Source organism: Acinonyx jubatus, chromosome C1 (assembly GCF_027475565.1).
Source record: "Acinonyx jubatus isolate Ajub_Pintada_27869175 chromosome C1, VMU_Ajub_asm_v1.0, whole genome shotgun sequence".
NCBI lineage: Eukaryota > Metazoa > Chordata > Mammalia > Carnivora > Felidae > Acinonyx > Acinonyx jubatus.
In genome coordinates this window covers 215,334,607-215,402,479 of record NC_069381.1, presented here as the reverse complement: position 1 = coordinate 215,402,479, position 67,873 = coordinate 215,334,607, and the positions used below count along the sequence as shown (strand labels likewise).

The following is a 67,873-nucleotide window of genomic DNA, read 5'->3' as shown; positions in this document are numbered from 1 at the left end:
CTCCCACCTGGAGAATGGGAATGGTCCTTAAGAAAACCACACCCAGTCTTACCTCCTGAACTTCGGTCCTTCAAAAGCCCGACCCTGCAGATTAGCAGAGTGTGGGAGGCGCATGACTCCCAGGGGTCCGCTCGGAGCCCCACCGCCAGGCCCCTCTCCTCTGCTCCCACCCCCTTACCTGGGGTGGGACCGGCTGCCGCCCACCGCCCCGCAATCCTCCCCCGTTGCCTTCAAGGTTGGGAGGGTTTTCCTGGTCACCCTGGTTAGAGGCAGTTTTCAAGTTTCTTTTGATGCTGTATTTCAGACAACGTTTACTTATTCTTTCACAGTATTCGTTGGATACCTGCTCTTCGTCAGGCATTATTCTTGTTGCTGGAGATAAAGCTTCTTCTCAAGCTCATACTGTTATGAGGGAAACAGACCCAAAACACACGATATGGCAGGCAGTGTTCCCGGCCAAGAAGAACATAAAGTGGGCTGAGAGGCCAGGGAGTCATGGTGTGGAAACAGCGTGCAGGTTTAGGAAGGCTGGTTAGGAACCACCTGTCTGGTAGGTTTCATCTGAGCAGAGAACGGATGATGTGAAGGAAGGAGCAGGCAGCTCTCCTGAGAAGGAACGTTCCAGGGAGAGGAAGTAGCAAGTGCAAAGGCCGAAAGTGGGATGTGTGGGGCCAGTTCCAGGGCCGGTGCAGCTGGGTCCCTACAGTCTTGTAACAGATGCTCCTTGGGGCTCGTGGGGGGCTCCATCGGTTAAGCGGTTGAACGTCTGACTTGGTTTCGGCTCAGGTCATGATCTCGTGGTTCATGAGCGCGAGCCCCGAGTCAGGCTCTGCGCTGACAGCTCAGAGCCTGCTTGGATTCCCAGTCTGTCTCTCTCTCTCTCTCTCTCTCTCTCTCCCTGCCTTTCCCCCCTCTTCCTTTCCCTCCCCTGCTTGCTCTCGTGCTCTCTCTCTCTCTCAAAATAAATACACTTAAGAAAAAAACGTTCCTTGTTTTTTTCTGTATTTCTTTCAATAATAACAGCAATACCATATGTTCCTTAACAGCAGGTGCCAGGAGACTGTGCGTGATCTTGTCCGTTCCTCAAATGTCATGGTGACCCTCTGGGGGAGGTATTTATTACTACTCTCCGTTTTACAGATGAGGAAACTGAGGCTCAGATAGGTTAAGTAACTGTTCCTAAACTAGATTTTTATTTTAAAAGCAATACACACCCCCAGGAAAAGGCAAGCATTACAGAAGGCCTGCCGTGGACAGTCTGGGTCCTCCTTCTCTCTTCTTGCCCCATACCTTCCTCCCTCTCTCCAGGAGTCCCCACGGTTAACAATTTCTTGGGTGACCTCTTTGATCCTTCCCATGCATCTGCAAGCATATATATCTGGGAAAAATGTCTTTTTCTTTTTCTGCCAATGGGACCATTCTGTACATACGATTCTGCAACTTTTTTAACCCAACAGTAGGATTGTCTATTCAGCGCTGTGGACCATGCCCGCGCTGCGTGCCAAGCAAGCACTGTCCTCGGCACCAGGGACACAGTAGTGAAGAGGAAAAGCCCCTCCCTCACGGGGGCCCCCCTGGCCCACCACGTGGCCTGGGGCAGAGCCTTCTTGCCCACATTAACCTCACCAAGGGTGTAGAGAGGGTTTCCGAGGTTTCTCCAAGACCGGTACTCAGCGAACATCCTGTGTACTTTGCACATGCTTCTAGAATTAAAGTGGCCGGGCAAATGGTATGTCGTTGAAATTGTCAGATCATTGCCCTGAAAAACTGTCTGCGTTACACTTCCGCCTTCAGCAGAGGAGGGGAGTTTTCTACACTGTCTTTATTATTATTTTTTTTTTATGTTTATTCTTGAGAGAGAGACAGAGCACGAGCAGGGGGAGGGGCAGAGAGAGAGGGAGACACAGAACCTGAAGCAGCTCCAGGCTCTGAGCTGTCAGCACAGAGCCCCATGTGGGGCTGGAACCCATAAACCCCAAGATCATGACCTGAGCCGAAGTCGGACGCTTAATTGAGCCACCCAGGCGCCTGTCCCATCTACACTGCCTTTAGTGGCAGACATCCCTATTTCACTGATTTACTACCATGAAAAAAAGTTTGTTTAGGGGCGCATGGGTGGCTCAGTCGGTTAAGCGTCCGACTTCGGCTCAGGTCATGATCTCACGGTCCATGAGTTCGAGGCGCACCTCAGGCTCTGTGCTGACAGCTCGGAGCCTGGACCTGCTTCGGGTTCTGTGTCTCCCTCTCTCTCTGCCCCTCCCCCGCTCATGCTCTGTCTCTCTCTGTCTCAAATAAAAACATTAAAAAATTTTTAATTGTTTTTTTTTTTTAACATTTATTTATTTTTGAGACAGAGGGAGGCAGAGCATGAACGGGGGAGGGTCAGAGAGAGAGGGAGACACAGAATCGGAAGCAGGCTCCAGGCTCTGGGCCATCATCAGCCCAGAGCCCGATGCGGGGCTCGAACTCACGGACTGTGAGATCGTGACCTGAGCTGAAGTCGGACGCTTAACCGACTGAGCCACCCAGGCGCCCCAAAAAAATTTTATAAAAAAAAAGTTTAAGGGAAGAATATTGAATTTAGTGGGTACCATTGGCATCTGTGGAGATAATCACATGTTTTCTGATTTTCGCCCTTTTGCCTGTCAATGTGGAGTATTTTGTGATTGGATTCATCCATAATGAGCCACGCTTCTGGTTTTAACCCAACTGTAGAATCGTCTTAATGGGGTCAAGGTCTTGCTGAATTTGGTTTGTATATAATTTTATGTAGGATTCTTTTAATAGAATTGATTTTTTTTAGAGCAGTTTGAAGTTCATAACAAAACCGAGCAGAAGGTAGAGATTTCCCACGTACCCCTGTTCCCACACACACACGACTTACCCCCTGATCAGTATCCCCCACCCGAGTGGTCCGTTTGTTGCAGTCGATGAGCCCACCCATCATTATCCCCCAAAGTCCCTAGGTGACACTGGGGTTCACTCTAGGTGCTGTACATTCTCTGGGTTGGGACAAATGTCGGGCATGCATCCACCACAGAGTACGACACAGAGCAGTGTCACTGCCCTAAAAATCCTGTGCTCTGCCTGTTCATCTCTCCCTCCCCGCAGTGTCTCACAGTCACGATCTTTTTTACTATCTGCAGAGTTTTACCTTTTCCACAGTGTTTTGTAGGATTTTTTTTGCATCAGAATTCCTACGAGGTATTGCTCTGTGGTTTTTTGTATGTGCGGTCTTCCTGATTTGGGTGTATGTTAAGCTGCCCCTCTGAAAAGATTGGGAGTCTTGCTGTTTGTTTGTTTGTTTGTTTGTTTGTTTTAAGATTTTATTTTTGAGTAATCTCTACACCCAACATGGGGCTCTAGCCCACAACCCTGAGATCAAGAGTTGCAGGCTCCACCGACTGAGCCAGCCAGGCGCCCTGGGAGTCTTGCTTTTATTCCTGTGTGTTCTGGAACAGCTTAAATAGCATTGGGATAACACAGTCCTTAAGTTCTGAAAGTGTACGCCTTGAGGTCACCAGGGTCTAGAGAGTGCAGTGGCAAGAGGTACACTAATTTTAAAAAGTTTGTTTTTAGATAGTTTTTTTTTAAAGTTTATTTGTTTTTGAGAGAGACACAGCATGAGCGGGGGGGGAGGGGCAGAGAGAGAATCCCAAGCAGGATTGGCCGCTGCCAGCACAGAGCCCGACTCGGGGCTTGAACTCACAAAACCGTGAGATCATGACCTGAGCCGAAACCAGGAGTCAGACCCTTAACCAATGGAGCCGCCCAGGTGCCCCAGAGGTGCACTAATTTAAAAAGTTTTCTGTCCGGGCACCTGGGTGGCTCTGTCGGTTAGACATGAGACTCTTCAGCTCAGCTCAGGTCATGATCTCTCCGTTCGGCAGATCGAGCCCCACATGGGCTCTGTGCTGGCAGCTCTGAGCCTGCTTGGGATTCTCTCTCTCTCTCTCTCTCTCTCTCTCTCTCTCTCTCCCCCCCTCCCATGCTTGTGCTCACGCATGCACGCTCTGTCTCAAAAGAAATAGACATCAAAAATAAAAAAAGCTCAAAGCGATTGTCTGCATCGCTCCCTGTAAGCCTTTCCAAGGCATCTGATTGTTTCTCACTCCCATTTCCTGAGTGACGTGGGGCATCTTTTCTCAAGCTTACCAGGTATTTGTGTTTTCCTCAGAGCCAGGTTGGGTGCCCCGTCTACACCTCCAGAGGTCCCTGAAGGTACGGTGTTGGGAGTGCGGGAGCACGAAGGAAACCCGAGAAGGAAGTGGAGGGCCCTGGCAGCCCGCATGGACCCGCATAGGCCACTCAGGCAAGGCTCGAACCACAGATGGATCCAAGGCTTGACAACACCCCTCCTGCTGTCCGTGGGATGCGACGGGCAGGGCAGGAGCTTGGCCAGGGAGGGAAGCGGCCCCCAGCAGTGGGCCGCCCGGGCTTCCATATTTTCACCTGGCCTCTTTTCCGTGTCACCCTGCACAACAGCCCCAGGAAGCTGGCCACCTTCGGCCATTCTTCCTTCCATAGTCTGTGCGAGCAATAAACGGAATCTAGAAAGGGCTCACGACTTCCTTAGTAGCACCTCTGTCAGCCTGTGCTGGACAGAATGGAAGGAAAATGAGGCAATAGGGGGGTGGGGGGGGAGGGCAGGGCCCACCCGATTTGGGGTGCGTACCACAGATCTCCCCTTGCCCGGGGCCAAATTCTCTTTTCTGCCCCTTGTCTCCTCCAAGGCTTGATCGAGCCCCTGGAGGTTTGCCCACTTCTCCCTCAGGATGTTGTATCCAGATCTGCCCCAGTCATTCGACCCGGAGAAACTCCGGTTGGAAGGAGCTCTCAGATGGACCAGCAAATTCTAGAGGACTGGAGCTTCTCCAACACTGTATTATGGAAGTTTGCAGCGGTACCGTTGACATCTTTCTCGACTTTTATCACATCTGGGCAACCATCCGTTAATCCATTTTTATTCTTGATGCCTTCAGAGTAAATTCCCCTCCAACATTAACTAGCATCCGTTATTCACAGTCTTTTCCTTTGGATCCAAAACTTACAATGAACTGCCCTACTTGGAACATCTGCTGAGTTTTGACAAATCTGTACAGTTTTGTAACTCAGACCCTACTGAGATACCGGTAAGAAAGTTCTCTCATGCTCCTCAGACAGTCCCCACTCCCACCCAGAGGCAACCAGTCAGTACCCTGCCTAGCAATACTGGAGCACAAAGCAAAAGGAAAAATCAAATTTGTGCTTAATTTTTTTTGCAGAACAATAAAGTAGGTGAAAAGCCGTTGAAAAATTTTAAAGTAGGCATATTAAAATTAAAAATATTTTGAAGTTTAAATATTTTATTTATATAAAACCAACTGATGATTTTACTTAACCAGGTTTAATGGAAACAAACCATAATATTTCCAAAGTTTACTACTTATTTTCAGTTGGAGAGAATTGCCAGATTAATTTCCCTTTTTTTTTTTTTTAACGTTTGTTTATTTTGAGACACAGAGAGCGTAAGCGGGGGGAGGAGAGAGAGAGAGAGGGAGACACAGAATCCGAAGCAGGCTCCAAGCTCCGAGCGGTCAGCACAGAGCCTGACTCGGGGCTAGAACCCACGAACTATGGGAACATGACCTGAGCTGAAGTCAGAAACTTAACCCACTTAGACACCCAGGTGCCCCCTTTGGATGTGTTTTTAATGTGGGTTTTAGAACAGAGGCAAAAGGCAGCACCTGGGTGGCTCAGCGGGTTAAACCTCTGACTTCAGCTCAGGTCATGATCTCGTGGTTTGTGGGTTCAAGCCCAACATCGGGCTCTGTGCTGACAGCTCAGAGTCTGGAACCTGCTTTGGATTCTGTGTCTCTCTGTCCGTCCTATGCTCATGCTCTTTCTGTGCCTCTCAATAATAAATAAAAACAAAAAAGCTTTTAAAAAAAATGGCTAAAATGATACATTTGCTGTTAGGTATATTTTACCACAATAAAAAAATCAACTAAGGAAAGTATGAACTGAACTGAATGTAAACACCCCCAGGCCCAGGATTCCAATCCCTGGGCACGTGCCAGTGGAGATGGGTGCCAGTGTTCGCCAAAAGACACACTTTGGGATGTTCCTACCAGTAGTATTTGTTAGAGCCTCAGACTGGATACGACTCAGCTGTTCACAGATGCCAGAACATGTTCGTAAGGAACCTGCATCCACACCAGGGATTATCACACAGTGAGAAGACAAGGTCAGGTCCGCCTGCTAACAGTTCACACGAGTCTCACCTACATGGTGCTGAGCAAAGAAGTCCGGGTTGGAAGAGCGCGCACTGCGTGATTCCATTTATATGAGGTTCAAACCCCCACCAAATGAATCCGTGGCCCTAGTGCCAACCGTGGGGCGTCGTGACTGGAAGTGGTTTCTGGGCGCAGGAAATATTCCGTGTTGCAATCTGAGTCCTCGTCAGCGGGTGTATTTACTTTGTGAAACTTCATCAAGGAATATACTTGGATTCAGTGTGGATTTCAGTAAAAAAAGTTTCCTAAAAAAACAGAATCAAAGAAATCGATCATTACAAATAGCAGAAAATTAGGTACTGGGTGGAAATAAAGTAATAAAAATATTTTTTATCTAAAAAGTGAATTATGGTGACATATTTATCAGCGTCTTAAGTAGATAAGGTGTAAAAGTTTCCTAGTACATTTATTTTCCTGGTTAAATGGTCTCAGAAAATGCTCAATCAAGTCTCACTTGTGAAAAGTCAAATATATCCATAAGTAAGACGTGTATGGCTCATCTCCGTGCCTGAGATGAGGTCCAGAAAATCCTTTTGGGGAAGTGAGCTCTGAGCTGAGTTTGGGGCCTGGGAGGGGGGGCAGCCATTTGAGGAGCAGGAAAAAGTTGTTCTAATCAAAGGCAGCGAGGGCCCAGTCTTGAGGTCCACAGAGCCCGCTGCATCCTGGAGAAAGGGAGGAGCCCAGGGGTCGGGGCCACAGTCAAGGTTTGAAACTCCCAAGGTCAGAGGTACTCATGCCAATGCCCAGTGAGACAATGGAGGGCCTCATAAGCATAGCAGGGAATTTGGATTTTATGCTACGCAAATGGGAAGCAATTGAGAGACTTAAAGCAGGGGAGGGCAGTGGGCGAAGTTATGTTTTAAAATGATCTCTCTCCCTTTCTGGAAAATCAACTGTAGGAGGACAAGAGTCTAACAGAGAGGAGGCAGCGTGATTTGCCTCAGGAAAACGCAGTCATGCCTCAGAGATCTTGGGGGTTCGCTTCCAGACCACCACAGTAAAGCAGATACCGCAGCGAAGTGAGTCCAGTGAGCTCACTGGTCTCCTGGTGCACATGAAAGTTGTGTTTACACGACACTGTCGTGTGTCAGGTGTGTTAACAGCTTCATGTCTACAGGAATGTACAGACTTGAGTTAAAACGTATTTTATTGCTAAACAATGCTAACCATCATCTGAGCTCTCAGTGAGTCAGAATCCTCTCGCTGGAGGAAGAGCTTGCCTCGATGTTCACGGCTGCTTGGTGGTTGTGACAGTTTCCTAAATTAGTCAACAATGAGGTTGGTCTGGTACATCAAGTGACTCCTCCTTTCGTGGATGATTTCTCTGTGGCACGTGAGGCCGTTTGACGCCATTTTACGCACAGTAGGAATCGTTCGACACCGGAGTCCGTCCTCTCAAACACAGCCACGGCTCCATCAGCTAAGTGTATGCATCTTCCAGATCCTTTGTGGTCACGTCAACAGTCTTCACGGCATCGTCACCGGCGGCAGATTCCGCCTCAGGAAACCACTTCCCCAAGAAGCAACTCCTCCTCCGTTCAAGATTTCCCCCAAGACCGCGGCCACACATTCAGTCCCGTCATCAGGCTCCGCTTGCAATTCTGGTTGTCTTGCTGTTTCCACCCCATCGGCAGCGACTTCCTCCACGGGAGGCTTGGACCCTCCATGTTGTCCGTGTGGGCTAGAATCAACTTCTTCCAAACTCTTGTGAATGTTGGTATTTTGACCTCTTCCCGTGAATCGTGAATGTTCTCAATACAACACATAGAGAGTGGTGAATCCTTTCCAGAAGGGTGTCGGTTTACCTTGCCCAGATCCCTCAGAGGAGTCACGATGACACTTGTAGCCTCATGAAATGTAGACACTTGAAAGTCAAAACGACCCCCTGGCGCACGGGCTGCAGAATGCGTTCTGTGATAGCTGGCAGGAAAACAGCATTCGTCTCGTTGTCCTTCTCCATCGGAGCTCTTGGGGGACCCAGTACGTTGTCAGTGAGCACTAATATTTTGAAAGGAGTCTCTTCTTTTGTTCTGAGCCGTGGGTCTCAACAGTGAGATTAAAATATTTGGAAAACCACGTCGTGAACAGACGTGCGCTCATCCAGGCTGTGCTATTCTGCCTACGGGGCACTGGTGGAGTATATTTCCCATAATTCTGAAGGGCCCCGGGATTTTCAGGACGGTGAACGGGCACTGGCATCAATGTCAAGGCCCCGGTCGCACCGGCCCCTGGTAAGAGAGCCTGTCCCCTGGGGCTCTGGAGCCAGGCGTTGACGTCTGCTCTCCAGCGTGAAAACCCTCGATCACGTCTCCTTCCAGCAGAAGGCCGCTCCGTCCACGCCGCCCGTCTGTGGTTTAGCGCAGCCGCCCCCACCTTCGTCCTGCCGGCTCTCCCGGAGAACTTGCCGCAGCTCCGGCACGAGCACTCGCAGCCTCACCTCACACTTGCACTTCTGTGTTACGGACACGCTTCTCTCCTGAACCAACCCCTGCTCGCTCCAGACTTTCCTCCGGCAGCCTCTTCACCTCCCGGCCTTCACAAGGAGCGCCAGGGCCTTGGTCTGGACTGGCCTTTGGCTTACGGGAACGTTGCGGCTGGCTGGGTCTTCTATCCCGACCACCAAAACCTTCTCCGAACCAGCAATAAGGCTGTTTCGCTTTCTTACCATCCGTGTGTTCACTGGAGTGGCCCTTTTAATTTCCCCGAGAACTCATCTCTCGCGTTCACAACCTGGACGACCGTTCGGTGCGAGAGGCCCCGCTTCCGGCCTGTTTCGGCTTTCCACCGGCCTTCCTCACTGAGCTTCCTCATGTCTGGCTTTTGATTGAAAGTGGGAGACGTGCGACCCTTCCTTTCACTTGGACACGTAGAGGCCATCGTAGGGCTATTAACTGGCCTAATTGCAGTATCGTTGTGTCTCGGGGAACAGGGAGGCCCGAGGAGAGGTGGAGACGAGGCAGTGGCTGGTGGGGGGAGCAGACAGAACACACACAGGACATTTATGGATTCAGTTTTCTGACTTATATGGGCGCGGTTCGCGGTGTCTGCAGACAATGACAGTAGTGACATCCGAGGTCACGGGTCACAGATCACCACGACAAATATTATAATGAACAAGTTTGAAATATTGCGAGAATTACCCAAATGCGACAGAGACACAAAGTGAGCAGACGCTGTCGGAAAATGGTGCCAATAGGCTTCCTCGGCACAGGGTTGCCCAAAACCTTCAACTTGTAAAAACTGCAGTATCTGTGAAACACAATAAAGCAAAGCGCAATAAAATTAGGCATGCCTTTAATGGGCTTGGTCTGGGATCACAGTCACAGAAATGGGATGTGGAAGAATCGCGGAAGTGGAACAGGTAAGATCCACCTACTGAACTGGTCGTATGGCGTAAGGAAAAGGTAGGAACTGAGGCCGGTGCCTAGGTTGGGCAGGAGCCACTGGGCGGATGATTTGAGAAAGACTGGCGTGAACAGGTTTTGGGGAGAAGGCAGGAGTTGTGTTTGGCATATATTGTAAATGGCATCATTTGAGATGCCCATTAGACATCCAGGTGGGGCTGCTGAGTGGACAGGTGGGGATACAGGTATGTCGAGTTCCAAGAGGAAGCCAAGGCCAGAGACATGCACAGGTGTGCCATCAAAATACAGACGTATTTAAAGCCAAAGAACTAATAAAGATGGTTTTGGAAGTGAATAAATTGCAGACCGAAGAAGGTCCCGCACCATGCCCTCGGGCAGGTCAACGTTTAGATGAAGAAAAGCCAACAGAGTGAATCTGAAAAGGGGCGTTCCGAGTGGGCCACATTTCCCTTCTAGTATGAAGTGGGTGGGGTTACAAGGCTTCTGGGCTTCCTTCTGCCCTGAAAGAAGGGTCTATCCTCCCGTGACATGGCTCCAGTCTGCAGACAGAGGGCGCAAGCAGGAGAGCATGTGCCTTCCATTGCCTTCTAAGGACACTGACATTTTTCTAAGGGTGTAAAGGTCTGCGGCTCCCCCACTGAGTTAAAGTCATCCTTTTGGCGTTTAGGACCCCTTGTGAAATGACCCCAAGTTAACTTGAAACCTCGAGTCCTACCCACCCACCCACCCAACTCCTCTCCATTCCTTACAGAGCTGTGAACATGGGGCTTATTCATGCCATTGTGCCCTGCCCTCTACCCCAAAATGAATCTAAAAATCACACCTGACTTTTTTTTCTTTTCTTTTAGAGAGAGAGTGTGTGTGTGGGTGGGGGAGAGAAGAGAGGGAGAGGGAATCTTAAGTGGACTACATGCTCAGTGCACAGCCCGATGCAAGGCTTGATCCCAAGACCCTGGGATCGTGACCTGAGCTAAGATCAAGAGTCGGACGCTCAACTGGCTGAGCCACCCAGGTGCCCCCACACCTGACTTCAAAGGCCCCAGATAGAAGGTATCCAGTTCAGGCCCCCTGACAGCCAGCCCTTTCACCATTACTGTGCACTCCACACAGGCACTCAGGCACACACACACACACACACACACACACACACACACACGTCCCTTGTGTTTTGAGCATGTTCCTCTCCCGCTAGCAGATGCAGGAACTATTTCTGGCCCGGTGTGAACTTCGAGAATTACTAACCCTGTTCCTTCCTGACCTTCCCCCAGCCTTAGGTGCTTATCTTACTCACGTGCTCGTGCTCATGGGTTCTCACCTGAAGATTCAAGGGGAGCCCTCTGCAGACCTACCCAACAGGCAACATTACTTTCCTCAAAAGGCTTTTAAGAGATTAGATCAAATTATCATATGCAAAGCGCCTAACTAGTGACAGGCCCCCAACAGGCACGCGGTGTTCTAAGTTCTCTTCCCCTTCTTCACAATAGGAATAGTAAAGTCGATCACTTTTTCACAGTGTGAGAGACTTTTTCTGACATTTATTCAAACTTCCCCAAACCAGAGTTGTTATAAAATCCTTCCCACCGCCCTGGAAGACAATGGTTATTTGTGGTTTCCAAGCCGTCTTTCATTTTCCAAGCCGTCTGTCACAGTGCACAAAACAGGTGTGGTTATCAGGCTGTTCAATTCTTACTGCTGCCCTTGTAAGGGCCCCCACATTTCGCAGCTCAAAACAATCACTCTGTTTTGTTCATATTTTGTGGGTCAGGAATCCCACAAGGGCGGGGGCTTGACACTCGAGATCCTTGCTGTCTGTGCACTTGGCACTTCCAGTGTTTTCCCTGGGAATCTCCTTAGCCAGATTCATCAGTTCATTGGGTACATTTTCTGTTTCCCACAATATCATGGGTAACGGCTGTGCTGAATGTACGTAACAATGGTATTCTTTCCTCCACCTTCCTCACTTTTTGTTAAGCCCTCATTTACAGCCTCCAGGCCCATCGGGGTGCGGGGCCTCCCACAGTCTTCTCCAGGCCCCTCTGGTTACCTGCTGACCTGGTCCCAAAGATAGTCCCTTATGTTTTGGGTTTTGGCACCTGACCTTAGCCAAAAGGCCGAGAAGTGACGTTTTGGCCTTTTGATGTGTCAGCACTCCCCGTCAAATTCCTCTTCCTGGTATTATTGTTGTGTAATCGATTACCCCTAAATTTAGCAGCTTAAAAACACTGCTTACTTTGCTTGCGATTCTGTGGGTTGGGAATTCTCAAAGGGCTCAGCTGGGCAGTCCTGGCTTGGGGTCTCTCACGAGGTCATAGTCAGATATTGGCCGGGGCTGGGGTCATCTGAGGCTTCCTCAGGGATGGATGTCCTCGATGACTCACCCTACAAGGCTGGCAGCCAAGGCTGGCTATTGGCTGGGAGCTCGGCTGGCATCGCTGAATACAGCGCCCATCTGGGGCTTCTCCAGCACGGTAGCCCCGGAGCAGCAGAACTCCTTAGTCGCTGACCGACTCCCCAGCAAGTGTCTCCAGAGCATCAGGCAGAAGCTACATGGCCTTTTAGGACCTAGCCTTGGAAGTCATACAGTGGCCCATCTTCCATTCTCTACCAGTCAAAGCTGTCACAGTTCACCCAGGGCCATGGGAGACGACTCACGGCCTACCTCTCGATGGAAGGTGGCAGGGATACATTTCAGAAGAGCAGGAGGGATGGGAGGTATTGTGGCCACAAACTGGAAAATATCATTGGCCACACAGGCAGCTGATAACATCCTGGAACATCAGGTACTCCCTTTCCTTGTCTCTAGACAGCTCAAGTTCTTAAAATCCGAAGTTATGATTTTTTTCTAAGAGCAAAATAGTCAAGTAGGCTTGGGCAGTCTTGAGCAAGTACCCAGGGGGCGTCACTCTTGGCTCCAACCTTCCTCATATTCCTGAGGTAGGACGGCTGTGTTATGCACTTTGAACTTCAAAAATGGACATAGTCTTTCACTCGTTCATTCATCCAACCAATGTATACAAGCACCTATTACATGCCAGGTGCTCAGGGTACAGTTATGTGTAGGACCAAACATGGCTCCTGACCTCCACCTGCTCACATTCTGATGGGAGATACGGTTCATCCACGAAATGATGACATAAACGACTGTAAACTGTAACTATGACAACAGCTGTAAAGGGTGCTTGGGGCACTCAAGAAAGGTTTTCCTGAGGAATTGATGACTCAGCTGAAATCTGAGGAATGAATGGAATTTACCCAGGAGAAGGGGGTCGAGGAGAACATTTCAAGCCAGGGGACCTGAAAAAATGCCCTGGGACAAGACAGAGAAAGACAAGTACAAGGGATGGAGAGAAGCCCCAAGAGAGAAGCCTGACAGGAGGCTGTGATTTGGTGACACAGACTTGACGGGGGTGGGGTCAGGGAGTGGATCCAGAAGACATTCAGAAGATGAAACTGAGAGGACTTGGTGATGGACGGTGTGTCAGGCGTCTACTGCTGCCTAACAAATGACCACAAACTCAGCAGCTTAAAACCACACCTGTCCAGTATCCCGCAGTTTCCACAGGTCAGGAGTCTGGGCGCAGCTGGGTCCTCTACGAGGCTGCAGTCACATGTTGGCCCGGGGTTGGGGTCTCATGTGAGGCTCAACTAGAAAGGATCTGCTTCCGAGCTCAGATAACCATGGGTAGCGTTCATCGCCTTATGGGTTCTTGGATTGAAAGCCTCGGTTTCTAGGGGCGCCTGGGTGGCTCAGTCGGTTAAACCTCCGACTTCGGCTCAGGTCATGATCTCACGGTTCATGAGTTCAAGCCCCGCGTTGGGCTCTGTGCTGACTGCTCAGAGCCTGGAGCCTGTTTCAGATTCTGTGTGTCTCTCTCTCTCTGACCCTCCCCCGCTCATGCTCTGTCTCTCCCTGTCTCAAAAATAAATAAAACGTTTAAAAAAAATTTTAGAAAGCCCCGGTTTCTTGCCATCACCCGGAAGCCACCCTCAGTTCCTTATTGCTGTCCTCCTCTACAGTGGCTCACAACATGGCAACTTGCTTCTTCAAAGTCAGCAAGGGAGGGTGAGTCCCCAGGAAGGATGGGTGTCACAAACCCGTGTGAAAGAATCATATCCACGTAATCACATACATCCTGACACCTTTGCTGGACTCTATTGGCCAGAGCAAGTCACGGGCCCCGGCCACACTCAAAGGAAGGAGACCACACAAGGGCTGTATACCAGGAGGTGGAGACCACAGGGGCCACCTCAGAGGCTGTCTTCCATTAGGGGGGTTCTGGTGTAGGAGCACAGGGCATCAACCCTGGAAGGAGAACAGATTGAAGGGGGTAGGGGTGGAGAGTGAAAAAAATGGTTTCAGTCGGGACTTGTTGAGTTTGAGGTACCTTTGAGACATCCATGAGGTATCACGTGGGTACTTATTTGAATATGTGGATCTGGAGCTGGTAGGATATATAAATTAACAAACCATGTTCAGATGAACAGTAATTCAAGCCAAGTGTGGACGAGATTGCCAAGGGAGGGAGTATGGGATGAGGAGAGGACCCAGGATCAAGTCTTAAAGAACTCCATCCACGAACAGCCAGGCAGAAGACCTTGGGCCTGTGGAGGAGGCAGAGACAGAGCAGTCAGAGAACAGAAATAAAACCAGGAGAGCGACGACGACGTGTCTTGCAAGTCAAGAAGTGGCCAACGTGTCAATGCTGCTGGGGTTCGTGTAAGATGACTAGACAGGTCAGTCGCATCTAGCAATGGAGTGGGAAATTACCGGAGAGCTTAGCAAGAGCTGTTTTGGAGAAGTCAGGAGATCAAGCTGGCTTGGGGTCGGCTGCCCTGTGCATGAGAGGCAAGGACATGGGAGGCTGTGAGTATTGTTACTGCAGAGTATTCCTGCTGTGAGGAAGGGGCATTTCTCTGGGGAGGGCGAGGAGTGAGCAGTCCTGCAAGAGAGAGGCGTGAAGGCTCGCTGGGCCCTTCAAAGTCCTAAAGCCAGACATCACCAGGAATACCCCTGCAATGGAAACAAGTTGGGTTTCCTACTCATCGCAGGGAGGGAGGGAGGGAGGGAGACCACCACCCTGGAAACGTCAGTGGTCAGATGTTGGAAAGGACTTAGCAGACTGGGATGCGTGGCCGGTAATTTGGGGAAACATTTTAAGGATGGGGGCTTTGCTCTGGATTGAAAAAAATGTCAACAAGAGGAAGAGATGCCCTGACAGGATGCCTTAATCGATCTTATCTGACAGGCAGGAAGATTAGACACAGCTAAATCTATGATCGGTCCAGAAGCAGCAGTCACTCGTATTAGGCAGGGCTCGTGGCTTGGACTACGTTCACATGTTGTCTGAGTTCAGACATGATCAGAGGGGCCTCATTTTCCTCCCCCGCCAGAGCCTGATGTCCACGTTAGCTCAAATTGTGTGTACTGGGTAGGGGAACGCCGAGGCCTCGCTGCGTGCGGGCTGGCGGTCGCGGGACAGAGCCCCGGCGTCACGGAAACGCCGTCTTTCCCGCCCCCCAGGAGCGCGGACAGGGGCAGACAGGTCGAGGGAACACGCCCTCCACACCCCGCCCTTCCCCGGGCTTCGGGGTCAGCGCCGACCGCGGCGGTGTGAGGGCTACGGCACGGAACGCCTTCCCGGCCAAGAGTGCCCACTACGCTGGTCCCCTGAGCTTCGGCAATTCTCCCCAGGCCGGCTTCCCGGCACCGGACGCCCTACCGGGGGACAGCAGGAAGAGCCAGACCCGCCGCCTGCCGGGAACGTGGCTGCCGCGACGTCGGCTCCGCCCGCCAGGGCGAAATCAGCCTCGGCGCATGCGCGCCGCCCCGCCCACCCGCGCGCGGGACTCTGGGGTGGCCGCGCCACGCCGCGCGCCGATTGGTGGTGTTCCGGGCCCGCCTTCGGGTGATTGACGGCGCCCGGGCCGCCACCGCCCCGCCGCCGCCGCTGCCGCCGCCGCCGCCCTCGGGCTGCGCGACCGCCGCTGCCGCCGCCACCGCCGCCGCTGCCGCCCAGTCTCGGCCATGGACCTCTTCGGGGACCTGCCGGAGCCCGAGCGTTCGTCGCGCCCGGCTGCCGGTAAGCGGGTGGCCGCCCGGCCGGCCAGGGGAGGGCGCGCGGCGGCGGCCTGGAGGCCCGCGGCGCCTGAGGCGGGCGGCGGGGCGGAGCGGGGGCGAGCGCGGCCTGCCGGGCCGGGGCGGCGGGCCCCGCGGCGCTCCGGCGCGTCTCCGCCATGTCGGCTGCGCAGGCACAAGGGCGGGCCCGGGAGCCGGCCGCGGGCCGCCGCGTCCTTTGTGTGCGGCCCGCACGTGCGGCGGCGGAGGGTCGGCCCGAGCCCGGGGCCCCGCGCGCACCACCCGGCCTCGCGGCCTGGCGGCCGACTCCCCGCCGCTGTCCTTGCGGCCGGGCCGCAAATTCGGAGCTGCGGTCCGCTCTGGTTCCACCCCCGACGCCGAAGCAACCAGCGCCGCGGTCCTTCGCGTTTCTGACGCCCAGAGGGAGGGCTCGTTCCCAGCGCTCTTAGGATTTTACTTTTCTCAGTAGTTTCTTCCCTCCTTCCCTGGGCCCCACGACGTCCCCCGTCTCCCCAAAGGCCAGAGCACCGGCGCAGGTGCGCGCATCGGCTGCGCCTGGGCCTCGGCGGCTGTGCGTGTTCTCATCGCGGTGGTGTGAGCTCCGCCGCGCTCGAGCGGCCTGGGACCAGGCCTTTGTTAGCCCAGCGCATCCTAGGCGTTGTGGCCGCCCCGGGTTTCGCTCGGCGAGGCTGATCAGTGCTTTCACACGCGGGGACGATCAGGGAGACGCTCCACTCTATAGGGCCTCCTTTCTAAGCCTAACTCGGTGGCAGAAGACCTGGAAAACTTTGAAAACAAGTTCAGATTTCCAGGCTTGCCTCCGTCCACTAAATCGGAAAGCCTCCAAGGTAGGGTCCTGCATCTGTGTGGTTAAATCCCCAGGGGCTTTTGGCCAGTGCGGCAGAAGTCTGGAGACTGTGGTTTGGAAACTACTGTCGTGGGGAATAGGGGGGTGTACAGCGAGCTCCAGTCTTTGCCTGCAGAGAGCTTAAACGGGAATGCAAGTGATTATAATTAAAACTGGCAAAAGTTAGCGACCGTGGGAAATGCCGCAGGGCCTGGAGGAGTGATTGTAGTCCATCCAGAAACGCTGGGGAAGGAGGCGGTGCTGGGATGGGGCCTCTGAGCTTGGGTGGACTTGTGATTTGTCTAGGCAAGGGAGCGATCGGGCGGCGGCATTCAGTTCTCCGGTCTGCGTGAACATACTAGTGTGGAGGAGTGGTGAACTTGGGGCTCTTAAGGAGGGGTGGTCCTGCCCTGCGCCAGGCCTGGATTCTGGCTTGTGGCACGTGAACCGTCTGGCCAGCCTTTATGGGGCCATCATTCCCAGTAATGGCACCGTTAACTCTTCCCCACTTACCACTCTGATGGTACAGAAGCATCTGAATAACTGTCTTTGAGCCTGTGTGCTCAACTCGACCATTCACTTCCTAAATTGTTCTAGTTGGGGTTAAAAGCTCTGGCCTGGTGTGTGCAGTCTTTTTTTTTTTTTTTTTTTTAAACCCCGTTGATGGAATATACCTTCTCTCTGAGTATGTTTGGGGCAGAGTGTGGATTTGCGGATGTGCCTGTAAGCCTATCATTTAAAAAAAAAAACAAAAAAAAACCCAACTGTGACTTTTTACCAGAAATTAATTTGCTCAGGGGAGGGCACCCTTTAGGTGATACAAAATCTGAGCACTCAGAAGGCTTACAAGTTGGTACTTGGCAGCTTGCCACCAAATCCAGGGTGGGGGGGAGGGTGTCTCCAACCCCTGGCTGAGATGCCAGGGTGGCAGAGGGGCTGCAAAGTGTTTAAACCCCTGTTCCCTGGATGAGTAAACTGCCCCCTGCTTGTGGGAAGGGCACTGACACTGCCCAGGCCCTGCTTGGCTGAGTATATTTTTTAAAATAGCTTTAAAAACAAAGAAGGCATGCTTTCTGAATTTGTAGATGGCCAGAAGCTGAGCGGGATAAGCAGTAAAGTGAGTGGTAAGAATTGGGATCCAAAGTTCTCTGGACGCGCAGTTGGTTAAAACTGACAACATGAGAGTTAACAGGTTGAAATCGCTTGAACAAGAACAGATTCTGATTTCACTATCTTGTGGACATACTGTGATTTTTGAAAAATTAATTTGAACACCATATTTTGTTTTAGAAAATCTGTGGTATTGACTGATAAAATTAATGGAGTACATGAAAGGAAAATAAGGTTGGTTTCATAAAGTGGATGGAGGGGTGCCTGGGTGGCTCAGTCAGTTAAGCATCTGACTTTGGCTCAGGTCATGATCTCGCCATCTGTGAGTTCGAGCCCCATGTCGGGCTCTGTGCTGACCGCTCGGAGCCTGGAGCCTGGAGCCTGCTTCGGATTCTGTGTCTCGCTGTCTCTGCCCCACCCCTGCACATGTGTGGGTGCTCTCTCTCGCTCTCAAATAAAGAAACATTACAAAAAATAATACAGTGTATGGAAAGATGAGGCAAAACTGCATCATTGTGACCCTCACATATGATGTCCAGGTGCCACAGATTTCTGAGCTAATGCAGGGACCAGTAAAAGACTAGTCATTTTCACAGTCCTGGAGAAGAGTGGTTTTGGACATGTAGTCAAATTGGTTTCAAATCCACTAACTGCCTTCTGTGGCCGTTCCCCATATCTGTAAAATAGGATTGCTGGCTCCTTCTGTGAGCTCATGGATTAGAGAGAGAACTACATGTAAGGTGCTTAGCACAGGTGTAGCACATGGTCAGTGCCTAGTGGATGTTAGTTAGTAAATGAACTGTGAACTTCAGCGGCTACCTAAAAGAGAATAAAAATGCACTCTTAACTGGATTTTGTGAAAAGGTAGGAAATTTCACACTGCTCAGCTCACATCAAGTGTATTTTGTTTAAGTAGCTCTTTGATTTTTGTTGTTGTTGTTTTAGACATTCCATCTAATGCTCCTGCCTCCAAGCCTTTTAATTTTTATGATCTGAAGAAACATGTAGAAGGAACGCATTAAATGTTTTCAGATTTTGTGCTAAATTATTAGTTTTCACTCCCCTTACAGATTAGATTGCTGAGTGAATCCAGTCTTTTGTGTGTAGGGGGTTTGTCGAAAAGAGGAAGTATGTCCATGTCAGACCGGAGTGAAACTTCTCTGCTGTATCATACTCCTGAAAGAGCTCACTTGATGTCTTTAAGGTCAACAGCTTATAATTGATAATCCAAACAAGTTAAAGGTGTCCTGGTTTAAAGTTGCTTTGGCAGTAAGCTGGTTTCAGTTTTATAGGGTGGTTCTTTCACTTACTAGGTTGCTACGCCAGTATGCTTTGAAACTGACGGTCAGCTGTGGGGACTAGGTAAATACTGCAGGACAGTCTGTCTTAAGGATATTTCTTGGGAAAAAACCTAGAGACCTAAATGTAGAATAAAGGTTAAGATACTAGGGAAGAAAAGACTTTAATTATAAAACTTCAGCGATAAGCAAGGGAAAAAACTCATAAAAAATTAAAGTGGATTTAGCTATGTAAAAATAAAAAATTCTGCGGGACAAAATAACCACAAAGGCAAAAGATGAACAGAAAATAATTTAAGTACACATTACTAATGAGCCTTAATAAATGAAAGGCTCATACGCAGTAATAATAAAAAAAAGACTTTGGTGCCTGAGTGGCTTAGTCGGCTCTTGGGTTCTGGGAAGAGTCGTGGGATCGAGCCCCGCGCTGGGCGTGAAGCCTGCTTAAGATTCATATTCTGTCTCTCTCTCTCTCTCCCCCTCTCCCCCCTCCTCCCTTCTCTTCCCCCCCTTCCTCTCTGTCTCCCTCTGTTCCTCCCCCACTTGCATGCATGCTCTCTCTAAAAAAAAAGAAAAAAAGACAAATAACCCATTTGAAAATGGTCAAAGGCCATTCATGGAAGTTCATGGAAGAAGAGATGCGAATGACCAGCAGCTGGAACCAGAGCTGCGCTTCCTCAGTCACTGGGGAAAGGAATAGCACATCACTGATGGTTCCATGTTTTCACCCATCACATTGAAATTTGTCAACATGGCGGTGAGGATGGAGAGGAACGGACATTCTCGTGAAGTGTGTTGGGAGTGGAAGTTACCACAGCTTTTGGGGAACGAATGTTGGCATCTGCCAGGCTTAAACCGCTCATACCCTTTGAGCAGCAGTCTAGCACATTAGGTAGGGGACACGTCGGTGGTTTGCTGTGGCATTGTTGGTCCTGCGGGACACTGGAATCGGCCTGCGTGCCCACCAGTAAGGGAACTGGACGGCCCGCCCCCCCCCCCCGCCCCCGACAGTACCTAGCTGTCAGGAAGAGTAATTCGACCCAGGTGTGCTAGCTGGAACGAGCCCCGAGGGCTTATATGAACAAGGGTGTGTGTGCTGTTGTGTGCAGTATGCTTCTGCCTTCTAGAAGTTAGAATGCTCGTGCACAAGGGCATCAGCCTGAAAGAAAGTGGAACGTGCACGCTCCTGTTACTGTGGAGGGGGGGTGGGGGGGCAGAGTGGGGGCTTTTTCTGATGCTTCTGTGGTACATTGCATTTGAGCCTGAAAAGATTCAGGTGTAGAGAACAGTTGAAGCGAAATATTTGACCCTCTTGTTGCTTTAGTGCGCACGGTAGCCGTTAGCTGATGTGAATATGATCCACCCAAAAGTAGTTTTCTCAGCTTCAGAATGTAGATGACTCGAAACAAAAAACCCTAGGTGAGATTAACTGTAAAGAAAAACAGTCCTTAGCCTTGTCTCATTCTTCATTAAGTTCTTGTATTTAGAATTCTGGGGGGCCTTCTTCCAAAGTTTTGGGTCACAGTCACATTTGTCTTAATTATTGCAGCCCCAAATACTTTGAATTACTATTTATCCAAAATAGAATGTAAGATTCTGGCTGATCAGAAGTTTTTGTTACAGCATCTATGACCTACAGATTTAAAAACAAAATTTTTTTAATGTATATTTATTTTTGAGAGAGAGCGTGAGCAGGGGAGGGGCAGAGTGGGGGGGGGGGCACAGAATTGGAAGCAGGCTCCAGGCTCCCAGCCGTCAGCACAGAGCCCGATGTGGGGCTGGAACTCATGAACATCGTGAGATCATGACCTGAGCCGAAGTCAGATTCTTAACCGACTGAGACACTCAGGCGCCCCCATAAATTTTTTTAAGATTTTATATTTTTAGGTAATTTCTACACCCAACATAGGGCTTGAACTCAGAACCCCGAGACCAAGGGTTGCATACTCTACTGACTGAGCCAGCCAGATACCCCACAGATTTTTTTTTTTTAAGAATCCAAATGCAAGCTATTTGATCCTTTCAGCGACGTATTCCAGAGATCTAGAGCCTCGAGATTGTGTTCGTGGGGTTGTTGGAAGGGTTGAATGAGATGCCGTGTGGAGGCAGTGTGGCACCTCACAAGAGCATGGGCTGGGAAACCAGGCTGCCTGGCTTGGACTCCCCACCCCTTACGGGCTTTCCCTTGGGCATTATTGCGCCTGGAACACAGTAATGGTACTCACCTTGTAAAACTGTTGTAAGGATTGCTGCATTGAAGATAGATAGAGTGCTAGCATATAGAGTAGTGCCTGGAAGGCGGTGAATGTTCATTATTTTTACAAGCCATTCTCAGCTGTGGCCAAAAGGAATGAGATGCTCTCATGTTTCACTGAAATAGCACTTACGGTATCCCAGTATCCCAGAGTGAGAAGGAGTGGAGAAGCACGTTCGATTCAGCCCGTGGAGATGGGCCATTGCCTGGGGTGGTGCTCAGATCCGTGCACTGCGTCGGAGTTGTAGCCACAGGGTAGAGGCCAGGCCGGGGCTGTGCTGGGAGTGCTGTTGTGAGGAAGGCTTGCAAGAACTGAGAATGTCTTCCCTGGGGAGAGAGGACTTCCCCATTGGACAGTGGCAGTAGAGGGACCTGATTCAGATGGGTAGTTTAATTCAGAAACGAAAACCTGACCTGGCCCCAGCGGAAGGGTGGGTTGCTTTTCAGGTCGGCCTCCTCCCTGTAATGTTCTCTCTCCTGAGACGCCTGGCCCTCGGGCCCCACTGAACGCAGTGTGCCTGTTCTGCATTTGGAGTCTGTTAGGAGAATGGGCATTTGAGGCTCACACACAGCGTGGTCTGGGTTCCTCTTGGAAGTGCCCCGTCGGAACATTAGGGATCCTGGGAGGAGGACTGTTGACTGAGCGGTCATTCCGCATGCCATTTAATGGCCTGGCGATGCTGCTTTTTGAATACGTTCTGTAGGGTGTTTATGTCATGTGTGAGATAAACGGTAGTATTTGCAGTTAGTTTGGGAAATCCTGAGGGAGAACGGTATAACTTAATGAAATAGACATTTCCCATTTGAATTAGGCTGTAAAGCAGAAGAGTTACTACTTTTTGTTAAATCAGAAATTTATCAGGTATTTAAGGTACTTTTGACCTAAAAACTCCTGAAGATACTTCTTTCCTTGGAGTTTCTGTATTTTAATTTAAACTTTTGTTTTTAAAAGAGTAGGATTGATACCCAGTTCGTTTCTACATAGAGGCAAAAGGACGCTACGGAGCCTTTTGGAGCTTACAATTGAACTGGTTGTGAAATGAGGACATTTCTGTACCTGAACTCCGAGGAACCAGAGGGGGCCAAATGCAGGATGGGATTGTGCACACCTGCGTCTTCAGCCCTTACACACACACACACACACACACACACCGTTCAAGTGTTTAATAGCTTACGTAGAAATTTGGGGAAAGCTGGAGAATAAGGAACGGTGGTTAAATTTTATGTCGAAAGGGATAATGGAGTATATAGCATTTAAGACAGGTACTTTTGGTGTGTAAATCTTCAGAGTTTTAGATAAAAAATTTCCCTGGCTTTCCACTGAGTTTATTGTCTTGGAGTATCTGAAATTCCTCATTTTCTCCATAGATGGTGATTGACGTGGACACTTGCTGGGGATGCCAGGTTAACACCGATTTGCTTCCTTCAGCCCCTCACCTTCTCTGTGCTCATTTGTTTGACCTTCTATTTGGTGGTCAGTTCAGAATGCTATTGAAATAGGACTTTTGAAGACCACATATCTTGGAAGAGTCCCTCTGTCTTTGAAGTTTTATCTTGAGGGACCCAATAATTGTTTTCTTGGCTTAGAATCCGTATTTTCCTTCCCAGGATTTATTTTTAAAGAAAGGTTTTTAAGCGTTTGTTGCTTTCAGGCATGAAATTATTGAGAAAAAAAATATTTGTTTTCCTCAAAATACCCAGTGGCCCTTCAAATGCCAGTTGGGTCGTCTTTCATTGCTTTTCTGTTGACTGTAACTGTTGGAAGCAAATGTCCGTGTTAAATAGCTGTCCAGAAAATACTTTTAAAAAGTTTGTCCAACAAGGAGAAAATTTGAACTTAATAGTAAACATCTCAGAAGGTGCCCCCCCCACCCCCAAAAATGTGTCCTGGCCGGTGACCAGATGCTCTTTAAGCAGGTGCTCTGTGTTGTAGGCAAAGAAGCTCAGAAGGGACCTCTGCTCTTCGACGACCTCCCTCCGGCCAGCAGTACTGACTCAGGTACAGTCTTCAGGCTCTCCCAGGTGTGTGTCAACGTGTCATCCTGGGGTTGTAGTTGTCTCAAATCTTTCTCCCTTTCCCCCATTTTCAACACACAGATGTTTTAGGTGTTGGACTGTCTTAAGTTTTGAATCCATGGCGTCAGGTAAGGCAGAAAAATCCACTAGTCGCTAGCCCTGAGGAGCTGCATAAAAACGTTGAGCAGTTTCCTCCGGTTCATTTGAGTGTTTACTTTACCAGCTGAAATCAGATTTAACTCTTTCAGGCAGATTTTTGTTTCCTTTGATTGATAGGACTTTAAAATAAAATAGGTTCGAGCCATTATTTACCGAAGTATGAGTTGCCACTGGATTGACACGAGAGTTTTGAGATGATTTCATTGACCTGCGTAGGTGTCCTGGTGGGATGGATTCTGAAGCTCTTGCCTCCCCCAGGTTTTGTGGGCTCACTGAGTGTTCTGCTGTGTTTCAGGATCAGGGGGACCTTTGCTTTTTGATGATCTCCCACCAGCCAGCAGTGGGGATTCAGGTAAGTGGGAGGGAAAAGGTTCAATGTGCCAATGGAAATAATACATAAAAATTGTATCCTTACGTAAAATGTATTTATTAATAGATTCTACAGAGCTTAGGATGACATGAAACCAGCATACAGCATGAGATTTATTAAAATCACAAAAGAAATAGGCACCATCGGGTGGAAACAAAGAGATTATATACAGCATCACTTTTTGGTGATTATTGTTTACTTCTTGGGGTTCCACCTCTTGCAACTGACTTTAAGAATTAAGAGCTTAGTCATTTAAACTTTGTTTTTAACATTTTATAAAAAAAAAAAAAGGCAATCCATCTCTGCCTCTGTTAGTGACAGACTCCAGTGTATTCATTCAGCAGAAGTCTCTGAATATATGACATAGTTAAAATATTTTTAATATCCCTGAACCTATAAAAACAGATAGTCTTCTCTTTTAATGCACCTACATTAAAAAGAATTTTGATCTCAAGAAAATACAGTCTGAATGACACTGGTTTAGTAACTAGTACAGACCATGTGCAGTTTTCTTAGAATTTCTTGAAACCTTAGCTGGTTATTTTCATTCAGTCCTTATTTTTTCTCAAGAACCTTTATTGATTTGATTTCATTTTTGCCAAGCCTGTTCACATTGGTTCTACCTGTTCCTGGAAATGTTTTTTCCTTTCTACATCCCAGTTAGGTCGAAGGGGAGAAAAGAGCAGGTTCCGGTCAGTGGTCACAGTGATGAGTCTCCTCTTCTGTCTCACCGAGGACTTCTCACGTGGAATCACTCTAAGTGAGGGCAGGACAGGGGGCCACAGGACAAGAGTGAGGGGACAGGGGGCAGGCTGTCTATTTTCACCTGCAGTTATCTGCTGGTGTAAATACCTTCCTTATGTCGTCAAGTACAACACTTGCTGCTGATTTTCAAGTCGATCTTTTGTGTTACTAATTCATTACATAAAAATAATCAGGGTTGGTCTAGAATGTATGGATTAAGTTAGCATAGTTCTGTATTTAGAACAAGTTCTTACAGGCCTCTAATGTGAGAATTCTCAGGTTTTCGGGGCTTTACTAAAACGCCACAGCATTCTCTCATTCACAGTTAAACCTGAAACCTTGCCTATAAGGACAGCAGTCTTACAATGAAAGTTAATGCGTGCAAACATCAACTTAACAGGGCTCTTTACAGGTTTAATAAAAGAAAATTCAACATAGCTGTGTCTTAGTTCTTCCCAGGACAAAGGACAATCAACTAGTAACAACTTAGAAGATTTTGCACCATTATTAACAGGCTTGATTTTTTCGGATTTAGAATCTAACCTTGCATCCAATATATTGAGTTTCTTGAGAAGACATATTCACCGTATACAAAATCGACTACATTCTAGGCCATAAAGTAAGTCCCACTAATGAATTGATTTCATATACAGACCACATTCTCTGACTACAAGTGATTCAATTAGGAGTCAGTAACAAAGCTATAAAAATGTCTCTGTTTTGCGAGTTAAAAGAGAGGAAGCTCGTTTTACATACGCACCAGGAAAGCTGGGATAAATAGTACGTGACAGGAGGCTACCGGAAAGACCTTGGGGGAAAGTATATTGGAAACATTAGTGAAATTTTCTCAGTTAACGTGCTTTACTATGTGGGGCAGGGTGTGTGTTATGTCCTACTGTTGCAGATATCTGTCCTTTTGCAAGTAATTGACTCTGCAGGGACATTTTCTTCCCTTCCTCTGTACTCAGAAATGTCTGGTGAAGGATAATTGAGTAGATGGTCACATGCTTTTATACTGAAATGCAGAGAATACTTAGGGCTGCTTACTATGACAACGGCTGCCATTTATTGGGTACGTGATGACCCAGGCACTGTGATAAATGCTACTTACCTCATCCCCACCTTCCGAGATGACAGTGTTCTCCCTGTGTTACGGGTCGAGAAACCGAGGCGGGGAGGTCAAGTCACTTGCCTTAATTTGAGACTAGACTTTTCTCCTTCCAAAACGCACGCACCCTGCAGGTGCTCTTAGCTTTTTGGCTTGAGTACAGACTCATCCCTCTGCAAGTGTGAATGGCTTCAGTGGTCCTGTTTGGCCTTTCGCAATACACGGTTCTTAAAACCTGACATTTACCTCATTGTAACCCTCTCAGGGCACTTGATGCTTTCTTGACTTGTTCAGGACGTGTCACTTTGCAGATTTTGGAAACTTCCCTATTAATAGGGGCCTGTGGGTATGGAGCCTCGTGTGTGTCACAGCCCCAAAATGTGGGCTGTTTTTACCACTTACGACCCTCCTTGCAGATCCTCTCACAGTTGGCCTGAGCAGGACCTGGATCTTGACCTGTGGTCCCTCCTGGTGGGCACCCGGCCCACTGCCCACCCCTCCAAGTCCTCGCCATGAGATCCCTGCGCCTGCCGCTCTCCCAGTGCTCGCACCGCACGTCATTTCGTCTTGGGGCTGGGGTGGAGCCTGGTCGGCTGGGAACTTTGACAGTCTGTAGCTGTGTCTGTCTGGCTTCTCCTCGCGTCCAGGTTCTCTTGACGCTTCGATGTCCCAGACGGTAAAGAACGAAGGGAAAGGAGCAAAGAGAAGAGCCCCTGAAGAAGAGAACGGCAGCGAAGAGCTTGTGGAAAAGAAAGTTTGTAAAGGTTTTCAGACAGTTTGAAAACAAATGTATTAGACTTCCCATCTTAAAACAACCCAGAGCAAAAACGAGCTCAGCTTTGCCATTCGGGACACTTCTGTTTCGTGTCTGTATTTAAGAAACTGGCAGGGTTCTCTTTTTGCAGACAGACTTCCGAGTTTACTTTTGCCTCCTCCCCTAACTTTTCTGTTCGTCTCTGGCCCAACTTTGGCCAGGCCGGAAACCCACGTTTGTTCTTCGAGGGTGAGAAAACCCAGGTCATTTTGACTTCACCTTGTCTAGTGAACAGTTAGCTTGTTGGGCCCCCACTTTCTCTCTGACTCCTGTCTTTGTTCACAGCCTGTTGCTGAGCACTTTGAATTTGTGATCAGCTTAGTAGGCAGCTTCACAAGAAGGAGCCTGAGGCTGGAAACACCAGTTGAAATTTGTAGTCAGCTCTGTAACTTGTCAGAGTGGAGAAGAAATGAAAAGTATCCGTTAAAGAGAGGTAGCCGTGGATGTTCACACACCATACAGATCATTTTGTCCTTTGCCCCAGAGCTTCCAAGCGAAAGCCGTGGGGTGCACTGGGAGACGTGTGAGAAGCCTACTAACCCGCTTAAGGACAGGGTCGTAGGTTAGCTGGTCACGGCCTTGAGCCTCAAGAGCACCGTGCTTACCAGCAACGGCTCTGTCAGCGTGCTCGTTTTATTGTTTACACAGCCCTAGGGTGTCCGAAAAGGAGCTTAACCAGGCCTGGCCGTTCAGTGTCAGCAGGTTTCTGTGCCCATGGTGTGTGTACTCCTTTATCCTTTTCTTCCTCACTTGAAGTAGAAGCAACTGTCTTACTGTTTGTTCAAATTCATTACCAGCCTCAGGCATGGGAATAGAGTTTCACATGTCCAACAGGGCATTTGGGATAAACTCCATGCGTGTGTCTAAACTAGGAATTTTTCTGCCCTCATTAGATTACTGACAAGACTGGGTTTGCACACAATCCCTTGCCCCAGTTTGGGACGACAGCACATTCCTTGCTCTGCTGTTAATGCCTTAACCGAAGCTGTCAGTACTAACTTGCTGTCGTCTGCTACTTCCCTCTTCAGTGTTCAGCCTTCCCTTGTTTATTTTTTGAGAGAGAGAGGGAGTTTGTGTGAGAGTGGGGCAGGGGCAGAGAGAGAGCGCACGCGTGAGCAAGAGAGAACCCCAGGCGGGCTCTGTGCCCAACGCGGCGGAGCCCAGTGTCGGGCTCGATCTCACCACCGTGAGATCATGCCCTGAGCCACCCAGGCGGTCCCACTGCCCAGCAGTGGTCTGATCTTAGTTACAGATTGCAGCTAGGGAGGTAGGTGGCTGCAGGGGAGCAGCTTATTCATGTGCACGGTTAGGACATCACTGAGTGAAACAGCCAGAGTCCCCTGACCCCCCCCCCCCCCCCCGTTTGCTCTGGGACTAGGGCTTCTGGAGGGAAGAGCACAGTTTTGTATTGGCCTTTTGTTCTCTTTCCCGCAGCCTCCTCGGTGATCTTTGGTCTGAAAGGCTACGTGGCTGAGCGGAAGGGCGAGCGGGAGGAGATGCAGGACGCCCACGTCATCCTGAACGACATCACTGAGGAGTGCAGGCCCCCATCGTCCCTCATGTGAGTGTCCCTGCTCCAGCAGGCCTCTGTGGACCATTTGGCCCGAATTCCGTGGGCAGGTTTCAGGAGCGTGGCCTGTCGCTTGGACTGCTCGGTTCTCGATTTTGCACAGTAGTTCCCTTCCCGACGTTTTTGGTCGTCACGTGGGCAGGGGTGCTCAGGTTGCTGCCAGACGCCCTGCGACAGAGAGCTGTCTGGCCCCAAGTTGTTCCCGGCTCTGGCAGAGCCGAGAACCCTGTTAAATGGGAACAGACTGCCAGTGTCTGAGGAGCTTCCTGCAGGGAGCGCTCTTACTCTGTGAGCCCGTAGGGGGAGGGGGGAGCTGCTCCTTCTGCGGCACGTGGTGATCCAGGAGAGCCGTGTCGTGGTCAGGGCCCAAAAGAGAAAGAGCAGAAATGGCATCAAGGAGAAGAACAGGGAAAATTTTCCTGCAACTGTACAGATTAAAATGAGGCCTTTGGATAAGCTCTGAGGCATGGAGGAAAGACATCAGAAGGCAGGACATCAAGGCGTGTCATTAACACACGTCCCACGTGCACACGGGGGACTCTGTAGGGCAAGGATCATGCGTGTGTGCACACGGGGGACTCTAGGGCAAGGATCACGTGTGTGTGCACCACCGTGTTTCCACAGTCACAGTCTGTTATTAACGGACAGTGTGCTGGAGCCATTGGTGCCGGTGGCTTTTGTCCAGGTGAGGAAGTGATGGTCATGTGCGGAGAAGACCACGTATATGCACGGTCCCTGGTGTTAGGCGGCCGTTGATCACTGGTATGCTTTGGAGTTCCTTTTGAAGCCAGGAAAGGCCTCTGGAGAGCCCGGCGAGTGGGTCTCACTGGGCTCACTAAACTGTGCCTTAGCAGGTACCGTGTGTTAGGAACCAGACGAAGGTATTTAGTCACAGCTCATGAGGTCTCTGTTGAAAAGGAACTCGAAACATGTTTGAGAAAGAGCTCTGCAGAGTGAATGTCATTTCCCGTGGGCATTTTCATTCTTGCTTGAAATGCTTTAAATCGTTAACGGTATTTATTCTGTATATGAAAGCTTTCTGGCAGAATTTGAAAGGGGAATAAGTGGTAAGGTGGGCATTGAGAATTAGCTGCTGGGTCAGTCTGAGTGACCATTCTGGAATTACCTCCGCTCTCCGAGGTATTTTTCATGGTCTTGGATCAGTTACTGGTATTGGTGTGTTAGGTTTAAAACGAAATCTGTTTTAAATACAAGTTCTGAATTTTAGTTTCATCTTCAGTGAAAGATCAGTTAATCTTGAGTTTTGAAAAATGTGAGTTTTTAACTTTTTTTTTTTAAGATTATTTTTAAGTGATCTCTATACCCAATGTGGGACTCGAAACCGCCACCCCGAGATCAGGAGTCTCATGCTCCACTGACTGAGCCAGCCAAGGCCCTGAGTTTTTTACCTTTAATTTAAAAATGCCATGAAAGTTGAGGCGCCTGGCCGGCTCAGTCGGAGGAGTGTGACTCTGGATCTCCAGGTCGTGAGTTCGAGCCCCGTGTTGGGTGCAGAAATCACTTAAATGAACTTAGAATAAAAAATACCATGAAAGTTAACTTCCACGTTTGTCTCAGTTAACGTTGTGTCTTTTTTCTCCGTTGTGACAGTGTGGCTGATGTCTTAGCAGGGGGCATCCTCAGTCTTTTCAGTGCTCACTGTTTGAAATAAGATTTAGAAACCTTAGTGGACAGGAGTAATCTTTGTGAAAATCTCAGTAACTGACAATTCATTCTTCCAGTACCCGGGTTTCATATTTTGCTGTTTTTGATGGACATGGAGGAATTCGAGCCTCAAAATTTGCTGCACAGAACTTGCATCAGAACTTGATCAGGAAATTTCCTAAAGGTGAGACTGAGAACAAAGTCGGTTCGTGTTCGTCTTGGTGTTTGCTGTCGGTGTAAATCAGGAAGGCGGGTCACGTTGCAGAGAACCGTCAGTGGCTCTCTGAAGATGGGGCAGAAGGGAGTGGGGCTTGAGGTGGGCAGGTGGGGCCGTGTAGGCGCCTGGCGTAGGACTTGTCGTCTGCGCGATGGCACCTTGCGTGAGCTGTGTGTGTGTGAGTGAGTGTCTTGCCTTCACACCTGGAGACTGCTAACAAACTCCACTGACCCTATCTTATGGGCGAGGAAGTGGGATGTTCTTGGTCACGGCACAGGAACAAAATGGCAGTGGGAGGAGAATTTGCCCTTAAGAGTTTGTCGTCTGGTTGCTTCCGTAACAGGAGATGTAATCAGCGTAGAGAAAACCGTGAAGAGATGCCTTTTGGACACTTTTAAGCATACTGACGAAGAGTTCCTTAAACAAGCTTCAAGCCAGTAAGTGTAATCACATAAAGATGAGTGTGTGAGCGCGCGGAGGTCTTCTGATAGTCACCCACCACCGAGTGAGCTCTCCTGACCGCTAACGTGCGTGTCGGGGTACAGACCTTGCCATTCAGCTCTGGAAGTGAGTCTCGAAGTGCGGGTGTTGGTCGGCGGTGACCGTGTTTCTGACGTGTCTGCCCCCAGGAAGCCTGCCTGGAAAGATGGCTCCACTGCCACGTGTGTCCTGGCCGTGGACAACATCCTGTACATCGCCAACCTCGGAGACAGTCGGGTACGTGGCTCCGGAGCCGCTCCCGGGACGACGGCGCTGGGTGTGGCCGACACCAGGAAGCGTGCGCTCAGCGGGGTGGGAAGTGGTGACGGGCTGAGGTCTTTCTTGCGGGGCTGCTGCTGGGGCTTCTGCAGACTCCACGTTCGGGGCAGGGGGCCGGCAGCTGCGCCGGAGCTGTTTGCTCTCTGGGCCGTCTTGGGCCCTGGGGAGCGTGTGCGTGTGTGCGCGTGCACCCACACACGCTCTGCCGCCATGGGGCTGTGGGTCAGAATGTCATCCCTGTGCAAGCAGCTTGAATATTCCTCAGCTGCATGTCTCTGACTTCAGGTGGCTGGGAAGGAACAGGGCGAGCCCTTCCCTCAACACCAAATAAGTCAAAAGTAGTTGGAGAAGCACTAGGTGATGCCGTGTCCGGAGCCCAGGCCACGTGACCGCGGGCGAGACCCTGCTTATTTCCCACTGGTGGCAGCCAGTGTCCCGGCCCCAGCGGTGGGGAATGGCTTAGAGCGGGAGGGCAGCGCCCTGCCGCCTGGCTCCGCCCCCCTCCCCACGAGGCAGGACCTCTTTCAGCGAGCCTGGTGCTGCGGCAGCGGTCACGGTGACCAAGTGAGCCTTCCCGCTCTCAGGCAGCACCTGGAGACCGCTGCCCGCACCCCGTCGTGTTTAGAGTGATCTCTGCACAAATACTAGGCGCTGGGGGGACGGCAGTGAGCATCACAGACGGTCCCTGTGCAGTGGGTTTTATCTGGTGATGTTCTAGCAGACCATCCTAGGTCACATGTGTTGAGTCTAAATAACAAGTAACATGAGTAAAATTGGGGAGGGGGCGGGGGGGGGGGAACAAAACCTTTGAGCCTGATCCAAATGTGCATCCTGTCTGCCTCCTGGCTCTGCTGTGTGACCTCAGGCACATACCTATCCTCCAGGCTTCCTGCTCCGCAGGACTGAGGTTTCCCCGGAAGTTCCCACGTGGTGGACACAGTGGCGGCAGCGAATGGAGGTGCTTGGCCAGCCCGCCCTCCTGCCCTCCCCTCTGCCTGCAGCGGATTCTGGGAGTAGCGACGCCTCCCGGGGCTTTCATCCTCGTTGGGTGTCGCAGACGAGAGGGCAGCGGCCTGCGGAGGGTCAGCGACTGGCTGCTTGTCCCGCGGTGCTGGCGCCAGACTGGACCCGCACCACGGCCCCTCTCCCTGGTCGCGGTTTCTGTGACGCTTCTTTGCTGCCTGATGCTCTGAACTCGTGTTTGTCAGCGGGAGACTGAACTGAAACTCCGTTGTTAACCTTTCTCTTCACCTGATAACTTTGAACTTCATGACCATGGGACTGTCTGTGTTCCCAGGCAATCCTGTGTCGGTTTAATGAGGAGAGTCAGAAGCATGCGGCCTTAAGCCTCAGCAAGGAGCACAACCCCACCCAGTATGAGGAGCGGATGAGAATACAGAAGGCTGGCGGGAACGTCAGGTAACAGGGCTGGCGGGTGCTCCCCGTCACCGTGGCCGGGGGGCCTCCCAGGACAGAACTTGCCATGTTCCGCAGTGTCTGTGGCGGGAGGCGACCATGGTCAAAGCCGGGGAAGCAGGGGAATGGAGGTTGTGGGATTTCGCACCGTGTGCCTAGGAACTTTCTTGAATACTGTCATTTGTCACAACTGAATAAGCCACAGTTTTAAGCAAATTCTCCAGGAGAGAATCTGAAGTGGTGAAGACAGTAGCTCTTCGTAGCCCGCACCGACCTGCTCCGTCTGCGGCACCGTCTCTGTCTACACCTTTGACGACCGCGTGCCCGCTCTGGTTTTCATCTGCTGTTTCTCGAAGGTGGCTGACAAGGCTGACTTCTTTCCTCGTCTTTTCTCTACCGAAGGACGTTTACCGGAGTTTGGCCAGGGCGTTTTCTGGTTGGTCTTACAGTATGACCGTTAGGACTTGATGTTCTGTGGGGGGTGAGAGAGCAGGAAGGGGTCCGGGGAAGACCGTGGCCGTCTGTCCCCAGAGGGGCATTTTCTGTCCATCGCTGCTGCTCTAGGCTGCTTCCGGCCAGTGGTGCACGGCCTCTGGAGAGGAGTCACAACTCTGAGAGCTCCTTTGGCTTTCTTAGAACTTTAAAATTCTGCTTTTGCCCGAACTCCTTGAAAAAATTTGGACATTGACAGTCCCGTGGCTGACAGGAGTATCAGCCATGTGGCGGCTACCCTCTGTCCCCAGGCTCCACATCATTGAGAGCGGTGTTGAGGTGTCTTAGCGATGTCGTTTGACGGTGTGGCCAGGACGAGCCCCTCAGAGAGGGGAGGGTGGCTCAGGGCGGCGGGCCGGCTTTGTCTTCTCCACGCCCGCCCTGCCGCTGCTATTATTGACACTTTGAGACCTACAGAAAACAATGTAAAATAGTAAAACATTCCAGCATCTACCGCCTGGATTCAGCAGCGAACATTTTTGCCACGTGTGAGGCTGCCCTGTTTGAAGGTTCGTTGCAGGCAGAACGCAGAGAGTAACTCTGGTTGCCACATTCTCTCCTTTCCTGGCCGATCCCGATTTCCCCAGCTATCGTGCGCTGTCTTGGTTGGAAACCGGCGTCCAGTCGGCATTCACGTTGACCTGGGTCCCTCCCCTTTCCGTGAGGACAGTCGTGCGGGGTCGCCCGCGTCCCGAGTTCACTGCCTGCTTTCACACGGCCCGTCCGTTGTTGGCGTACGTGTGTCCTGCATGTGGGAGTGCGGGTCAGCTCTCCACGTGGTTTTCTGAAGTACAGGTGGCTCTTCCGGCCCCGTGATCGTTGGCGTTCCCTGCTGTGGCTCCCGCAGTGCGTGGGACACACTGAAAACGGCTGTGCTTCCGGGGGGCGGGGCCTCCTGTGCTCACACCCCGCGCCCATACGGTTTCTGTGCAGAGCTGCTGGCACTGACCGGGTCTTTGGGACCTGCGGCTGCGTCGACGCAGGCCAGGCTCGTGCCTGGGACGGGGGAGGCCACACCTAGTCACAGGTCACCAAAGAAGCGCCTCCTTGGGTTCCTGTGGGGCTCGCACTTTGAGTGGCTTCCCAGTTAGTGCTCTGGAGGCTGAGAGTGCCCCTCCCCCCACCCAGGTCTTCCTCTGCTCCTGTGCACTTTGTTCCCCTTGCTGTTCGTTTCCATGATTGTACTAAAGATGCCAGCAGGAGGCCCCTGCCGGGAGGGCGACGGTGTGGCCACAGTGAAGGGCCGGGACCGGACTGGATTCTGGTGCCAACACAGCGGCCCAGGCCAGTGAGGAACTTCCTGCCACCCGCAGCCATCTGCAGAGCATCTCTGCGTAGCATTTCCTAATGTTCCATCACTTGGAAAACCTCTGTAGACCCCCGCGAACGGCTCTGGCGTTTGCTGAGCACTCACGCGCCCCTCGTGTGCGCCTTCTCTGGTTTCACAAGCGAGGGCCTGCGGCCCCAGGGGTTTGCAGCTGCCGGAGGTCGCAGGGCACGCAGGCCCATCGGGATTGTTCTCGGGGGCATCGAGTGGGGGCCCTTTCCCCTGCTGACAGACATGCAGGCCCACTTCTAGGTTGCCTCCCCATCTCTGGATGCCTCATTGGAAAACGGAACGTGTAGGGACACCTGGGTGGCTCAGTCGATTAAGTGTGCAAATCTTGATGTTGGCTCAGGTCATGACCTCAAGGTTCATGAGATCAAGCCCCGTGTCGGGCTCTGTGCTGACAGCTCAGATCCTACTTGGGATTCTCTCTCTCCCTCCCTCTCTGCCCCTTCCTTGTTTGTGCTCTCTCTCAAAAAGTAAATAAACTTGGGGTGCCGGGTGGCTCAGTTAAGTGTCCAACTTCAGCTCAGGTCACAATCTCACAGTTCGTGGATTCAAGCCCCATGTCGGGCTCTGTGCTGACACCTGGGAGCCTGGAGCCTGCTTCAGACTCTGTGTCTCCCTCTTTCTCTGCCCCTTCCCCGCTTGTACTCTGTCTCTCTCTCTCTCTCAAAGGTAAAATAAAACATTAAAAAATAATAATTAATTAATTAAAAATTGGAATGGGTAAAAGTCTAATGTGCAGAATACTACAATTGATACAGGTTAAGATAAACCACGTTCACAGCTTGTGTACAGAAAGCGGTGCTTCGGCATCTGGGAACAGTTACCTTCAGGTATTTTCCAAGTCCGGTTGGGTGCAAGTTCAAAGTGTCCTTCTGCGGCAGCTGTTACCCTGGCTGTGGGCTCAGATGTGGCCTGAGAGGCTTCAGGGCAAACACAAAATAGAAAAGCAGATCTAGGCCCCGACCCAGTCCTGTCACATCCAACTTGAGTGTGGGCAAGATAGCAGGTTGGGGGTCGGGGGCTGCCCCGTGCCAGCCAGGGGGTGTACCGTGCCGTCAGGTGCCGCGGGGCGGAGGCGCCCAGGATTCAGCACGGAATGTGCAGACGAGCATGTGTGCCTTGAGGCTCAGGGCTGGCAGTGCGGGTCAGAGCAGACTCGCGGGCTCCGTCTTCCCTCTGCCTCTCAGGACTGTGGACCCACGATCTGTCACATGGAGTTTGTTTCCCCGATTTAGGGACGGACGTGTCTTGGGTGTGCTGGAGGTGTCGCGCTCCATCGGGGACGGGCAGTACAAGCGCTGCGGGGTCACCTCTGTGCCAGACATCAGACGCTGCCAGCTGACCCCCAACGACAGGTATGTGGCCGTGCCACAGGCACAGGGGTGCATGCACACGGTCCGGTTTCCCTTCCCGACTTCAGTTTGTGTCATGAGCCTGGAGTGGGTGGAGCAGTCCTGTCGTGGGCACTGCCTGGGCCTGACTGCAGGAACAGACAGACTGCTTTCTGCCCTGGCGGGTCCCCCAGTCCAGGAGGTGAGCGGGGGGCGGGGGGGGGGGGGTCCCGGCACCGGGTGTCGGGAGCACGGGTGCTCTGGGGGACCTGGGCCACGTCCCTGTGGGAGAGAGAAGGGCCTCCTGGCAGAGGGAAGATGCACCGCCACTGCAGCAGGAGAGCATGACGGGCGGGCGGGCGGCAGTAGCGGAGAGCATCGAAGGATGACGGCAGGGTGCTGGGGGGCGGGTTGTGCGGGGTCCTGAGTTCCATGCTGAGGAGTTTGGCTGGTGGAGAAGGGAGGTGTTGAAGCAGCGCCGGGCTGGGGCCAGAAAGAGACAGCCGTGATGAGCTGCCTGAAGATGGCGCCATGCCCGCCACGGCCAGGGCCCCTCAGCGAGGAGTTGAAGGTTGGGTGGGTGGCCCGAGGCTCAAGAGGAGCCCCGAGGAGCCTTGAGGAGCGGGCCTGCTCCCTCCGCCGTGCGAGGGCGCCTCCCCACGGCCCCGCCTGCCCAGCGTCTCGTGCGGGGCCGTGTGCGCTTGCCGGCCTTGGGGTCTTGGGACGCTTCCTTCCACCAGCCCCTCCTCTGGTTTTCCAGACCCTGCCCGGGCCCCCCTGTGGCGTGCGCTGTGCCAGCTCCCCTGCTCTGGGTTGTAGTCGTGGCTTTGTGTGACCAGTTACTCGGGCTCTGTCACCACGGGAGGGGGGCGGGGCGGGAGCCTCCCCGGACGTGCACCTGCTGGGCTCCAGGCACCCTGCGTGCTCACTGAACACTGTGGGGGACGCGCCCGGCCAGAAGACAAACCAAGACCTGGGTGTTAGCATGAGCAGAGAGGGATGACCACCTCAGAGCTGTGGGGAGCCCCCCTCTGCACCCTCTTGTTCACAAGGACTTCCTTCGGGAGTCCAGAGGAGGGGGCCTCTGAAAGGGACCTGATCCTGTTCTCAGACCACAGACGTACCTGGTTGTCCTGCCTGCCGTGTTGGACTCTCGCAGCGCTTTGTGAGGGTCATGAGGGCTCGAGGCCCTCGTGTCTGTGTCTACACGGTCACGTGGTGATGGAAATTCAGTGTGTTTGCCGTAACACCTGATGTTTTTATTCCACGATTTACCTCGAGTTCATCTAAGAAGTACCTAGCGTTTGGGTTAGTCCATAATCATCTTGTGGGCGGACAGAAGGGTAGTCCAGTTTTGATGGACAGTATCACAGCTCTAAATGCTAGTTTCCACCTCTCATAGAAGTTAAATTGGTTGTAAAAAATTCTTAGCCTTTGAGTAGTTGGATAAATATTTGTTTTACCTGCATTGTCCAGCCATTTGGTAACGTTTGCTGCTAAAACCCGTTTATATTTCTTCTTCCCGTTGCAGGTTCATTTTGCTGGCCTGTGACGGCCTCTTCAAGGTCTTTACCCCGGAAGAAGCTGTCAACTTCATCTTGTCCTGCCTGGAGGTAAGAGCTCACCCAGTACCAGCTGCTCGAGCTGCACGTGGCTTCCTCCCCGCGGCCCCCCAGTGCACTTTTCCTGTGTGAACTCCACCCAGGGGACTCATCGGTCCTTTGGTCCTGCTGCCTGTCCTGACGGAGGCTGGGGAGCAGTTCCTCCTTTCAGAGACCACATCTCGGAGGGTGACCGGATCCCCCGCTAACCTGTGCCCCTTTGCTGTCCGGTAGGATGAGAAGATCCAGAGCCGAGAAGGGAAGCCCACAGTGGACGCGCGCTATGAAGCAGCCTGCAACAGGCTGGCCAACAAGGCGGTGCAGCGGGGCTCGGCGGACAACGTCACGGTGATGGTGGTGCGGATAGGGCAGTGAGGGCGCGGCGAGGCCAGGGGCGCGGCATGTGCTGACTTCAGAGGTTCATTGTGTGTGTGTGTGTGTGCACATTACGTGTGTTTCGTGTACTCCTGTGGGACTCCCATGGTTGTAAATAAAGGTTTCTTTTTTTTTTCTAGTCTTTGCGTTATTACGTTTGAATGATTCTTGACCCTTCAGAGGTTGTGTTTGCTTTTGGATGTGCTCTGGGTCTTTCCTTGGCCAAACCGTCATGGCATCTTGGATTGGCCTGTAGTGGTGACCCCACAGGCTGCTGTGACATTTGTAGTTCATGGGCACCTCACTTGTGCTCTTTCGCCCTCGTAATGCGCCTGGTTGGGGACGTGGCATTTTACAGTGGGAAACTGAGGAAGTGACCTGCCCAGACAGGCTGTCCGAGCCTTCTGGCTTTTTCAGTTCTCTGTGCGAAATAAGGTTGCAGAACATTGTGTGTGGGGCGGGGTGCTAGGCCTAGCTGAGGGGGGGGGGGGGGTGGAGTAGCCCGATACATGAGGTGCCTCTGGTAGGCACTCCCCGAACGACATGGAATTCGGCTAATTTCTGATTCCCTTGATAATGGGTGCAGTCGGGCCCCAGGTCTCTGGACTGCCAGGTCTCCTGAGTCCCCCCATCTGGAACCCCTGGGTGTAAAACGGGCGCTTTCCCGGTTGGAGCAGCCAAGCTGCTGTTCGGAAACGCCTCTGAAATCCAGCTTCCAGTGTTAGGCATGTGCGTGCAGTTGGCTCTGTGCTGGGCTGAGGTCAGTTGTGAGGACACTTGAAAGAGGGACCCTTCTGGTGAAGATGTTAAAAAATGCATAGTCTGGGGGCGCCTGGGTGGCTCAGTCGGTTGAGCGGCCAACTTCAGCTCATGATCTCACGGTCTGTGAGTTCGAGTCCCGCATCAGGCTCTGTGCTGGCGGCTCAGAGCCTGGAGCCTGTTTCGGATTCTGTGTCTCCCTCTCTCTGACCCTCCCCCATTCATGCTCTGTCTCTGTCTCAAACGTTAAAAAATAAATAAATAAATAAATGCATAGTCTGCTTGCAGGAAGAAACTAAAATACTTCTCAAGTCCTTGTTGATCCGGAAAACCGGTCACATGATCACCGCAACCAAGTTTTAGTAAAGCAGCTCTTGGGCCTCCCTGAAGTGTTTGCCTCAGGATGATGTAAGTTTCCACCACGTTGCCTTAGAAGCAGCAGTTTGGTAACTTGCGCTGGCCCCGCCCAGCACGCGCAAGTGCCTTATCGCCCCTTCTGGCCTGCAAGTCCCCCCGCCACGTTCTGAGCACACCCCTCCCCGGAGAGTGTGGAGCCAGCCTCCTTGCCGGGGACTGGGACTCCATACGGTGGGGTGTCACTGAAGAGAAGGACCCCTGACTTTCCAGAGGCGTGAAACAGAACGCTTTTTATCCACTCGGCATCTTCAACCAGGAGCCAGTCTGCGACTCCCGAGTCCCCAGTGCCCAGAAAGCCACCGTCCCAGAGCCGTCCTAAGTGGACCTGGCCTAAATGTTTAAGGTTCTTTATTTTCAGGTCTGCGCTTTGTTTTTGTCACTGTGCGTAAGTCTTGCAATAAGAGTTCTTAGCACTGGAACCACATCACGAAGTCAGTTATTTATATAAATACATTCCACCCGGCAAGATCATACAATAAATACTTCAACAAACTGGTGTGTAATACACTTAGGTTGAGAAAAAGGAAGAGGTCCGTGGTTTTTTTCAAGGGTAAAAGCTTCTCTAAAATATGCCCACTGGATGCAAAGGGAAATCCAGAGAAGGGTGTGGCCGCAGCAGCCCTTATCAAACAGCCAGGGGAGGCAGGACCCACGGCAGCCGGCCCTTCCTGGTAGGGTGGGTACCAGTCCTACTGAGAATCGCACCAGGCCTGCCAAGGGCACCGAATGCCCGGTTCACATGTACTGTGCCCGGGCCCCCCCCATCCCCCCTGCAGGAGGGAGGTGTTGGGATTCCAAGAGGGGACACGAGCTGTGTGCTCTGGGAGATCGGTCAGACCTGGTCACCGTCCTGAAGCCTGCCAGATGGTAAGGTGACTGCAGCCACCGCCCTCTTCCCTCTGGGCCTGAACACACCCTTGTCAGACTAGCCTGCCCCCCCCCCCCCCCTCCCGTGGCACCAGGTCCCTGCAGCCACTGTGGCCCAGGCTGCCGTGTAACTTCCTCAGCGGCACCTGGGAAGAAACACCTGTGTCCCCTCACAGGACCACCCCCCGCCGACCGCTGGCCTCTCCGCCCCAGTCCATCACTGATACAGTGTCACAATGAATTTGGGACCCAACTCCCCCAAGACAAAGCAAGTGCTTCTGGGCGCTGAGCCCCATAGAAACGTTTGCCGAGTAACAGCCCGATGGGGCTCTCCTCCTCTTGAAAGACGATCTCCTGAAATCACTCCTGGTGCCAGTGTGTACGTCACCTCCCTGGGCCGCTGGAGTTGGGCCGTCTCTGGGCTGAGCGGCAGGACCCACACGGGCGGTTCCAAGGGCTTCCTCCGGCGCCTGGCCCCCCGCCACTTTGGCGCCGCCCGGCCCAGATATTGTTCGGCACAAGGAAGGGCCCGGTGTGGCCGCTCAGACGCCGAGGAGGACCGCGCTGAAGTGGGAGCCGCTGCGCACGGTGAGGGAGGAGCCGCTGGCGTTGTCCAGGAAGACGGAGGCGTACTGCCCCATCTGCAGGGAGGGTCAGAGCCAGCCTGGGGACCGCCAGCCCCCCAAATGCAGAATCTGGGGACTCCCCCAACCGTCTGCATCCGAGGACCCCAGGTGGACCCCGTGCCACCCGGCAGTGCCTGGGACCTGACCCTTCGATGCCTTACAGCGACCACAGCTCTGGCCTCCCAACTGTGTGGGAGCTTAAGCAAACGACGTAACCTTTCTGTGCCTTCGTTCCCGTGTTTGTGAACAGTGGGAATGCTGTACATCACCTACACTTAAAGAAAAACTTTCCATTCTGGTGAACGGAGGAAAAACAGCAGTACTGACCTCAAAGCAGGTACTTTACGTAAAGAGCTGGGCGGGGGGGGGGGGCCTGGCATGCTGCTATTTAGGGGTCAGCTGTCACTCCACATGTCTGCACTTCAACTCTTTCTCTTTTACTAAATCCCACGTATCAATTTGTCACTTGCCAAGGGCCCCACAGTGCCAGAAGAGACTGTCACGTAGGATCCTGTGTAAAGTCACATCTGCTTCCCACGGTTGCAACAGGCCCAGGGTTGTTACAGTGTCAGCCTGAGGGCACAGAGCTGACCTCCATTCCCTCCTGCCACCTGTCCCTACAGGGAGCCCCAGTCCTCTGTGGGATGCCGGGGAGGTCTGAACACAGCAGACTGAGGAGCAGGGCGGCAGCTGAGGACGGCGGCCGTGCCCGGGGCCGGGGGGAGGCTTTGCTCTGCCCGAACCCGTGTGAGCTCCCCGGTGTGGCCCCGATCTCTCCCAGGCCTGGAGTCGGCACTGTTCCCAGGGATCCTGAGCACCCACCTAGCCTTGCCCAGGTGGTGCCTGCCCCCCGTGCCCGAGCCTGTCCCACGCACCTGCAGGTACAGAACACCGTTTACGGAGATGGTGAAGAGCTCGCTGCTACTCTCCAGGCCCATGACAGCCTCCAGGGAGCTGCAGCCAAAATGGGAAGACCGTCAGCCCGCACCCCGGGCCCCACCAACCTCCTGTGCTCACAACCACGCCAGCAAACCACAGCCACCCAGCTCAGTGCAGTGGTAACAGCTGTCCTGGCCAGGTCTTCTGGTGGAGGGTGGCATCCGAACTGGATCCTCCAGAGGAGTGGGGACAGTCTCCACAGGGCCAAGGGGGTTCTGCGAGTGCCCAGAAAGGCAAGCCTGGGCCCAGGCCAGGGCTGAAAGGTCCCGGCCCTGCTGCAAAGAGGACACAGGCCGGTGCAGCTGGAAGTGGGGGTGTGGTGGCAGCAGTGATGCCAAAAAAGTGGGTTCAGGCCAATCTATGGAAGGTTTCCAACCGCGGACTGGGAAGTTCTGAACTCTGTCTCCCAACTGCTGTGGAGCGCGCGCCCGCTCTGTGCCTGGGATCCACTGGGGGCGCTGGGGATACAGAGGGTGCTGCCCCTTGCCCTCCGGGGTGCAGGTGCCACGGAAAGAGGGATCGTGTCAGGGAGTGGACAGTGAGAAGGAAGTTCACAGGCAGAAGAGACGGGGACGGTGATGGGTTGCACGGGCACTGTGGCCTCCGGGTGACAGCGCAGGCGAGGGGAGCGGGGAGGCTGGGGAAAGTGTCGGGGTAAGCACCGTGCGCCGCCCCCCCACCCCCCGCTGCTGGAAAAGGATGGCCTGATGGGGCCAGGAGCTGACTTAGAGATCGGGAAGGAGGCGTAGGGTCGCCAGCGGCTGGTGCGGCGGCGCTGGCGGACAGGGTCTTTCCGAGCTAGGCAGCGCTAGGGTGGGGTGAGGGGACTGGGGGGGGGGGGGGTCTAGTGCCGGAGTTCCCATCCCCCCAACTCACGCATTGCGCTGGCACCGGGACTGGATGCAGATGAGCAGGCGCAGGCGGTCCCGGGGGCGCGGCGGCCCCCGCCTGGGCTGCTCGGCGAGCGCTGCAGGGGTGGGGGGGAGGGGGCGGTCACGGGCGGCGGGGTTCCGAGCGCACGGGGGCGACCCCCCGCGCCCCGCCCGCCGGGAGCCTCACCCGCGTGCAGCGTGGCGGCGAGCGCGTAGAAGCCGGCGACGGGCGCCGTGTACTGGCCGCTGGTCAGGTTCAGGCCGGGGCCGCGGCGGAAGGCGCCCTCGGCGTCGGGCTGCGGGGCGCACGGAGGTCAGCCCGGGCCCGCCCGCCCGCGTCCCCGTCCCCGCCCCCGCCGGCCCGGGCTCACCAGGTAGTAGCCGCCCAGCTCGTGCAGCGCGCGCCGCTCCACCGACGCGTCCCGGCGCAGGCGGCCGTGGAAGGCGGCCTCGACGCGCGGCGCCCGCGGGCCCGGGGCCAGGGGCGCGGCCAGCAGGGCCAGCACGCCCGCGTCCCCCGCCGCCGCCTCCTCGTCCTCCCGCGGGGCGGCCGCGCCCGCCGCGGGGCCGCGCGTGCAGGGCTCGGGCTCCGCGCGCTCCCGCTGCCGCACCGCGCCTGGCACAGAGCGAGCGGTGGCCGCGCCGCCCGCCCACCTGCCCGCGTCCCCGACCCTTGCCCCGGATCCACTACCGACTGCACGCGCCCCACACGCCGGCGCCCGCGCTCCGGGATCCACGGGAGACCCCCCTCGCCGCCTGCCGGGCCTGGAAAACGTGGCTTCCCGAGCCCGCGGCTGTTCCTGTTTTCCCTTCGAACTTTGGCTACCGGGAAGCTCGGGGCGGACTCACTGAACCCAGCGCCCAGGTTCTGGTGCCTCACCTCTCCATCCTGCCCACGCCTCCCCCTGCCCACTCCTGTCTTCTCCGCTTATAGCGAGCTGAAGGGGAGGAAAGGCTCTCCTAATAGTTGTCATAATAAAGTGAACTCTGGAAGACACTGGGAGATAGGACTCAGCAGCTGCCCGAATGCAGGGCCGTCCCCCAGACATAACAGCTCTGCCGCCCCGCCTGCACCTCCCCCCCACCCCGCCCTGGACTGCCCAGGACACTATCCTCCCTGCCTCCCGTGGGTCTCTTGACCAGCAGCTGAGACCTGCCAGGGAAAGAGGCAGGGACACAAGTGATCAATGGGAAGAAGCTGGGGTCTCAGTCCAGGGCCTGGGGTGAGTCTCAAATCCCCATGGTTGCTTTGTGATCAGAGGAGCACTTTGCAAAGTTAAGAAGCTCTGATCCTCACTGATGGTCCCCACTCTGGGGGTACGGGTCCCCTGGCCCCAATCCCAGATGGGGTAGGGTGCTGGTCCCCGAGTGGCCAAGTCCTCCTTCCCCTGCGAAGCCTCCCCCTTACCACGCTCCTCCCAGACCCCCAACCTGACCCTCAGCCTCACGCAAGCCCCCCTGTCACAGAGCAGGGGCCTCCTCGAGGGCTGGCCCACACGGGCATGCCCAGCCACCTCCTCCAGGACACCCTCCTCCGGCCCCACTCACACCAAGGGTGCGTGTCCACATGGGCGCACCCCTACCTTTCAGCAGCAGCTGGAACTCCTTCAGCAGCACTTCAGGTGGGATGATGGGGCCAGGGGGGCCCTGGGGACCAGGGGGCCCCGGGGGCCCTGGGAAGCCAAGCTGAAAAGGAACCTCAGCAGTGAGGAGGCATGTCTAGTGAGCTAGACATCAAGAGCAGGTGCCAGGTCTCGGGCTAAAAGGAATGAGACAGGGAACCCCGCAGTCTCCAGGGACCCCAAGCTCCCCACCTGTTGGGAACCACAGGGTGTGTCAGTCCAGCCTGACTACAACCCTCCCGGACCGCCGTCCCAGGCCAGCCCAGGCCTCCCTCCCTAGGGTACAGATGGAAGAGAAAGGGGGTCGCTGAGGGCGCTGCCTGGCTTTCCAGGGGTGCAGGAAAAATGACAGCAACAGGCCTCAAATTCCGGGTCACCCGGGGCCCCAGCTTGGCACTTTCTGTGCTCTCTGATCCCAGGCCAAGGGTGAGGGTCTGTCCTCGCTGGCACTGCTCGGGGTGTGCCCGTGGGGCTGCGGAGGGGGGCAAGGGGGTGATGGTGGTGGGCTGGGGGTGCAGGGAAGGCCTTGCAGGTGGAGGCCCCCTGCTTCCCCACGTGCCCCCCCCAACACACACACACACACACTCCCCCAGGACACACACACGTGCACACACGCTGCTGGAGCTCCCGTGCTCACCTTCAGCTTCTTGGCCTTGCCTCTGCCTCCCCTCTTGCCATTGACGCCTTTATCACTCTGCCTGATGAAGAGCATCCAGGCATCCCTGGGCTCGATGCCGTGTGTCCCCTCGGCCGGGAGCTCCTGGAACATAGCCAGCCACACAGCCAGCCGTCAGGCCAGTGTGCCTCCTGCAGTGGGCGCCGCCCCCGCCCCAAGCAGACAGGAAACTTTTCAGGATGTCCCCGTGCGCAGGACGAGCCTTCCGCACCCTCGGGGCCTGGTCCTTGTCAACACTGGTGTCCTCAAAGCCAGCGCAGCCCCCAGCCCGAGCTTCCCGCCCTCCTGACACGGGGAGGGTGACCAGGCTGCACTGCAGCCTGGGCTCCGTGGAGCACCGAGCAGGTGAGAATCCTGGCCTGGCTGGCCCACCTCTTCCGGCTTCCCTCCACAGGAGCTCCCTGGGAGCCCGCCAGCTCAAAAGTGCTCAGGAGGAGGCCACTGTGCTCACCAGGGCCCCCTGTGCGGCCCCCGCTGGAGTGCCAGGGACACGGGTTACGGCAGCTGACAGCACAAGAACGGGACGGTTAGGAGGCCCGGCGGCCTAGCACTGATCTGTTATGAATGCGGAGTGACACCACTCAGCCTCCTCAGGACCTCCAGAACAAGGACAGGGGTGATTCTAGAAACATCCATTCCGGTGCATGCTGCATTCTGACCAGTGCCGACACAGAGCAAAATCCCAGGAGGTGCCTTTCAGGGAGAGGCCTTTGGCTCATCAGCCAGTGGGCCTCAGGTGGTCTGGCCCCAGGTGAGGCCACCAGCTGGGAAGGAAATCGGCCCAAGGGCTTAGATGAGGCCACAAGCCAATAACAGTGGCTGAAGGGAGGACGCCGGGGTCTCAGAGCTGGCCAGGACCTGTCATCGGAGACCGAGCTGGCCGTCTCCTGGCCACTCCGCAGGGCCTGGGGCCTTCCTTCAGGAGCTAGTGTGCAGCGGTGGGGACACGGGGCCCCCCGTGCCAGAAGAGCCTGGGGTTGGACAGAGAAAGGGCTCAGAGTGCCCAGGGCCTCCTGGGCCGGGCGAGGTGCCGTCCTACTAGCTGCTCACCGTGGACACAGGACTGGGTTCTACTTTACGGCCTCGCTCTGCCTTCGTCGGGAACGCGTGCCCAGAGGGTTCCACAGAGGCTGGACGGGCGCGCCAAGCTGACCCTCCCAGCTGGGCCAGTACTCGGACCCCAGTTTGGTTTGGGGGGGCAGAAACAGGTGGAGGCGAGTCACCCTGGGGTGGGGGGAGGCGGCCCGTGGCAGTGTGGGTGGGTGGCAGGCAGCTGTCCTGTCCCACTGGGGTCCCCAGCTGTGAGAGGCTCTCAGAAAGGAGGTGGGGGAGCCTCTGGTCCCGTGTGGGCCCCACAAACAGAGTCCGAGGCCAGAACCCCTCCTGGGAGCACCCAGGCCTCTTGCTTCCAGGTGACTGTATCCTGACATCTGGCCACCCTTCTCCAGAAAGCGTGACCCATGGTCTGGGTGGGGTTGGCCTTCCTGACTTCCAGTGGTGGGAGAAGCACTTCGGGGAGGCTCCTCCCAGGGAGCCCTCCCGCTGGCTGCCACCGCCACCCTCTTTGGAGGCGGTGTCCTTGGCCTTGGTGGCACCAAGTGTGAGCTGAAGCCCAGCGTTGAGGGCTCCTCTGAAGTCCCCTCCTCCCACCCTCGGGGCCCGGCACTGTGCGCTACCCTCAGAAGGAAGCGCAGGGCCGAGCTCAAGATCATCCCCTCAGGGCCAGAAGCCGCAGGTCATTAGGGGCCCTGCACACACCGCCCCCACCCCCGCCACGCTCCCCAGACCAAAGGGAAGCACTTTCTTCGTTGTTTTTCCGAGAGAACTGCGCCTAGTAAATTCGGGGAGCGGCGGTCACACTTTCACAAATAGGTTCTTCCCAATTTCATGCCGGTCGAGTTATTTACATTTTACCCACTTCCCAACTTCCTTCTGCCCCCACCCCGGGGAAAAGGCGGTTCACGCGGAGCCAGTGGAATTTTGCCCTTAATGCCGCAGAACTACCCCCAAAGTCCCGGCCAAGGTTGGCCCTGCCGGCGCCGGTCCGCGCGGAGGGGCCGCGTCCACACTCCCCGCGTCTTCCCGGAGCCCCGCCGGCCACGCGCTTCCACCGCACGTTAGGAAGGCGGACGCCCGGGCCAGCTCGGGTCTCCGCCCGCGACGCCGCGCTGCCCTCGGTGCCCCCACCCCTCCCCGGGATCTCAGGGACGTGCGCGCTCCGGGTGGGGAAACCGAGGCCCGAGGGGGTCCGGCGTCTTACCGGCGGGCGGGCGGGCGGCCCCGCGCGGTTCTCCGCCGGCAGCTCGTTCCCGGGCCGCGGCTCCCGGCGGGCGCGGCTCTCGGCGGGCTCTCCGGGCTCCGGGGAGACGAAGCCCGCGGCGGCGGCCAGCAGGCCCGCACAGACGAGGAGCAGGCGGGCCCCGGCGGGGCGGCGGGCGGGGGCCATGCGGGCGGCGACTCCCTCTGGGCTCGGAGCGCGGCGTCTCGGGGACCGCGCTCCCGTTCCGCGCCTTATAACGCGCTTGAATCCCCCGCCTCGCCCTTCGCGCGTCACGGCCCTGCGCCCCCTGCCGGGCCCGGCGCGCGCTGTAGCGGGTGTGCGCGCGCGCCCGTGCCTGTGCGTGTGCCTGTGTGCGAGCGCGGTGCTTGTGCCTGTGCGCGCGCGCGTGTGCCTGTGTGCGAATGCGTGTGCCTGTGCCTATGCGCGTGCGTGTGCGTGTGCCTGTGTGCGCGCGCGCACAGCGCGGGGACGGGGTGGGCGCTGCCCTGGAGGTGGGGGGAGCGCAGCAGGGGGAAACAGGGGAAGGGGCGCTGCAGCCGAGGAGGGTGGTGCAGAGAAGGGGTGAGGAGAGGGGAGGAGGGACCGCGGCGGAGCGGGGGGTGGGGGGAGTGCGTACAGAGAGTAGGGTGTGCGGGCGGGGGCGGGGGCGCGGCATAGGGTTGGAGGTGCGAGGAGGGGACCACGGGAACGAACAGGGGCGCGGGGAGGCGAGGCGGAGGGGGAGGCCTCGCTCGCGTTGGCCAGAGCGCCCCCTCCTGTCGAGCGGGTTTGCGTTCCATCTCCAGGCCCCGGGGCCATTCCTTTGCGCTGTCCAGCTCTTCTTCTCAGGGGGGCTTGGGTGCCCCTTCTTCTGGCCCTGGACCCTCTGTCGTCTTGACAGCCTTTTCTCTAGGGGGAGCCGGGTCGCTTCCCTCCTCTGAGCCTGGGAGCATCCCTTCATCCCTGTCTATTCTGTGCATGGTCTGTGGGGACCTCGAGGCATCCCATCCCCATTATTCCAGGTGGCGCCCCGTGAGGTCCAGGCCTTGCCAACATAGGTTTAGTACACCGGAGCGGGGACGACACCCAAAGACCCTACCCAGTGCCTCTTTCCCTGGTGGGGATCCTACGCTTCTGGCGCTGCCTTCTGCCCATGGCTAGGATGCCCTAAACTCAGAGTGCGCTGTCCTTCCCCATCCCGGTGCAGGGGCACGGTGGGGGAATCCACAACCTGGGGCAGCCACCCTGCACGGATATGGTTGCACCTAGACCCAGGCTGGGAGGCCTGAGCCCTCTGGTGACCTAGCCAGGTGTGGGGGCTAGATTCCAGTGCCAGGCACAGGGCTCTGCTGGCATGGGGCGCCAGATCCTGCAGGCTTGAACTCCAGGCTCCTCCCTGAAAAGAGCCAGCTCCCTCATCCCCTCTGGGCTGCTTTGTTCCCTTACATGCCCATTGCCTTTCTGTCTCCCCATGGCAGGTTAGGGCATGGGAATAGCACCGAAGTGCCTGCACCTGGTGGGCACACAGTGTCCTTTGTTCAAGAGTGGGAGAAGACACAGGTAACGATTGCACCTTGCAAAGGTCTGCCCCCACCGAGGGTCATCTCTTCTGAACCTCACCCTGTCCTATTTCACAGAGTGTGGCAGGCAGTGGCTCCCTAGCCTGGGGGAGGGATCGTGGGTAATCCTAAGTCAGGAGCCCCCCACTCATGCCCTGTTTTGGTGGCTGGTTTTCTACACCAGACAGGGAAGGGGTAGGGGGGCTGGGGGGAGTGGGGAACACAGGAAATATTTCATATTTTAGAAAAAGCCTGGTATTCGGTGTTCATCGTTCTGTGATTCTGCCTCTTTTTCTGTAGGATGTGAATATGGTGGTAGAATTGGGGTGTTTTTTGGGGGGGGTCAGAGTGTTTAAACAAAAAAAATACCCTGCCTCACCCTGAGAATTTGTTCCCCGGGGGGTCAGTGTGTCCCATAGACTTATTCTGTGAGGATATCTTTCAGAGGCAAATTAAGACTACAACAGAGAAGTTCTGTCTTTAATATTGAAACAAAAATTTCTCAGCAGAATGAAGAATGGAAATTCCTATAGAAATTACAGATGCTCCAGAAGACAATTGAGAGATACTGGCTTGCATGATATGTACTTAACAGAATATACGGCCTTATTTTCTCTGCAAACATTCAGCAGTGTTGTCACTAACGAGGACATTCACTCCCGAATCAGTGGAGGCTATTATAAAGCCTTCAAAGGATTAAGCATTTCTCGGGTGGGTTCTCATTTCTGGTCCCACGAGGAAAGTCTGTTAAGGAGCTGGGTGTGCAGAACTTTGTAATGACGTGCTTGTCTGTGCTGGGACACGGGCCTCGGAGTCCACTACTAAAATCTTGATCATTTTCATTTCGGGGGGGGGGGGAGACTTTATCTGGGACCACTGGACGCCAAACGTGGGGTGTGTTCTCTTTGCCGAAACCTGCAGTCTCCTGGCTCCAGGAGGTGCAGCCCGTGAACAGTAATTTCATGTTTCTGAAAAAGCACGCCCACACCCAGCACCTCATCCATTTTTCATGGCCCGCACTGACTAGCCCAGAGAGGTGAGGGGCCTGCCCAGGGACACACAGCCTGGGCTTGGGGGCGGGGCCGGGCCCTCTCGCCCCCTGGGCGTGCTCACATCTTCACAGCCACAAATTTTGCCCATTACGGTCCTTCCAATTCTGGATGGCGAGAAATTGGAGCTACGTGATGAGCTTGCGGGTTATGGATGAACGCGTGGCCCTGTCTTTTCCCTGAGACAACCAGGTAGCACAGGTGGGGATTGCCCACGGGGGTCTGGCTGTGAGGGAAGGCCAGGGAAACGCACGTGGCTGGCCACTCTTGAACCCAGGGAGCGCTCCTCACTTGGGTGGTGGGTAGAATGCTGTGGGGGGCAGCCCTGCATGGTGGGAGGAAAGAGACACCTCGTGGAGGCCGCGTTCAAGCCCTGGCTTGCGCCCCCCCCCCCCCCCCGGCGGGTGGCTGGTCTGTCCTGGAGCTTCTTGGAGTTTCCTTCCAGTTTCCCTGCCTGCGAGCTGGGATTAAGGGACACATGCCCTTGGGGCTGCTCTAGGGTGAGCTGAGGTCACAGTGGGTGCCGTGTGGGGCCGTGAGGGAAGCCTGCTTGCCTTCCAGGCTGCCTCGGTGGTGAGGGTCCCTGGCCCGGGCCATCAGCACCACATCACGGGGGGCTGTCCTCAGACCTGCGTGAAGACGGAGGCTCCAAGCCTTGTCATGTGGCAGAGCATGATGGGAGCACAGGACAGACCCCGCAGTGGGTCTGCTCAGCAAATCTGGTTCTTGCTTGGCCACCTGGAGCAAAGGTCATATGTGGCTTTGGAAGAGGCACATATGGGGCCTTTAGGCACTCATCCCTCTGAGACTCAGTTTGCTGGTTCTGTAGAGTGGGCATAGTGGCCGCTGCCCCCGAGCCTTTGTCTGGGATCCCACTCACACGTGAGAGATGAGCAGACAAAGCCAAGGCCAGGAGGAAGGTGGCCTCAGCATGGAGGCCGGGCTGCTTGGGCTCCCCACTGCTGGTTGCTGGCCTGGATCCCGTCCGCAGGGACGTGAGGCGTACTGCTGTCAGGGCCGGGTGCCATTTGGCCCACCTGATGCCACGGAAGGCGAGGCTCTGGCTGTGTACCTTTCACAGTGCCGGGGACCCCTGGGAATGGAGGGATCCAGTTGGGGGCGTGGGGTCCCTAAGATGTACACGTGACTTCATTTCCACCTCCCAGTGGATAGCCCCAGCCCGCCTGAGGGCTTGGAGGACAGCTGCCATGTGAAACCCAGTTATTTTTCCAAACAGTGAACAATCCTAGTGATGTCATGGGCCCTGCTGGAGGGCCCAAATCAAATCGGTTCTGGTGCTGGTGCAGGCTCCCGTGACACCGTCCCAAGGTGACGACACAGCCTGGCCCTGGGGCGGGGGAACGCAGAGCATGGAGCCTGCAGGTGGGGCTCCCTGTCTGTTTCTGGGGGTCACATTTCGGGAGTGAAATCCGCTCAGAGGAGGGCAGGCCTCAGCAAAGACTCCCCCAGGTCAAGGAGCACCAGAAACAGGTTCCGGTGGCACCAGACAGCTTGTCCCCCAGCCCCCCTCCTCCCCATCGCGGCAGCAGCCCGGGGGTTCAGAGCCGGGGCAGCATCTGGGGCTGAGGTAATGGGTCTCAGGATGGAAGTACTGAATGAGTGGGCACAGAAGGGGGCCCAGACGGAGCCCGAGGTGGCCTCCCCCGTGCGCCCTCATGCCTGGCTGAAACCTAATCCTCATTCTTGGGCCCTCATGTCACGGCCTCAGCCCTGGCTTCCCATCAGCCTGCTGCAGTCAAGCTGTTCTCACTCTTCTCTTTTCCTCCAAAGGAAGGACCTTTGCCGATGAAGTCATGGGAATAAAAGCTCCCTTTGCCCCCGAAAACAGTGGGAGCCTGAAGTCAACTTGTTGTGTGGCCTCCCAATGTCCAGGAAGGTGACCTTTGCTGTTTACTGGAACCTTCCAAACACATGACATCATCTAATGCTCGAATCGTGTGATTACCCCCATTGCACAGATGAGGAAACTGAGGCTGAGATCTTGGGACTGGCCCAAGGTCACTCGTCCAGGTCTAACCTTCACGACCTGGGGTCAGCAGCTCATTCAGTGAACATTTGCTCAGCTCCCCGCTACATGCCAGGCATGGGTCAAGTGCTGGGGGTAAGCCGTGCAATCCTGGACAGGTCCATGGGCCGCCTAGGCCTGGCAAGGGAAGGTCTGGTCTTTCTCACTTCCACCCGGAGGGTTTCTTGGTGTATTTTCTGCTCATCGTTTCCATGTTTTCAATTGATTAACTTAAAAAATCAGCCTAGCTCACCTTCGAGTTTAATGTAAGAGGGTACATATTGGTGGCTCTGTCTTGCCATTGTGAGAAGAATTACATTCGTGTGGTTGCGATCCAAATGACCCCTGGGACAGCCGATTAGCTTTGGGGAAGTGACACTGGCTCCTGGGGTGTTTATTCCAAGCAGGGAGGTTCTCTTTGCAGCCAACTTCCTCCTGCAATTAATCGAGGTCATGCCTGGCCACCCTCCCGTGTGCGTGATCCAGGGGCCTGGGGGAATCACCCGCACGCAGCAACAGTAGCCACACTTCCGGCTGAGTGGCACTGGGGACCGAAGATGAAGGACATGGCCCCGGAGGAGCGGACGGCCTTACCTTTTGTGTGGCTGTGACCACCCCTTCTTTTTTTTTTTTTTTTTAAATTTTTTTTATCGTTTATTTATTTTTGAGACAGAGAGACAGAGCATCAACGGGGGAGGGGCAGAGAGAGAGGGAGACACAGAATCCGAAAAAGGCTCCAGGCTCCGAGCTGTGAGCACAGAGGCGGACGCGGGGCTCGAACTCACGGACCGAGAGGTCATGACCTGAGCTGAAGTCGAACGCCTGACCGACCGAGCCACCCAGGCGCCCCTGTGACCACCCCTTCTTAAGTCACAGATTCCTGGTCAAAATTCATACTTTCCACCGGGCCAACTGGTCGACCAACTGGGGTAGAGGTCTGAATTGACCACAGTGAACTGTCATTGGATCACTTCATTTATTACAGATATTTACATGGGACTGTCAACTGCTTGATTCCAGCAGTCACCGTCCCTGCCTGGTACAGGAAAGATGCTCAATAACAGGAGGGTCTTGTCTGCGAGATACTGGAAAACCCAAGTCCAGTGAGAAGCGTCCATGGACCCTGGCTCATCTGGGAACCAAAGGGAGTTGAGCCTGGGTTGGTGGCCACTGAGGGCACTGTGTAGCACTCTTTGGTCACCAAAGTCTCAGGGCTGCTGAGGAGTCTCAGTTTACCCAACACCGTCTGTGAGAAAGACAAGTGTGCACCCGCCCGGCAGACGTGAGCTCTTTGGGGCAGGACAGGTGCTCTCATTCCTGTGGGCCTGAGAGTTTGGTGGGCTTTTGCACATGTCCCAAGGTTATCCGTTCTCCTTTCTGGAAGTCCATACTGGCCCCCAAACCGATGTCTCCTTGTTTTCCAAGGAAGAGAAGAAGATGGCTTGGGTTGCTCTGCAGACGTTCCTCGTGCGAATGTATGTTAGTGTCTGTCTCCCGTGAGGATCTCTTGAGTGTTCAGTTCCTGTGAGGCAAATCCGTTTGCCCATCCTGGTGCCCTGTCTCCACCTGCTGTCTGCCAGTGGCCTGTTTTCCCTCTGATTCTGGTTGAATCTGGCCAGTGGGAGGCACCGGTAGGAGTCCGGGAGGCAGGAAAGAGAGTGAGGTCGGGGTATCTGTCCTGCCACTTGGTCCCCGCTGGGCCACAAGGGACAGTGGTACAGGCTGCGTTCCTTTAGCAAAGGCCCCAGACCCTTGGCACCTCCCTCTCTCCAGCTGGAGGCTGTGGCTGCTCCTTCCCATGTCCCCGGGGGGAGAGGGCAGGTGACAGCTCCCCACTGTTGCTGGACCCCCCCGCTGGGAGCCTCTCTAGCCTGCCTATGCCTTGGAAGTAGCCCTTTGTGAAAACGTCCCCCATTACTCGATTCCAAGAGTCATCTGTTTCCTCCTGTGACCCTGAAGGACACGAGGGGCCTGACCCAGGTGCTCCGTGTAGGGGCAGCTCAGCTGATCAGATGAGGGGCGGTCTGGCACCAGCGGGCCGAGGACCGGGCCCTGGAGTGGGATGTGCGCCCCCACCCCAGGTGCCTCCCCGCATCGCATGAGGTGTGCGGGAGCAGAAGCAGGCCTTATTCTAAGATACCGCCTTCCGACTACCTAATTGTGATTTAAAAAAAAAAAAAAAGTCCATTTGACATGTTGAGTCTTTGTTTTGAAAGAGTGCGTGGCTGTCTTCAATAACTGTTCAGAAAACATTTCAGAAGATTTTCGTGTGGAGAGACTCAAGGGTGCCAGAAACTTCGTCTTCGTTTGCATCTGCTCTGAAGGAGCAGGACCCCCAGCTCTGAGGACACCCAGTCAGCTGGTGGAGCTCTGCCTAAGCCCTGGGAGACACATTCAATCCTCCCACGAGAAGTGGGCATGAGAGACCAGGTCTGGGAGCAAAGTGGACGTGGAGGGACCCAGGGATTCCTTCCTCAGAACCCAGGGATGTCAGAGGCCCCTCTCGTCCCCCGTGGGTTTCAAAGAAGAGGAAACCCAGGGGGCGCCTGGGGGGCTCTGTCGGTGAAGCGCCCAACTTCAGCTCAGGTCATGATCTCGTGGTTCATGAGTTCGAGCCCCACGTCGGGCTCCGGGCTGACGGCTCAGAGCCTGAATCCTGCCTCAGATTCTACATCTCCCTCTCTCTCTGACCCTCCCATACTCGTATTCTGTCTCTCTCTCTCTCTCTCAAAAATAAATGAAAAAAAAATTTTTTTTAATTTAAAAGAAGAGAAAACCCAGGTCCAGAGGGAGGTGGGGGCTCCCCAGACCTCAGACAGTCAGTGCCAGGGCTGGAGCCAGGCTGGACCTAGGACCCCCGACTTGTAGTCCTGGGTCCCTTGATGAAGCTTGTGACCAAGGGGGAGGGCCACTGAGCACCCAGTGAGAGTCTTCAGTGCGATACCTTGTTAAGGACCAGTGGGAAGGAGCAGGGAGGCTTGAACCAGTTCTACGTGGGACCCCGGTCAGACCCAAGGCGCCCTGGGGCAGACCCGAGGCACCCTGAGTCACAGCACAGGCTGGCAGGAGCCCGTTAGGCACTCCCCTCGCTCAGGAGGCCAACTGGGAGCAGGGCACCACCGTGCCCAAGAGGCATCCCTCGGAGTCCCTGCAGGACCCCCACCTTTCCCCTCATGGGTCTTCTGGGAACTCTCAATGCATCATGGGAGCAAACCACCCCAAGAAATCGGGGGGTTCCTGGCCAGAGAGCACCCCTCCTGCTCACCTTCCGGGGAAGCCGTTGCTCACTGTGTCTTCCCTCAGCCCTGACACTGGCAGAGGACCCTCTCTCCCGGGCCCCATGCCCGGCCTCCTCCTTTCTCAGTGCCCCACGGATGCGGAGCCTGAGGCCCAGAGACGGGCAGCTGCCGGCTGCGGTCACACAGCTGCGGGCCAGGCGGCAGCAGGCCCACAGATGCCTGGTGTAGACCCCACCCCGGGATCCTTCGCTCTGTGATGCGGCTTCCAGAAGCCACGGCTGGACACACGGCTGGGGCGGCAGCATTTGGAGAGCGCGGGGGCCCTCCCCGTGCTTCCCCGGGCCCCTCGGCTCCTTTGAGGCCTCAGACGCCCTGAGGGCAGGACGGCCCCTTCTCGCCTCCGTGCGGGCGGCCAGAGTCCAAAGCCCTGTCGCTGGTCAGCTCAGAGCCGGGGTGGCGGCTGCGGTGTCCTCTGATGTCCCTGGTGGCCCGAGCCCTGGGGGGCCCAGCAGCACCAGCTGAATAGGCAGCACGCGAATGGGGGCTGTCCCCTGGGTGGGGGGCTCAGCCGCCACCCCCACCCCCACCCCCCGTCCGACCCAGAGCTGCTCAGTGCTCCTGGGTGGGGCTGAAGGGCTGGGTCCACTTGGACACGTCCAGGAAGACGGTGGAGGCCCCGTGGTAGAGCCAGAGGCGGGGCAGGGCGCCGTGGTGGGTCCAGGCGTCCCGCCCGCGGTCATAGACCTCCATCTCCACGTGGTAGTCGCCGTCCACGCCCTGCCAGCGGCCCCCCGTCACGTACAGCGTGTCACCCAGCGGCACCAACGCACCGTTCTCGTGCAGGCTGTGCAGGGACTGCACCTGTGGGTGGGCAGCGGTCAGTGCCCAGTGGGCGGGCAGGCAGGCGGCGACGGTGGCCAGAGTGCCCTCGGGGTGGGACACGGGGGACACGCAGGGAGGACGGCCAGCACCCTGTCCAGGATACCGGCACACCTGCTACCTGGGACCTCACCCAGACTCCCCGTAACTCCCCCCGGGACCCTCAGACTGCCCTGCCCATGCTCTTTCTCCGGCCCACATAGCCCAGGATGATGTCCCCGGGCCCCTTGGTCCCCTAGGCCCAAAGTCACTCATATCTGAAGTCAGGGTGTTAGAGGCGCTGGGAGCTGCCTCCCAGCACGTTCCGGGCCAGGCCTCTGATTCATGGCTGCTCTCTTGGAGGGGACGGGTGAGTGAGGCCCCAGGGGTGCCCTGGACAGGGCTCGTGAAGCCAGAGAGACATGAGGGCCCTTGTGGAGGAGCCCAGGGTGGGCGGGAGGGAAGAGGCCCGTCTGTGGCCTCCACACGAGGACAATGGGCAGCCACCCTGGGCCGGGACAGGGCGAGGGATGCCCCCAGATCGGTGGCCTGGGCCGTGACCCAGCTGGGAGGCCCCAGAAAGAAAGCGCCTGCCTGGCAGGGCCCACCCTGCACCTGTTTTGCACTGTAATGGGGGCCTCCGGTCAGCTGAGCTCTGACGCCAGGGGACAGCTGCGGGCGGCAGGAGGGCAGGGGCCCTGGCCGGCCCGCCCAGCCCTCCTGGGGTGGCCGCAGGAGGGCGTGCCACCTCCTCGGGCCTCCAGGGATCGAGGACCTCAACGCAGGTGCGGTGGGCCTAGGGTGTCCCGCTGGGGCTGAGGCCGCCGCCATGGCTCTGGGCACCGCCCCTCCTCTTTCTCCAGAAGGAACACAGAGAAAGGCCCGGGGCTTGAGATGCCCAGCAGCTGCTCTCTCCCTGGGCCCCGAGGCAGAAGAGGAGGGGGCAGCAAGGAGGGAAGCGGGGCACCAAGAAGCTGGCTGTTCCCAGCTTACCCGCGGCCAAGGGATCCCCGTCCCTGCACCCCCGTGGGTGGGGGACGCCCTCTCTCCCGGGCCTGGCCCGCACCAGGACAGCCACAGCCGTCCCTGAAGCACCTCTGGCTGACCCTGGATTGGCTCCCCGAGAAGAACAGACCACCCCACGCTGGGGACGGAGCACCCATGGTGACCGGGAGCCCCCGGTCCTGGGCTTTCTTGTCCTGGAATCCGGGCCCCTTACCTCCCTTCATGGTCAGCCCCCCGTGGTGACACCCCCCAGCCCCACCGTCCCCAGGCCCGCTCTCATGGTGTCGAGAGTCTTGGGGGGGGTGGGGTGTTGCCCTGGGAGGTGAGGCTGAGGCCCACCTTCTGCCACAGGTTGGCCCCGGGGTCGTACATGTAGACCTTCTTGGTGTTGTCACCGACCAGGTAGAGAGTCCCCTGCAGTGCGGCGCAGCGGGGCGAGGACAGGTACTTGGGGAGGAAGGGCGAGGCGATCACACTCCACAAGTCTGCGGGGACACGGCACCAGGCCCACCTTCACCAGGGCGGCCGCTCCCCGGGTCCCGGAGACCTCCTGCGGGGCGTGGACCCCGCTGGCCTCTCCTCCCAAAGCCCCACTCTCCCTCTGGGGGCGGGGCTCTGCAGAGTTTTGTCCTCAGGTCCGCAGGAGGGGCTCGAGGGCTTTCAGAGGCCTTGGCCTGGCTGCCGCCCCCACCCCCCACCGTCCTGCCTGGGCCCTGGGGCCTCTGCCTCTTTCCCACCCAGTCGGCCGAGTCTGGGGGTCCCACCTGACCCTGGGATCCTCCTCACACCCACCCTACAAAACGGGTCCTATTATCATCTCCACCACCCAGAGGACAGAATGGAGGGTGAGAGCCAGGGTCAGGAAGGCCACCGAGCCAGAGGGAGCCCAGCTGGGGCCCAAACCCTGGCACGCAGTCCAGAGCCCAAGCAGGCGCCCACCAGGACTTGTGGGTCCGGGCCACCGCTCCTGGCCCGTGAGGCCAGCTCCGGGCAGACGCAGCGGCCGGGCAGCATCCAGGGCCTGGAGATGGGCTCCCCACCACCTAGCCCCCCGCCCCCACGCCTCTCGACTGGCACGGGGCTGTGGCTCTGTGCGGGCTACCCACCCCCTCGGTTCCCTGCCCCGCCCCCGGGGCCCCCGCCTTCCTCCGCTGTCACAGCCACCCCTTGGTGGGGCTGTGACCGTTTGTTAGAGGCTTCTGGCTGCCTGCTCCCTGCGCCCCTGGCCCTGCCGTCTCCAGGGTCCCCGCCCTCTGGCTCGCCGAGATGGGACTGTGGCCTGCAGGGGGGCCTGTGGCTGCCCGCCTCTGTCCCCTGCCACTCGCCCCACCCCCCACCCCCCAGCCACGCGAGGAGTGTCCCTGCGTGGCCGGGCGCCTGGGTGCCGTGCCCCCTACCTGTGACAGGGTTGTAGCATTGCAGGGCCAGGGCGTTATATTTGCAGGCGCTGGAGCCCACCAGGTACAGCCTGCCCTGGCAGCCGGCCGCGGAGAAGTTGCTGACGTACTTGAGGGCCGGGCTGATGGGCGTCCAGGTGTCTGTGTAGGGGTCGTAGCTCTCCACCTCCACCACGTCCAGAGTGGTCCCTGTCGGGCCGGGAGGGGGTCAGGGCCGCAAGGGGCGAGGGGCAAGGGAAAGTTCCCGGAAATGCAGGCCTGGGGGCTTCTCGGAGGCGGCGGGGAGCATCCCAGGAGGGGAAGGGCTTGGCCTCGTGAGGCGGGTGACTTACCCCATTTCACAGACAGGGAACCGAGGCTCCGAGGGGCGAGGGCACTTGCCCCGGGCCATACCATCAAGCGGCGTGGGCACCTGGACCCAGCGACCCTCGACTCCAGACTGCACGGGGGTGGGGGGGTGGGGGGGGAGGGGGCGAGGCCACTCCTATTTGCCCCCGCCTGCCCCGGGCTCAGGAACTGTGTGGGCCCTCTGCTCTGGGGCCTGGCTGCTGGGCCAGGACAGGCGGGGCACTTAGGAGGGGCCTCAGGACCGCTTTGTCACCTACAGAGGCCTTGGGACACTCTTGCTCTCAGCCGCAGTCCTTGTCTTTTCCAATATCTATCTAACTGTAAGGGTCCCTGGGGTGACTCCTTGTCACAGCTCTGGAGGGTAGGAGGGACGAGGCGGGCCTCAGTGCTCAGGCTGGGGGCGTGGTGGAATCAAAGGTGACAGCCAAGGCGGGGGGACCACTATGGGTCTCGTCACCCCAGGGACTTCACGGAGCAGGAGGTGGCCCCAGGGAGGACGGAGAGGGAGGTCTTACCGCCGATGGCATAGATCTCCCCGTTGAGCGCCACACTGGCGTGGTTTGTGCGGGCCTTCAGCATGGGTGTCACTGGCTTCCAGGCTGCCTCCTTCAGAGGGAAGCACCAGGCCTGGGTGGTTGACCAGGTGTCTGTCTTGGTGCCCCGGGAGCCACCTGCAGGAGAGAGTTCTGAGGGCTCAGGCGCCCGCCAGCCTGGGGTCCCCAGGCCAGTGGGTGCTGGCTACCAAGGGTCCGGTGTCCTCCCCACGCGGGGCCTGGGCGCGGGGCGGGACGGGGGGTGGCGCAGTCCAGCTGTGTGACTTGGACGGATTGCTCCAGGCCCCGTAAGTAGGGGAGACGAGATCAGTGGTTTCAGACCTTCAGCCGTGAAAGCTGTTTCCCCAACCAAATTAAAATAGATTTTTTTTAGTGTTTATTTATTTTTGAGAGACAGAGAGACAGAGCGTGAATGGGGGAGGGGCAGAGAGAGAGGGAGACAGAATCCAAAGCAGGCTCCAGGCTCTGAGCTGTCAACGCGGGGCTCGAACCCACGAACCGCGATACTGTGACCTGAGCCGAAGTCGGGCGCTTCGCCGACTGAGCCATCTAGGCGCCCCTCCCCAACCAACTTTTAGACAGGCCCCCAACTTCTAAGATGGACAAGAACAGAGCGACCTCCTGCCCATCACACAGCTCCTTCCTAGCAAAGCCTCCCTGGGTCTCCGTCCGGCAGAACACGGAACGGTTCTTCGCACCCATGGCCCGTGGATTTTAAATCTCTTCGTGTTCATGTCGTGGGAGTGTCTGCGGGAGTCTTGACCGGACGGCCAGGGGGCCCCGCGAGGGGAGGGGAGGGCTGGTTCTCACTGGCGTCACCCCCACCAGCGACACCTGCCGGGAGCCGCGCCTGCCCACCTGTGACGTAGACGGTGTTGTTGAGTGCCGTCAGGGAGAAGCCCCACTTGTGGTAGTCGGGGAAGTCTGGGAGCACCATCCACTTCTCTGGAGGAAGAGAGGCAGGCAGGGGGGTCAGGGCAGCCGAGCTCGCTGCCTGCCGGGGCCCCCCTCGCCCCTCAGTGGGTGCGGTGATGTTCCCTCACGGGCGGGACGAGCAAGGGGCAGGGGGCGACACCCCGGGCCCCCACGTGCCCCTGCCAGGCCTGGCTCTCGGCGGCCCCCTCCTCCCCACCCCGCCCCCTGGAGCCCACCCGGCACCCCGACTGGACACAAGACTGCGGGAGGTGGCTCAGGCTCCAGAAGCTGGGTCTTGCCCTGATCCTGCAGGTGGCCTCACTGACCCCAAATGGACAATTTGGCCCCTGGGTTGGGTCCCTCCTCAGTCAGATGGGGTGACAGGTCAAAGCGCCCGATCTCCAGTCACTAGGGGGTCTCTACGCAAGGGCGTAGGGGATCGGACTCGGGCCTTGCAGCAGGCAGTGTGAGTCCAAACCCTAGCTCTTGTGCACGGGCTGTGTGGCCTCGGGTGACCCACAGCCTCCGTCTCCTCCTCGGTAGCCTAGGGGTGATTCCCACCCCTCGGGGACTATCTTTGACCACGTGTATCTGTCACAGGGCACACGTGGTACCTGTTAGGATTACCGTCACCATGACTGAGGGACAGAGTAATTGCACCCACGTTGGACCCACCTTCAAGAAGCTACAGGAGGTAAACTGAGGCAAGAGATGAGAAAATGCTTTGGAAAGATAAAAATGAGATAGTGTGGGAATGTCCAAACGGACACATTCTGGGTGCTTGTGGAAGGCTCTGAGGGAGACCCAGGCCTCGGTGACGTCCCCTGGGAAGACACGCAGAATTCTGGGCCTTGCCGGGCGCCTGCCCTCTGGGCAGGGACTGCGTGTCCCCCTGACTCATGTGTGTGTCACCCTGGGGTGGGGACTCTGCCCAGCAGTCACCAGGCCTCTGCCTGCCAGCGTGCCCCCCGCCGTCCTCCCTTGGCGTTGGAGGGACAGCTGCCCCCGGGCAGAGCCAGCAAAGCTCATCTCCTGACGTCAGCCCCCAAATCCCCTCTCGTCAGCCCCTGACCTGGGCCAGCCGGCCTCACACTGCCTCCAGCCTGCCAGCTACTGATGGCAGTCGGTGGCTGGCGACTGGCCCAGCGGCCCCAGGACACCAGCCAACCCTCGTCGGAGCTCTTGGAAGAGCTTCCCAGGGCCAACGTGGCCCCTGCAGAGGCCCCGCCGGTGATGGGGCCCCGGGCAGGAGGGGCCAAGTCCCTGCCCTCTGGGTCCGCTGCCCAACCACGTGAGGAGCCCATTTCACAGATGAGGTGAGGTGACCCACCCTAAGGCTGGAATTAGAACCTGTGTGAGCTGCCCTTGCCCCTGGGCTCTCACCCTCCAGGCCACCTGCGCCCCGGCCGCCCACCCTCCCCCTGGGGCTGGGGTTCCATTGGGCGCGCAGGCCAGGGGCCATCCTCCCATGCAGCAGAAGCTTCTACCTTGGGCTCCGGGGCCCAAAAGACCAAAGCTGGGGGCTGGGGCCGGAGGGTTAGGGGGCCCCGGTGCCCCCACTGTCAGCCTCCCCTGCCCCCACCACGGCCTCTAGACTCTCCTGCAGCCCCCCGCCCCCCGCCCCGCGAGGCCCCGGCACAGCAGGAGGTGGACTCGGCGGGCCCCTGTGCACCTCGCTCCCTCCACCTGCAAGGTGGACACGAGTGGCTGACGTCGGCCGCAGGGACAGCGTGAGGGGTACTCACTGGCCTTGGTGTTGTAGAAGGTGAAGTTCCTGCCGTGAGGGGTGGCTTCCTCGGCCCCCTCCTCATCCTCCAGTGCCCGCCCGCCCACAACCACCAGAACCTCCTGCAGCTTCTGCGGGAGGCCCGGCAGCGCCTGTGGGGCCGGGAAGGCTGGGTTAGAGAAGCAGGTGACCGTATTCCCCGTGCAAGGGGCCCCCAGGTGCTTTCGGGCCTCAGTGGCCTCTTCGGAGGCAGGACTTTGGCGGGGCAGCCATGTCAGGGCACCTGTGTGGGGTGATGTGCGTTTCAGTGCGTGTGTGTGTGTGCGTGCGTGCGTGTGTGTGTGAGCACATGTGCACGCGCACGTGGTTGCCACGGCCCCAGGGCTGAAGGCAAGCACTCAGGACTGGGAGAGACGCGGGCCAGCAGGTGCATGTGCGCCCCAGACCTGGGAGCCGCTCCTTTCCAGAAATCCCCACGTGCCTTCCAGAGGCGTCCCTGCACCCATCTTTGCAGCCAACCCCGACTCTATCCCCAGACCCTCCCCTGGGCGGGCGTGCCGCGTGCCGAACCGGGATGACCCTGGCCCGGCGGGAGACGCTGGGATGGTTCCATCCTGGTTGGTAAGAAGCCACTGCCCGGAGCTCCCGGGCCCTCCTGCCCCTCGGGCCCCTTCCACAGAAGGCCCAGGCTGCCCACTGCCAGCAGCTACAAGGCGACCGCCTAGTGGGGCGGGGCCCCGGGCCGGCCCGCTGTGCCCCGGGGCTGCCTGAGGGTAGCACCCCACACCCTGACCCTGGCCTGAGCCGCATCTTTGTCCCCAGACTTGGCTCCCGAGGAGTCCTCCAGAGCCGGGCCCCGAGCGGGCTGCCAGCCGCAGACGGGCTCATCGGCTCTCTGTCACAGTCCTAGCCTGGTCTGAAGCTTTGTCAGGAACCGCCCTGCCTGCCACACTCACCGCCTGGACGCCACGAACGCTCGAGAGCTTTCTAAGGGGCAGGAGGGGGCCTGATGCTGTGCCCAAGCTGTGCGGTCTTCCCGGCTTGTTTTCCCTCCTCCCCAACTCCTACCCCTCCTCTAAGGCCCAGCTAAGACGCTGCCTCCTCTGGAGAGCCCTCCCTGACCGGCTACCCCTCCCAGGATGCCACCAGCCCAGCTTTGGCCTTCCCCATGCTGCCTCAGGTCCCTTTCCAGGCTTGTCGCAAGCTGTGGGTGCCGACCGGGGTTGTGAAAGATCACAAGACCTGGGCTCCCCTTCCCCTCACGTCCGGGGGCGGGGGGGCACACAGGGGCGCGGGGCACCGAACAGAGGTGCGCTCACAGGTAATCAGCCCAAGGCAGGCAGAGTTGCGAGGTTCAGGGCGCCTGTCCCCAGCATCCCCTCCCAGGCGGGGTCTCCGGGGCTCCCCTCCTTGCCCCTTACTCGCCTCGTCGTGACCCTGCGACAGGGCCACCCGACACTCCTCCGAGCCCCGGATCAGTGGCTCCGTGGCCAGCAGGTGCTGCACGCGCGGCCTGGGCACGGCGTCCAGGCGCACCAGGCTGAGCAGCTCGGGCAGGTGGACGGCCCGGGCCTGAGGGTCGTGACGCGCCCAGCGCAGCAGGGCCTCCAGCCGGCTCTGGTCCGGCTGCACCTGCAGCAGCTCGCCGGCCAGGCAGGTGGCCAGCCGGTCCCGGGGCAGCTGCAGGAACTCGTCCTCCCGGGCCACGGCCTCGAAGTTCTCCCGCAGGAAGGCCCGGGCCTTGGCGGCCACGCCCGGCAGCCCCTGCTGCTCCCCAAACTCGCAGATGCCCAGGCAGTTGGTGGCGTCCAGCTGGTGCTGCAGGTAGCGGCCACAGACCTTCTGCACGGCGGGGAAGTGCAGGCGGGCGGCCGCGCGCGTCAGCGCCTCCACGTTGCCCTGCGTGACGGTCAGCCGGCCCGTGTACACGAAGTCCACCAGCTGCCCCACCACGGCGGGCTCCACGTCCCGCAGCTCCACTCGAGCCGAGAAACTCTCGGCGAAGTTGCCCGCGAACATGGCGTGGAAGTAGGGGCTGCTCAGCGCCAGGAGGGCGCGGTGGCAGGGCAGCTCCCGGCCACCCACCAGCAGCGTGAGGTCGGCTAGCTTGGGCTGGGAGCGCAGCCGCTGCAGGCCGTCCAGCATGTCCTGGGCGTGCGAGGGCACGCGGAAGTCCAGGTCGTCCACGTTCCGCACCATGGCTGCCAGTGCCACCCACTCACGGGGAAGAAGAGCCGGGCCCCACCCCCCCGAGACCCTGGGGAGAGAAGAGGGCAGGGTCAGCCGGGGCAGGGCGCGGTCCGTCCGCCTGCTCGCCCACCCGACTGGCCGGCCGGCCGACCGTCAGTCCTTTCTGTCTTCAACAAACACTGAGCGTCAGCGGTGTGCCGAGCGCCTGGCCCTGCGAGCGTCTCGCCTGATCCAGCCCCGTAGCCCTGCGAGGCAGGGCTCTGTGTCAGTCCCATTCTGCAGCGAGAAGGTTGAGGCTCAGAGAGGGCCCGAGACCTAACCGTGGCCAGGCAATCAGGGCGGGACGAGGCCAGCAAGAGAGCCACGCCTTGACCCCTCCACAGCTCTGGGCTGCACGGAACGGACGCCTCCCCCCCACCCCCGGAGCATGGGGATGGGATCCCTGTGGCCCCCCCACGTCCAAGTGGCTTCCTCTCCTCCCAAATCGGACATTGCTGGGATGGTGATGAGAGTACTCGAGAGCTCCCCTGCCCCACTGATCCTCACTGTCCATAGGTAAGTGGAGTCTCGGCCTGCCGTGACCTTGCTGGGCGACCTTGGTCCCTGTTCTCTGGAGTGAAGATCCAGAGTCTGGGGGGGAGAGGGACTCCGTGTGCACCCTGACACAATGCTCCCCATGGCCAGGCCGCACGACAACCCTGTGAGGTCCGTGTTATTAGGATCCGGGTAAAGGTGGGGAGACGCAAGTCACTTGCCCCAGGTCACACAGCTAGGAGTGGGGGAGTCAGGCTCAGCCCATGCGCTGAACCCCCAGGTTACAGGTCCTGGGGTGTAGGTTGGTAAAGACAAACACGACTGAGGGGAACATTCCGGAGAGCGATGTCGAATCGGTGTTTATATCATCTGATTCGGCAAATCCACTTCTGGGCTTATTTAATTATGTGCGTATATTCATTTATGTACCTCTGACATTTCACCCCGAGAAAGCCGCCCCAAATCTTGCCCAGCACTACCTACAACCAAAAATAGCGGCACCCCTGGGAAATGGTCTGTCCACCAGGGGGCGCCTTCCAGAGCCATAAATGGAAGGAGACCGACCAGACGTCTCTGCGGACCAAATGTTTGCTTCGATGTGTGATCAAAATAACGAACTCCGGGAAAGAGAAGCATGAACTGTGGGTGCCAAGGGGCGGGGGCCCTACCGAGCTCTGGTGCTGTGGCCGTGGCCGTGGCCATGGTGGGAGCCCAGTGCCCTTCCCCTCCCCACACCAGTGCCCCAACAGAGCAGGGCAGTGCCCGGGAAGCCCACCGAGGGGACCAGGCTGGGCTCAAGCCTGGACAGGACAGGTCAGGGGCCCCGCCCAGCACCCGTCCTGCCTGACCCCCTTCCAGGGGGGCTCTCCAGCCCAGTGAGGACAGGCGATGAGCCCGCAGCCACTGTCCCCAGGCCTCACATTCCCATCATTACTGTGTCCCCTGTGGCCAGCTGCTACCGCCGCAGGGGCCACCTTCTCGTGGGGCTTTCGTTGGGTCTGCTGACGCCTGTGACCCTGTGGTCTCAGTACACACGGGTGGGAGCTTCTGGAGAGTCTCAGAGCCTCAGCCTGGTGCCCGTCCAGGCCAGGAGTGAGAAGGGCTGAGCGGACAGGACAGCAAAGGGCCTCAAGCCAGTTGCGGCCAGTGACTAGACACGGGGGTCCTGGCTGCTGTTGGAGGGTGTCACCCGGCCTCCCTGTTGCCCACCTCTCCGGCCAGGACACGGAGGGGAGTGTGACAGCTGAGACTTCACCACAACCCAAGGGACCCAGCTTGACCAGGTTGGGGGGTCTCTCTCCGACCCTGTGATCTCTGCACCGAGCAGACTATGTCACCATAGCCCACCCTCCCCTGCTGCTTCCTGCTGTACCTCCCACCTCCTGTTCCCGGGGTGCCCACCCTCCAGGGCCCCTTGGATCGTACCTCTCAGTCGGCCCCCGGACCTCTAAGAACTCAGGACGGAGAATAGGACTTCCCAGCTAGCGACAGGCACGGAGGGCCTGCTGGGCTGGGCTGGGCTGGGCACCACGTGGGGACAGACAGAGGGGTATTTTTAGCTGCTGTCTGCACTGGGAGGGGGAGGGGAGGGAGGGAGAGGCCGGTGGGGGGGAGAGATCGCGCTCCTCCCAGGCCGTCTGCTCTGAAAGCCCACACTGGCCACGTCAGGAAGGCTGAGGCCCCCCGGGCCCCGGGGGCCAGGACACGTAGCAGGAAGCATTCTAGGGGGACAGTGGAGCCTGTGTGAGGGACTCAGGGGCACATGGGGGCCTCAGCTCAGGGCCTGGGTGGCAGGAGGGCCTGGGAGGCAGGAGGGCCTGGGAGGTACTGGCTTCTCCAATGGTCGTTGACAGGCACCCCAGTGGCCTCTGTCCACCTCCCAGTGGGGGACAGTAAATATCACGCAGGCTCGTGAGCAAAGGCTTTCAGAACTCAGGGTCCAGGGTGGTGGTAGGGAAGTCTTTGGTGGTTAAAGTGGTGCCCGGAGAGGTAAGGAGGCATCCCTGAGTGCTCCGCCAGGCTGGTGACAGGGACGCTGGATCCAGAGGCTCCAGGTCATATCACGGCTTTGGCCTTGGGGCAGCCCCAGTGTCATCATGAGTTGTGAGAGCCAAAGATGGCTAAGAAACGGGGTCATCTAAAAATACAGCGGCAGCTTGCAGCCTCCCCTGCGGCTCTGTTCACGATGGTCCCCGGGGAATCCCTCAAGTCTGCTTCTCCGCTGGGCCCGGGACCTGGGCCACTGAGACGGGGTCTCTGGACATCTCTCATGCCAGTGGTCAAAGCAGAACTTCCCAGCCAAGGACCCGCAGGTGCAGGGAGAGCAGCCCGCGGCCTGGGGTGGCCAGGTGAGGGTCCGCCTGTCACCCCTCCTTCCTTCAGCCACCATTGTGCAGTGTGCGGGATGTGCAGGGTCAGGGGAGGGCCAAGTTTGCCAGAGGCCTCCTGCTACCTCCCTGGGACTGGCTTGCTGCTGTTACGGGGCAGAGAGGCCCAGGTGGCTCCCGGTGGGACAGCCCTTGCTCCTGGCAAAGTCGGGCAACTTCTCAAGGGTATCAGGGGATCGTGACAGCTTGATTCCTGGATGGATGACACCTGTGCTGCCAGCACAGCTGCTGGCCCTGCCACCTGCTGGGGAGAAGGTTGTGAGCTGGGGACCCCAGTCCCTGCTCTCACGATGCGTGCAGACTAGTTGAGAACTCAGTTGTTACCCACATTACTGCCATGATTGACTAGCTAATCACCAGTCCGCAAGGTGCTCCCTACTCTGCTCACTCCTGCCTCCTGATTCCATGCTTCCCTCCCCAGCCCAGCCCAGCCCAGCCCAGTCCAGCCCACCCCAGCTCCGCCTGCCTCTGCTCCTGCTTCAGATAGTCCCAGGATTTCCCCCCAGCCTTCAGTGTCAGCCTCAAGTGGTTGCAGGGGGAAGGCGGGTACTCATGGATGTCTCTGGCTCTCACCTATCCAGGACCACCCTGGGGAGGCCACTGGAGGGGGAACAGAGGGGTCAGTCTGCCCTCGTGCTTGCAGCCAGAACACGAAGGGTTAACGTGCACCCAACCGAGCTAGAGGAAATGAGGACAGGGTATTCCGATGACAGGCCCCCCGTCACAGGGAGCTGCCTCCCCTTGGGCACAGCACTGTGCTGTGCCAAGAACGGAGGCCTTACAGGGACTTGCGGAGAGGAGACTCAGCACCTCACATGACAGGTCGGTTTGGGAAACCCGATACCAGGAGCTCAAAACAGATCTTTATCAACAGATTGCTCTTGAGTGGTGCAGTTCTTAAAAATATGCTGCTTGTTTCTTTTTATGATGATAAAAATAACACATGTTCATTGCAGAACGTTTGGAAAACACAGAAAAATGTGAAGCAGCAAAGGACCGTCCCCATTAACACACGGGAATCTTCCCTTCCAGCCTTACACTTGTTGACGGTAGAATGGCCCCACGTGTGTGTGTGTGTGTGTGTGTGTGTGTGTGTGTGTGTCCTGTTTTATCACTTTATGTTACATCTCAAGTATTTCCGATGTGGTCAGTCTTTGGCAAGAGGATCTTCAAATTTCACCATACTGGGGATATATCACACTTCAAGAATTTGAAGTGACCTCTCGTCACTTCTGTTACTGGACGTTCGGGCTGTGTCATCTTGGACTGTGGTGACCAATATGGTGCCACCTCTGTGTCTCTTTCCCCGGGACAGATTCAGAGTGTGAGATCACCAAGTCAACACATGTGATCATCTTTCCAGCTCGATGCACCTACCAGAGAGTGGTCCGGGATGGGCGGCTGAGGCACTGTCTCCAGCAGGAGGTAACACGGTCCCATACACTTGGCCCAGCACCGTCAGGCTGTGAAAGCCATCCCAGTGCGCCTGACCCGCCCACGCCTCTTTGGGTGTCTTACATCTCCACTGGCTTACCGTGTCTATTTTTCCATCTGGGATTTATTTTGGGAATGGGGTGCCGTAAGGTCATGCTCCCCTCTCCCCCAAGTAGTTTACCAACACTCTCAGGACTACTACTGACGGTGCCTCCTTTCCCCCACGGATGTGCTGTGGTGTCTTCATCTTAGGGCAATGTTTTCTGTGTGCAGTATCTCAGCTTTCTCCGTTGTGGTCTGTTGACCTGAGTGAAGCGTATCTTGGGGTTAGAACCACCTGGTTGGTGGACTTGGGCTCTATAATATGATGTCTTCATATCTGAAATGTAAGCCTCTCCATCACCCTTCCCCGTAAA

General features: G+C 56.5%; 3 protein-coding genes across 7 annotated transcripts; 1 reads left to right on the top strand and 2 right to left on the bottom strand.

Moving 5' to 3' along the window:
* The first annotated feature begins 15,561 nt into the window (after positions 1 to 15,561).
* ILKAP (ILK associated serine/threonine phosphatase) lies at positions 15,562 to 37,337 on the top strand. Of its 4 annotated transcripts, none has more exons than XM_053216023.1 (12): positions 15,562 to 15,720; positions 23,159 to 23,224; positions 23,696 to 23,752; positions 26,270 to 26,386; positions 27,871 to 27,997; positions 29,749 to 29,855; positions 30,232 to 30,325; positions 30,518 to 30,605; positions 31,945 to 32,066; positions 35,127 to 35,246; positions 36,754 to 36,835; positions 37,058 to 37,337. In XM_053216023.1, exons 1-12 carry the CDS (start codon positions 15,666 to 15,668, stop codon positions 37,196 to 37,198), a joined length of 1,176 nt encoding a protein of 391 aa, XP_053071998.1. In that variant the 5' UTR covers positions 15,562 to 15,665; the 3' UTR covers positions 37,199 to 37,337. The 4 variants fall into 4 exon arrangements, with proteins under 4 accessions (XP_053071998.1, XP_053071999.1, XP_026902136.1 ...); XM_053216024.1 differs by having other exon boundaries at positions 15,630 to 15,720; positions 23,159 to 23,247; XM_015087096.3 differs by lacking the exon at positions 15,562 to 15,720 and adding an exon at positions 15,923 to 19,863.
* Positions 37,338 to 39,755: 2,418 nt separating this feature from the next.
* ERFE (erythroferrone) lies at positions 39,756 to 46,526 on the bottom strand. 2 transcript variants are annotated; one of them, XM_027046352.2, is made up of 8 exons: positions 46,237 to 46,526; positions 43,938 to 44,060; positions 43,262 to 43,364; positions 42,050 to 42,294; positions 41,866 to 41,974; positions 41,683 to 41,773; positions 40,743 to 40,821; positions 39,756 to 39,882 (listed from the first exon to the last, which is right to left on the bottom strand). In XM_027046352.2, the coding sequence occupies exons 1-8, from the start codon at positions 46,420 to 46,422 to the stop codon at positions 39,784 to 39,786; spliced, it is 1,035 nt and encodes a 344-aa protein (XP_026902153.1). In that variant the 5' UTR covers positions 46,423 to 46,526; the 3' UTR covers positions 39,756 to 39,783. The 2 variants fall into 2 exon arrangements, with proteins under 2 accessions (XP_026902153.1, XP_053071997.1); XM_053216022.1 differs by lacking the exon at positions 39,756 to 39,882 and having other exon boundaries at positions 40,197 to 40,821.
* Positions 46,527 to 53,039: 6,513 nt separating this feature from the next.
* On the bottom strand, positions 53,040 to 65,162 carry KLHL30 (kelch like family member 30). The gene is made up of 8 exons (XM_027046366.2): positions 65,062 to 65,162; positions 62,338 to 63,169; positions 60,932 to 61,064; positions 59,130 to 59,216; positions 58,233 to 58,388; positions 57,370 to 57,558; positions 56,312 to 56,457; positions 53,040 to 54,970 (listed from the first exon to the last, which is right to left on the bottom strand). Exons 2-8 carry the CDS (start codon positions 63,109 to 63,111, stop codon positions 54,719 to 54,721), a joined length of 1,737 nt encoding a protein of 578 aa, XP_026902167.1. The 5' UTR covers positions 63,112 to 63,169; positions 65,062 to 65,162; the 3' UTR covers positions 53,040 to 54,718.
* Positions 65,163 to 67,873: the final 2,711 nt, after the last annotated feature.

Coding starts and splice junctions, on each gene's coding strand:
- ILKAP (XM_015087096.3), top strand. CDS start 19,803: ATGTTGGCATCTGCCAGGCTTAAACCGCTCATACCCTTTGAGCAGCAG. Junction 19,864..23,158: donor GCAGCAGTCTAGCACATTAG/GTAGGGGACACG, acceptor TCTGTGTTGTAG/GCAAAGAAGCTCAGAAGGGA. Junction 27,998..29,748: donor AGGCCCCCATCGTCCCTCAT/GTGAGTGTCCCT, acceptor TCATTCTTCCAG/TACCCGGGTTTCATATTTTG.
- ERFE (XM_053216022.1), bottom strand. CDS start 46,422: ATGGCCCCCGCCCGCCGCCCCGCCGGGGCCCGCCTGCTCCTCGTCTGT. Junction 44,061..46,236: donor GGCCGCCCGCCCGCCCGCCG/GTAAGACGCCGG, acceptor GCTATGTTCCAG/GAGCTCCCGGCCGAGGGGAC. Junction 43,365..43,937: donor GCAAGGCCAAGAAGCTGAAG/GTGAGCACGGGA, acceptor GTTCCTTTTCAG/CTTGGCTTCCCAGGGCCCCC.
- KLHL30 (XM_027046366.2), bottom strand. CDS start 63,111: ATGGTGCGGAACGTGGACGACCTGGACTTCCGCGTGCCCTCGCACGCC. Junction 59,217..60,931: donor CTTCTACAACACCAAGGCCA/GTGAGTACCCCT, acceptor CTCTTCCTCCAG/AGAAGTGGATGGTGCTCCCA. Junction 58,389..59,129: donor CAACACCGTCTACGTCACAG/GTGGGCAGGCGC, acceptor TCTCTCCTGCAG/GTGGCTCCCGGGGCACCAAG.